The sequence below is a fragment of the Alnus glutinosa genome, chromosome 7, assembly GCF_958979055.1.
Source record: "Alnus glutinosa chromosome 7, dhAlnGlut1.1, whole genome shotgun sequence".
Lineage (NCBI taxonomy): Eukaryota > Viridiplantae > Streptophyta > Magnoliopsida > Fagales > Betulaceae > Alnus > Alnus glutinosa.
In genome coordinates, this window is record NC_084892.1 from 30,372,676 (window position 1) to 30,444,764 (window position 72,089).

General features: G+C 38.0%; 3 protein-coding genes across 5 annotated transcripts; 2 read left to right on the forward strand and 1 right to left on the reverse strand.

Annotated features, from left to right (window-relative positions):
• Positions 1 to 203: 203 nt before the first annotated feature.
• Positions 204 to 22,801, forward strand: LOC133873821 (uncharacterized). Its single transcript, XM_062311593.1, has 15 exons — positions 204 to 714; positions 1,350 to 1,477; positions 1,692 to 1,824; positions 4,761 to 4,917; positions 4,999 to 5,077; positions 5,419 to 5,459; positions 5,612 to 5,728; positions 5,914 to 5,994; positions 15,315 to 15,377; positions 15,454 to 15,505; positions 16,701 to 16,775; positions 21,782 to 21,829; positions 22,057 to 22,092; positions 22,198 to 22,272; positions 22,449 to 22,801. The coding sequence occupies exons 1-15, from the start codon at positions 555 to 557 to the stop codon at positions 22,521 to 22,523; spliced, it is 1,320 nt and encodes a 439-aa protein (XP_062167577.1). The 5' UTR covers positions 204 to 554; the 3' UTR covers positions 22,524 to 22,801.
• Positions 22,802 to 23,833: 1,032 nt separating this feature from the next.
• On the reverse strand, positions 23,834 to 28,156 carry LOC133873822 (bifunctional protein FolD 1, mitochondrial). Of its 3 annotated transcripts, XM_062311597.1 has the most exons (7): positions 27,952 to 28,156; positions 27,165 to 27,443; positions 25,746 to 26,062; positions 24,785 to 25,021; positions 24,532 to 24,699; positions 24,292 to 24,354; positions 23,975 to 24,111 (listed from the first exon to the last, which is right to left on the reverse strand). In XM_062311597.1, the coding sequence occupies exons 2-6, from the start codon at positions 27,373 to 27,375 to the stop codon at positions 24,334 to 24,336; spliced, it is 954 nt and encodes a 317-aa protein (XP_062167581.1). In that variant the 5' UTR covers positions 27,376 to 27,443; positions 27,952 to 28,156; the 3' UTR covers positions 23,975 to 24,111; positions 24,292 to 24,333. The 3 variants fall into 3 exon arrangements, with proteins under 3 accessions (XP_062167580.1, XP_062167579.1, XP_062167581.1); XM_062311596.1 differs by lacking the exon at positions 24,292 to 24,354 and having other exon boundaries at positions 23,834 to 24,111; positions 27,165 to 27,425; positions 27,952 to 28,155; XM_062311595.1 differs by lacking the exon at positions 24,292 to 24,354 and having other exon boundaries at positions 23,834 to 24,111; positions 27,952 to 28,154.
• Positions 28,157 to 39,494: 11,338 nt separating this feature from the next.
• On the forward strand, positions 39,495 to 43,127 carry LOC133873111 (protein SCARECROW-like). The gene is made up of 2 exons (XM_062310833.1): positions 39,495 to 41,837; positions 42,505 to 43,127. Exons 1-2 carry the CDS (start codon positions 39,814 to 39,816, stop codon positions 42,959 to 42,961), a joined length of 2,481 nt encoding a protein of 826 aa, XP_062166817.1. The 5' UTR covers positions 39,495 to 39,813; the 3' UTR covers positions 42,962 to 43,127.
• The last annotated feature ends 28,962 nt before the right edge of the window (positions 43,128 to 72,089 follow it).

Sequence of the window (72,089 nt, forward strand, 5' to 3'; positions counted from 1 at the left end):
ATCCATTTTGGTAAAAATGTCTTAGATTTCATACCATAGTTCGAAACTTTTTTAAATATTTTCATTATTATTAAATGTAAAAGATATTTCGACCAAACATCTTGGGAAATCTGCGAATAATGCGGATTATAGGCTTGTTTTTATAAATACAGGAAAATTTCAGGCTATTTGGGTATGGATGCTTTTTTTTTCTTCCTCCAGCAGGCAAAAAGCATGTTATTTTTGCTTAATCTAGTCATATATTGCAACGAATCAAACCATTGACCTATCAGATATTCTTCCAAGGATGCCCCATGCGGCATGCCAGCACTGATGTGGTAGCGTAAAAGCCCTTTACTCTTGCCGGTGGAAAGAAATTGAAGAGGGCCCACGTCTCAAGTGTACCGCAAGCAGTGGCGTCGACTTACTTTCCTCTTCCAAACCGTCGTTTCGGTGCTCCTCGACTCCTTGTTGATGTAAAGAATGCGGTGAGAGGGAATTGATAGATAGGCGTTCTCTCTGGTCGATCGGGCAAAAAGTCCTTATTCAAATTGTGAAAATAAAAGAGATAAGAAATGGCTTCTACCGACGGTCTGGTACCGATAACCAGGAGTTTTCTGGCTTCTTATTACGACAAATACCCATTTGCACCTCCGTCCGACGACGTTTCTCGCCTTTCCTCTGAGATTCGCTCGATGGCTAACGATTTACTCAAACATCTTCCTCCCACTCAAGGTTTTTCGTTCTCCTCTCTCTCTCTCTGCTTATTCCTCTAATCTTTTTATTTATTTATTTTTCTATATTCCTACAGACATGTCTTACAAGTGCAGGCTCACTATGTATCAAGAAATTATCATAGATCACTATGTTACAAGGCAGTGCCTTCAGAATTTTAATTTGTTGGAGAGTAGAAAAGATATTCTGTGACTGTGGTTCTTCTGATTTAGATCTAGCCCATCAATTATCTAGTGTGTATGAGTAGAAACGATGTTTATACGGTGAATCTCAAAATGAAAAACTAAACAGTGTATGGCTGCAGTTGCTGCTTTCGTCTTGATGTGGGCTTGCAAAATCCCACTCATACAGTTTTACATTGACTAACAAAAGTATGCCTGTGGTTCGCTGCATTGCCATCTTTAAGAGTGCCACCAAATAACTAATACTACTAATGCATAGGATCACTATTAACGTTTGCAACAGTTCTTTATATCGCTGCATTGCCATCTTTAAGAGTGCCACCAAATAAATAATACTACTAATGCATAGGATCACTATTAACGTTTGCAACAGTTCTTTATAGTTTTATTCTTATTTTTCACAATGAATTATGATACTTGGCCTCCTCACTTGGTAAGTCATTGTCATTCTAGATGAAAGATTATTGTTGGATGAAGCAGACCGTCAGCCTCCACATAAAATCGATGAGAACATGTGGAAGAATCGAGAACACATTGAAGAAATTCTTTTTTTACTTGAAACCTCTCATTGGCCAGTGGTGGTAAGATTTAAGATTCCTATATATTGTTCTACTTACTTATAAAAAAAAAGATTCCTATATATTGTTGTTAAGGCTGAGAGCCTGAGATGCTTATGTCTTGTTAGTTAAGGCCATATTTCATTCCTTATTTAGACTTTACAATGTAGTTGTTCTACTAGGTCATCTTCTACTTATAACACAGAGCACATATTTATCTTGCCTTCGTGTACTGCAGCTTCAGCAGCAGGCAACACCTGATGATGCTGAGCTTGCTACTGTTCTCAGACACCTTAAAGATAAACTTCAAAACACTTCGAAGATTTTGGAATTCTTCCAATCTAAGAATTCTGACCGTGTGTTTAATACAGGTTAGTTCGGTAGGTCAGCCAATTTTTTTTGTTTCTTTTGTTTCTTTTTGAGGATCTTAGATTGTTCTTTTGACTTACACATTTGAGTGATTTTCTTGCTCCATGGAACTCTTTTTGGTGTACATCTTATCTAATTATTTATAGACATATGTGATCCATAATTTAGGTATTGCTGATTCCATTTCATGTTTGGTGAAACCAATGTTTGTGGTCAAATTTCAGTGGCTTTAAAAAACCACCATGTCAGTTCAAAATTTAGCTTATGCAGTTGTTATTGTTAATAGATAGGCGTTTACCGATGGTTCTTTTGGGGCGGCTGGGCTGGGCTGGGCGATAGACTCCGTTTCTCTCTCCCTATGATGTTGAAATTCGGGACGCCTATATACCCATCAGAATCCAAGACATTGCTAAGGTATTCTTGGAAGCTGAAAGGTGCGAAGTTGAACGAGAACTTGATCGCCGAGGCTGTGGCCTTCGTCCCTCCTTCGTCTTTGGGTTTTTGTTCTTCGTCATTGGCTGGGGCCTTGACTACGCCTTTTTGAGACGAGGTTAGTAAGCCTCTTCTTCGGCGTGGCTTCTTTCTCTCGAGCGGTGTGACCCTTCCTTTGACTAGAGTGGGTGGGTCTCCTCTCTCTTCGGCCTAGTCTGTGGGTGAGAAGATGATGGGCTTTGGTGCCCCGCCGAGGTTTGTGGTCTCTCTAGCGTCTGGGTGCCCTCCTCAGTTGTTGTCTTTCTTAGAGTTGGGTGAATCTTTGAGGAGAGATGATTTTGAAGGGGTTGGTGGTTTTCTCGGGGTTGCGATAGATGCTAGGTTTTGTTTTTAAACTTCGAGGGTCTCCCACGAGGGGAATGTGAATGGCTTTTTCGACTTAATGACTCAAATTGATGAGGAGGAGCGTCAAGAGGTTTTAGTCTCCACTCCTAATATTAAAGAGAATAGAGGGTTGAAGAATTTAGAGTGCTCGATTAATTTTGATGGTAGGGGTTTTGGTTCTAATCGGGGTAAAGGCAAGAGGGCCCTTGCTATGATGTAATATTTTATGGGTTTTGTGGGCTGGTTCCTGTTGGGGTGTTTGGGTTTCCCCCGGTTTTTTGGGTTTTGCAGGTGTTTCTCTCTCTTTCTTTTTCCTGCTTTGGTGTCCTTTTTGTATACTTCCTGTATGCTTAGGGGCAGGGGTGAGCATGGGGTGGGGTGGGGGGGGGGGGGGTTTCTCCCTTTTTTGGCCCCACCCCGCATACATGCGGGTTCTCAAATTTACACCCGCAAACCGCATAAAATCAGTGACATCCGTGCGGGGCGGGGGTGGTGCGGGGGTGGGTGACGCGGGGTGGGGGATGCGGGTTGTGCGGGTATCCCCGATTCAAGCCAAAACATGAGAAAAATAAATTTGAGGCTAGATTCAATACCAAACATACACAAGCAGTGATAATTATTTCCAGTATATGTTGCGTATAAGAGGAACCCACAACAGCTAGTCAGCAACAACAAGGACATTCTTGAACTCACCTCCTCATCCTCTGTATCAACAAGACTACTTGGAAGTTGGTAATGCTTTGTTTACCCATAGGCCACTGAACCGGCGGAGCCAGCGAAGATGGGAAGTTGGGAATGATCGATCGAGGCTGTGGGCTGTGGTGCTGTGTGGCACTGCGGCTTAGGGGAAGAAAACAGAAGATGAAGTTAGGGTTTTTTTTTGGACAATTGCGTTTTTAGTATTTAGGCTAAACGCACCGTATGAGTATTTAGGCTAAACACACCGTTTGGAATAGGGAGTGTAATGAGTAACAGCTGTATCACACTTTAAAAAATACTACAACCTGCATGCGGCACGTGGTCCACTAGTCTTCGGCTCTTCATCTTCCAGATTCTTCCTCTTCTCTTCTTTTCGTTTTAGGTTTCACCATTTCAGCTTCGGTTCTTCTTTTCCTTTCTTCTTTTCGCAAATCCTCCCGGCTCCAGTCCTCCTCCATTCCGTCGTCCTCCTTCATTAGTAACGAAGATGAAGAGAAGAGGAAGATGAAGACCTAGAAGAGGAAGAAAAGAAGAGAAACATGAAAAGGGGGGTGCGGCTGTGGCGCGCTAGGGTTAAGGAAGGGGGTAGGGTTTTTTTAATTAAATATATAATTTGTGCGGGTAGGGGCGGTGCGGGGTGGGTCCCCGGCTTCTTTCACATGGTCCCCCCCGCAACCCGCACTGCACCGCACCGTGCGGGGGCCCCAAAAATAGGCCCGTGGCCCGCACCATTGGTGCGGTTTTCCTGCTTGATGGGGCGGGGCAGGGCGGGGCGGGTGTTGCGGTTTTCTGCTCACTCCTACTTAGGGGCGCCTTTACGTTTTTTATAAATTTATTTGATTACGTATAAAAAAAGTTAGGATTTATTACTTAATTTCTAAGATTAGTATTTACCAACTCTAGTTGAAGGAAAAGATTGTAGATAATTATAGAAATAAGTTAGGTGTTAAAGATAGTGAAGCTTAAGCTTTGAAAATCATTAAGGCAGCATGTAAATTGTTCAGTCACGAGGTTGCAAAACCTTAACAGTAATTTAGTGCAATATCTAGAAAGAATGCTGGAAAACTGACTAGGACTAGGAATCGGAACATCAGATAGTACGGTTTTTCACAATGGAGTCTGCCTCTTGAAGCTGTTTTCTTCCTTAGCTTGCCAATGAAAAGATCTAAAGAACTTGAAATTTCTCCATATGGTTCATTTAAATTAGGAAACGATTGTGCTGGAGTTTATAGAGGATCAACTTGAGGCTACTGCAATGCTATACTCTTCCAACCAGCAATGCACATAGCAGCCAAACCGTACACTGCTTCCTGCCACATATCATAGCTGACTCTCTACTGATGTGTTTTTACATGAGTGGCTTTGGTGCCTACTGGTATGTTTTATCAACAATTGCATAAGGGATTTGTTAATATTTTTTCAGTTATGACTTACATGCCTCAAGATTTTCGGGGAACACTTATTAGACAACAACGGGAGCGCTCGGAGAGGAATAAGCAAGCGGAGGTTGATGCTTTGGTCAATTCTGGTGGAAGCATACGCGCTCGATATGCTCTATTGTGGAAACAACAAATGGAAAGGTGAGGCTTCTTAAATTTCAAATTGGCAGTTCTGCACAGGCTATGAATGATAGATGATGTAATTGTTAATTACCCTCCCAGGAGGAGACAGTTATCTCAACTTGGTTCCGCCACAGGTGTCTACAAAACCCTTGTGAAGTATTTGGTTGGAGTTCCACAGGTAGTCTTTTTTGGCCCTTGTGTGTTTTTCCCTGCTTGAAGCACTTCTTTGGTGGTTGTATTTACCTAGTAGTTGTAATCCTTGTTGGGCTTGTGCTTCCAGTCCTGTTTCACTAGCGAAAGTGGCTGTATATAGTGCTGCCTTTATGATTACTCATGTGATCCCATGTGCTGTTATAGCCTTTTCAGCTGGAAGCAGTTTAGAGCAAGTAGTTATGCAGTTTAGATAAATTATTTAAATTGAGGTGCCTTTTGAATAATATGTATACTCTAAAACTTTATTCATGTTTCATGTATCAATGATTATAGTTAAATATCTTTTTGTTACTTTTTCTGGTGCAGGTCTTGCTAGATTTTATTCGGAAGATAAATGATGACGAAGGGTATACGCTTTCTATTTTGGACGTAGCATCTTATTTTTCTCCTTAGTTTCTTGTGACTTTTCCCATTATGATGAAGATAGATTTGAATATATAAAATTATTTAAAGGATTATGTTGAATGACAATAGGATACTGAAAATATTTTATTACTAGGCCCATGGAAGAGCAACGACAACGTTATGGACCACCTTTATACAGCCTTACAGCAATGGTGATTTCTATTCGACTCTTTGTTTTGGTATTATGGGGGCGGTTTGACGCTGGAAATTTGTGAGTATATTGCAATCTTTGTATCTTAGTTGTTAAGCATTGGTGATAGTTTCTATGAGGAATATATTTTATTGTTTCTTTCCCCTATGAGGAATAAATTTCTTGGTTCTTTTCCCGATGAGGTAGTGGTGTTTTTTTTTTTTGGCTCAACACATCTTTGGTGTATTTATATTTTTGATGAGTAGAAAGAGGCAACACATCGCTTTCTTGGAACAAGCTATTGATGTCTACTCCACTGAGTTCGAGAGGTTCATCAAATTTATGGGGTATTCTTTCTTCTTTCTGCATTATGTGTCGCAATCTACTTCTCTAAGTTACTAATGATAATAACGTTGTCATTAAATTGTTTTACCTTTCAATTATGCTTTTATGTTGATAAAATATTCAGCCTATCAATGTTTGCTTCTCAGTTTAGATCTTTGGCTTCATTGAGGATCTACCTTGAAATCACTTATAAAGCTCAATTTCACATTGTAAGTAAGTAATGTGAGACTTAACACTCATGAGTGTCTTTATAAACCACCCACTCTATATGGGTTACTCATCTTCCAAATGAGGGACCCTGGTAAAATTGAACTTTATAAGTGATGTTAGGGAAGTTCCAAATTGACTAGTTTTTTTGGGGGGATATTTAATGCAAATGTGGTTAACATTTTTTCCTGGGTCGTTACAATTGGTATCATAGCCACCTAGTAACGCCGTGTGGTACTGAAGCATTGCATGATATGGCCCTGACGAGGACGTTATGGATTTAAGGGGGAAGATTATAACACCCCAGTCCCACATTGGGAAGATGAAGAGCTCACATAGAGTGAGTAGTTTATAAAGACATTCATGAGTGTTAAATCCCACATTGCTTTTTTATTAGGTGGAACTGGACTTTATAATTGATTTTAAAGAAGTTTCAAATTGACTTGTTATTTTGGGGTGATAGTGTAGATGTGGCTAGCACTTTCTTTGGATTGTTATAAAAGTATAGAATAAGATTGTGGAGTCATTTGTGGGTGGGCTAGGATTGTCCCTTAGCACATGTTTGATATGCAGAATGACTATTTCATTGGGAAGATAAATAATTATTACTGGGAATTGAATAAGCTGGAATGAAATAGCTGTTCTTATTCATTAGTTTGATTGTAACACTGGAGTAGAATCTGGAATACGTATTCCATTGTTTGGTATAGTACAATACACTAGTAAATGGATCATATTGTAATCAAATTTCCGAAAACACCCTTATAATACAATTCTAATTTACATTTTTATGGACATTTTTTCTTCATTTTTTTTAAACATAAAACAATGCTGTTATAAATGTTTTTTTTTTTTTTCCAATTCATGCCACAAAAGATTACCCTATATAATCAAATTCAAGCATAGATTCCTGTGTTCATAATATTCTTATTTTTCAAGCTAACTCCCATATAATAGAAAAATTCACACGTACAACTTCAAGCTTTCTCGGTCTTCACTTTGCTAGGTAAATGGTCGTAGTGCTATGGGATTGAGAGAGATGCTTGGTAGAGAGTTGTGGTGGACTCCAAATATGGCAGTTTATGGGGTGGGTGGTGCTCCTTTGAGCCCACAGGAGCCTTTGGGGTGGGGTTATGGAAGAATGTTAGAAAAGGTTGGGAGATTTTCTCAGGTTGTACCAGATTCGAAGTGGGAGATGGTATTAGGATTAGCTTTTGGCATGAAATGTGGTGCAGTGATACGACTCTCAAAGTAGCTTTTCCAGCTCTATTTGGTATTGGTTCTGCAAAGGACACCTCTGTTGCGAACAATTTGGAATTTTTGGGCGGTTCCAACCAGTGGAACGTGAGCTTTGTTAGGCGCATGATTGAGAGGTGGATGTTTTCATTGCATTTTTCCTGGTGCTGCATTCAGTTAAAATTAGAAGAGGTAGTGAAGATAAGCTTTAGTGGATCTCTTCTAAAAAAGGTTTGTTTAAGGTCAAGTCTTTCTTCTTCTCCTTGGCTTGTTCTGAAGGTACTCGCTTTTCCTGGAAGATGTTAAATTACCACTTAACAGAAGAAGGGTACGGTAGAGTCATTGGGTAGAGAGAGGGAAGAGAGAGACTGTTGCGTGACTGGGTCTGGGATCGAGTTGTTGGTCTGTGGGTGGGCAAACCAGCAGGATAGAATCTCCTAGATTTACCTATGGTGTAGGGTGAAGGATTGATACGAGGTATTCGAGGTACCTCTGCCTCCTAATTCAACCACGAGAGTTGAGAATTTTTTAGGATAAATTGATCATGCTTCATTATGAATCAGGATCTCTTTAAATAGAGATTACAAGCAAAATATAATTATGGAATTACATCAAATTCCTTATTATAGCAATATCCTATTCTAGTGGAAATCCCTTATTATAGCAATATCCTATTCTAGTGGAAATCATGTTCCTTATTATAGCAATATCCTATTCTAGTGGAAATCATGTTCCTTATTATAGCAATATCCTATTCTAGTGGAAAACACTACCGAAACCTTTGCTGGAAAACACTGACTTTCCATTCTCATCCTCCACTACTACAGCCGCCACTTACATCCTCTCTAGCTTCCTGCCCGGTAAAATTGAATAGGATTGAGGTTAAGGTCGAATCCATTGACCTATGAGGATAATGTCTAGATGATAAATTGAAGTCTATGGACTAATTGAACATTGGAGAATTCTATAGACTAAGAATTTACTTGAGGAAATTATTTTTGCTTCCCACTAAGCTGCATTTGAGGATGATTGAGGTAAACCATAGGTCGGCCCATACCGCACATGCAGTCCACTCCTCAGCGTTTCCCACGACACTTGCTCCTCACTTTCCTTAAACAATTGATACCACAGTTGGGCCTCTCCTTCCAGGTGATAGGCTGCCAATCCCACCTTGTCCTCTACTTGCACCGTTTCTTCTCAAATCTCTTCTATAAATTCGCTCATCTTCTTCCTTGCAAAGCACACCTTTGAGCTCTCAACTCTTCACGCTTTGAAAGCCAAAATTTTTCTTCTGGTCTAAGCTTATCATCGCTTACTGATAAGGAAGATGTAGTTTCATAACCAAATTCCAAAGTCTAAAGTTGGAAAGATGCAGCATCACAACCAGATTCACATACAACGAAGCAAGATAATGTTACGGACCTATGTGCGACGTAGGAAGCGTGGGCAGGAAGCTAGAGAGGATGTAAGTGGCGGCTGTAGTAGTGGAGGATGAGAATGGAAAGTCAGTGTTTTCCAGCAAAGGTTTCGGTAGTGTTTTCCACTAGAATAGGATATTGCTATAATAAGGAACATGATTTCCACTAGAATAGGATATTGCTATAATAAGGAACATGATTTCCACTAGAATAGGATATTGCTATAATAAGGAATTTGATGTAATTCCATAATTATATTCTGCTTGTAATCTCTACCTCTGCCTCCTAATTCAACCACGAGAGTTGAGAATTTTTTAGGATAAATTGATCATGCTTCATTATGAATCAGGATCTCTTTAAATAGAGATTACAAGCAGAATATAATTATGGAATTACATCAAATTCCTTATTATAGCAATATCCTATTCTAGTGGAAATCCCTTATTATAGCAATATCCTATTCTAGTGGAAATCATGTTCCTTATTATAGCAATATCCTATTCTAGTGGAAATCATGTTCCTTATTATAGCAATATCCTATTCTAGTGGAAAACACTACCGAAACCTTTGCTGGAAAACACTGACTTTCCATTCTCATCCTCCACTACTACAGCCGCCACTTACATCCTCTCTAGCTTCTTGCCCACGCTTCCTACGTCGCACATAGGTCCGTAACATTCCCCCGCTCTTCAAATTGCCCTTGTCCACAAGGGCAAAGGAAGGGTAACGAAGCTCAAAGTCGGAGAGTGGTTCCCAGGTAGCTTCGGCAGGGGAAAGACCTTGCCAATGTACCAGTACTTCCGGGACGCCATGGTGAGTACGTCGGTCGATGACAGTTTGAGGAAGGAGCTGGCTGTCCTCGTGGAGAGTGGGAAGATGGTCTTGCACCGGCACCCCGTTTCCAACCCATTTCTTCAAAACCGAAACATGGAAAACATCATGAATCTTAGCCTTAGGAGGTAAAGCCAGCTGGTATGCAACAGGACCAATCCGTTTGACAATTCGATAAGGACCGTAGAACTTAGGGGAAAGTTTCAGATTGCTCCGCTTGTGGACAGATTGCTGTCTATAACCTTGGAGCCGTAAATACACCCATTCGCCTTCCGAAAAAATGCGCTCAACATGAGACTGATCATACACCTGTTTCATGCGATTTTGAGCGTCGAGCAGCTGTTGGCGGACCTCCCGCAGGACCTGATCTCGGCTGAGTAATGCCTCCTCCACAGCAGCTGAACGAGCAGTCCCGGGAACGAATGGTAAGAGAGGTGGGGGGGGCCGCCCATAGACAATCTCAAAGGGGGTCCGCTTAGTAGCAGAGTGGAAGCTCGTATTATAGCAATACTCAACCCAAGGCAACCACTTAGCCCATAGACGGGGAGAAGAGCTAGTAAAGCATCGCAAATACATTTCAATAGTGCGATTCACAACCTCCGTCTGTCCATCCGTTTGCGGATGATAAGCGGAACTAAAGTTAAACTTCGTCCCATGCAAGCGGAAAAGCTCCCGCCAAAAAAGCCCAGTAAACACGGGGTCTCGATCACAAACAATGGAAGATGGGATACCATGCAAACGAAAGATAACCTCAAAGAAGGTTTGGGCCACCTGCAGTGCCGTGTAGGGGCGCTTGAGAGGAGTAAAGTGGCCATACTTGGATAAGCGATCAACAACCACAAAAATAGTAGTTCGCCCGTAGGATTTAGGAAGGCCGTCAATGAAGTCCATAGAAATAGCCGTCCAAATCTGTTCGGGAATGGGCAGGGGCTGCAGTAGACCGGCGGGCTTTGTGGCTTCAGCTTTGTGGCGCTGACAAACGTCACAATTTTTTATAAAGTTGCGAAGCTGCCGTTGCATGTGAGGCCAGTAAAAAACAGCCCGAATGCGCTGTAAACCTTTGTGGTAGCCTTCATGCGTACTGTTGTGGAATTCTGCGATTATGGCAGCTGCTGTGGGTGATTCAGCCTTGAGATAGATTCGGTTTTTGAAGTAAATCAGCCCTCCCTGTAGACGCCACGGTCCCACCTCTTCATCCTGCTGAATGCGTTTTGCCAAAGTCTGGAGGTCTGAATCATGCTGAACTTCCTGTTGGATAGGAGCAATCCAATGAGGGAGAGGTATAGAAAGGGCCATGAGAGTTCCTTCCTCCTGTCGAGAGAGAGCATCCGCAACACGATTATCGTGCCCCTGCTTGTATTCAATCATGAAATCATAGCCCATGAGCTTGGCTAGCCACTTTTGTTGAGCCTCGGTGGTGATAGTTTGATTCCACAAGTATTTGAGGCTATGGTGGTCGGTGTGAACCACAAATCGTTGGCCCAAGAGGTAAGGGCGCCATCGATGAATGGCTGTGACGAGGGCGAGCATTTCCTTCTCATAAGTGGAAAGAGAGAGGTTACGACCATGAAGGGCCTGGCTGAAAAACGCAATGGGGCGACGGTCCTGCATCAACACAGCCCCTATTCCACTGCCCGAGGCATCGCACTCGATGACGAAGGTCCTGGAAAAATCAGGTAGGGCCAATACTGGTGCTTTTGTCATGGCTTCCTTAAGGTGATCAAATGAGCTGCTGGCTTCCTCATTCCACCCGAAAGCGTCTTTTTTTAAGAGTTGAGTGAGGGGTCGGGCAATCGTTCCATAATGCTGGATAAACTTCCTATAGTAGCCGGTAAGCCCTAGGAAGCCCCGAAGTGCCTTGATGTTGGAAGGTCTCGGCCAATCCAGCATAGCTTGGATTTTGGAAGGGTCCACAGCTACTCCATTTTGCTCAATAAAATGGCCTAGGTAGTTCACCCGCCGTTGGCCAAAACTGCACTTGTCCATTCTCACAAACAGGTGATGAGTTCTCAAAATGCCAAAGACACAAGTCAAGTGATATATATGGTCCTCCCAAGACTTACTGTAAATCAGTATGTCATCAAAAAAAACGAGAACGAACTTACGTAGATAGTCTCGAAATACGTCGTTCATCAAGGACTGAAAGGAGGATGGAGCATTAGTGAGGCCAAAGGGCATTACCAAAAACTCGAAGTGCCCGTGATGCGTCCGGAAGGCTGTTTTTTCTATGTCCTGCTCTTGCATCCGAATCTGATGGTACCCGGAACGGAGGTCCAATTTAGAAAAGTATTGCGCGCCATGCAATTCATCCAACAGTTCATCAATGACCGGAATCGGATACTTATCCTTGATAGTGATCCGATTGAGGGCGCGATAATCCACACATAACCTCCACGATCCGTCATGCTTCTTGACCAATAAAACTGGTGAGGAGTATGGGCTATTGCTGGCTCGGATGACTCCCTTGTTAAGTAATTCCAGCACTATCTTTTCTATTTCATTCTTTTGATAGTAGGGGTACCTGTAGGGCCTCACGTTCACTGGAGAAGAGCCTTGAATCAGGGGAATCTTGTGGTCTTGAGGTCTCACCGGGGGCAACCCTTGGGGCTCACCAAAAATTTCCTGGAATTCTTCCAGGAGGCGCTGAAGGTCCAGGCTGTCTACTTCTGGGCAGCACTGCTCAATCCCCAATTGTACTGCAAATAGCTGAAGGAGAACTCCTTCTCCGTTGCGCTTCAATTCCTTCTGCATTTCTGGACCTTCCAGCATTTTATTCCTCGGTGCCTCCAATCCCACCAGCATGACTTGCTTACCTTGCCACCGAAATCTCATGCAGAGTGAGGAAAAATCCCACAGAATGGGTCCTAACATCTTCAACCATTGTGCCCCTAAAACTGAATCGTACCCCTGTAGATCAACAAGAAAAAATTCCAGCTTGAATAAGGTACCTCCCAACCATACTGGCACCGCAGAACACTTCCCCTTGCTGGGAAGTCTTTCCCCGTTAGCCACCAAAACCTCGAAGGCCGTCTGTTTGTCGGGGTCCAAGCCCAGCCGCTCGGCCAATTCAGTGTTCAAAAAATTGTGTGTGCTTCCCGTGTCTGCCAGCAGAATTACCCGGGCCTTCCGGATGATTCCCGCGATGCGCATAGTCTGTGGGTTTTGTACCCCAGATATTGCATGGAGAGATATTTCCGGAATTTCTAGTTCGTCGTCCTCCCAAGTTCCTCGCGCCCCTTCCTCATCTGGAGGATCATTGTCTTCCTCATAAATTCCTTCAATCAGGAACAGCTTCTTACATCTGTGCCCCGGAGAAAACTTGTCGTCACAATTAAAATAGAGGCCCTTTTCCCTTCTTTCCTTCAATTCAGCCGGGTTCAACTTTTTGATCACCGGGGATCGGTTCCGCATAAGGCTTGCGGATGGTAACGGTGGTGCACTCGCCTGGCCCATGGTTCTTCGGGGTTCATAGGGGTAAGTCGGCCGTCGTTGCGCTGTCATCCTTGCCTCATACAACCGTGCCAACCCTACTGCAGCCGTGAGGGTGGAGGGCCGAGAAGCCTGAACCTCCGGCCTTATACTCTCTTTCAGCCCACTAATGAAGCCACTCACCTGCTGTGTTAACGAAAGACGCCCAGCCCTACTCAGCAAGCGTTCGTACTCCCCCTGATATTCCCGCACCGTCCCCGTTTGACGCAGCTTGGTGAGATCACCAAAAAAATCGTCAAATTGGGTCGGCCCATACCGCACATGCAGTCCACTCCTCAGCGTTTCCCACGACACTTGCTCCTCACTTTCCTTAAACAATTGATACCACAGTTGGGCCTCTCCTTCCAGGTGATAGGCTGCCAATCCCACCTTGTCCTCCTCGGCAGTCCCCTGAAATTCAAAGAACTGCTCCGCCCGGCACACCCAACTTGTTGGGTCTTCTGAGCCGTCAAATTTTGGAAAATTTAACTTGGCCACCTTAGGAAAGGAATTACCTGATTCAGTTCGATTGAATCCTCCAGTTCGGCCCTTTGATGAACTTGCTGCGTTACTCTGTTCTTCCTCTCAAGGGTTCGGAATCTTGGAGATAAGGGCGCTCAGCATCTCTTCTAAGTGTTTCTGACCCTCCGTTAGTTTCTCTATTTCCTTATCCATGCGTTCCACTCGTTGCTCCATTACTTCAGGACTTGGCTCTGATACCAAGTTGTTGCGTGACTGGGTCTGGGATCGAGTTGTTGGTCTGTGGGTGGGCAAACCAGCAGGATAGAACCTCCTAGATTTACCTATGGTGTAGGGTGAAGGATTGATACGAGGTATTCGAGGTACCTCTGCCTCCTAATTCAACCACGAGAGTTGAGAATTTTTTAGTATAAATTGATCATGCTTCATTATGAATCAGGATCTCTTTAAATAGAGATTACAAGCAGAATATAATTATAGAATTACATCAAATTCCTTATTATAGCAATATCCTATTCTAGTGGAAATCCCTTATTATAGCAATATCCTATTCTAGTGGAAATCATGTTCCTTATTATAGCAATATCCTATTCTAGTGGAAATCATGTTCCTTATTATAGCAATATCCTATTCTAGTGGAAAACACTACCGAAACCTTTGCTGGAAAACACTGACTTTCCATTCTCATCCTCCACTACTACAGCCGCCACTTACATCCTCTCTAGCTTCCTGCCCACGCTTCCTACGTCGCACATAGGTCCGTAACAGAGACATACTTGGGGCTTTTGTGTGAATGTTAACAGACGTGCTATTCCTAACAGGAAATGAATAACTATTCCTCTATTTTTTTGGGATGAATAAGTATTTCTCATTTTGAGGAATAGTCATTCCTGTGGAATAGTTATTCCTAGGAATAATAAAGTAACCAAATGAATGGAATAGCCATTCCATTTCAAGCTCGAATTTGCGTACTGAGCGTACCTTTAGTTCTTTTAGGTAACCAAGGGAAAAGTCAAATTTTGGTTTATGGAATTATATTAAATATCTTTCAAGAGTTGTTTTAAGTATAAAGCTCCTTACCATCAAATATTGGAGGGTTAGCACTTTGGTTTTTGGGGCTTCATGGAGAGGAAAGTTGAAATGGAGGTTTATAGATATTATAGGTGTTTTAGATCAGCTACTGTCTTAGGTGGCTTGCAACTTATCCTTAAAAAAAAAGGTGGCTTCGAAGATTAGTGGAAAAAAAAAATTGTCGGAATTTTTGGTTGGTGAAGAAACATTTAGGTTTCTTAGGATGGATCAGTGTGGAAACGTAAGCTTAGGATTTATTGTCAAAGGGGTATTAGTCAAGGAGGCAATTTGACTTAAATAAGGGATAGTTTGGGCTAAATGTTGGCAGTTACGTTTTCAAAGAATGGTACTGATCTCTTCAAGGGAGATTAACAATACTATTGTAAATTTTCTGTGTAATAAGAGTGCAAAAAGTCTTGTTCTTTTCTCCACAAGCAACCTTTTTATGTATAGGAGCTTACTTGTCTTTCATGTTTAATGTGAATTTTCCTGCATTCGATGATGTATGCAAAGTTAAATGAGTATAAGCCATATTTTTTGTACCAGGAAACAAAGTGTTTATTTGATTGTTTTAACTGTATATTTATTAATAGCATGTCTGTTTTTATCAGTGATGTCTTCGCAAATTCACCATTCTTAATATCAGCAGACACTACTGGTGCATTAGAAATGAGGTAAGTTTTCCAAACTTTTAGGTAATACTGGTGTTGGTACTTTCAATATAAAGTCCTGTTATTTTGTTCTGTACAGGAAAAGTGATGAACACAAAGAAATTAGTGTTCCTGCTGGAAAAACTTATGAGGTTTGTTTTCATCCTATGTTAGTAAGATCTATTTCTTCACAATTGAAGTTGATACATAATTTTTTAGTTAATTAATGTACTTTTATCTTATTTGGAAGTAAGGCTAATTTGAGTGATGCATGTTCCTTAGTGAGAATGATGCGAGTTATATAATGAAGTGTTTATGCAACAAGCTATTCTACACTTCACCTTGTCAAAAATAATTTGCAAGACTCCAACCCCGAGAAAGTCGATTTATAGCCCCTCAAATTGTTTATGATTGAGTACCTGAAGGACTGGAGTGATAAATCTTTACTCCACAACATTATTCTAGATTGAAATATGTATTTCATGATGTCATCTTGTGCCCTCTTGTTGCTGGTTCTCTTTTGGAGTTTTGATTTTGGGATTTGAGTTCCAGCTTCTTTTTCTTCTGTTACCTTTTCAGTTTTTGTCTGTTGTTTCAAGGTGCCCTTATTTATACACCCAGAATACATCAGTTGTTCCCCCTTTGGTGCCTTTCGCGCATTGGGTGATATTATCATTTATTGGAAAAAAAAGATACATCGAGCTACAAATCTTTGATAACAGTTTCAAACATGAGTCCTTTGGAAGCAACAGTTTTTTGGCATTACCAATTCCCTTCCATGATTTTGATTGATGCTAATTGATAATTGTTAGATATTTTGAGGTTTTAGTTACTTTAGAATATTATATGACAAAGAAGGCAATGTTCTCGTCACATATTGAAATACTAGAGGTGTTGCCTTATAACAATGATGTTTATTACCATGTCATACCACAAAGATACAGGGAGCTGTTCGACAAATTTTAAAAGTAGAAGTTTTATGACATATTTTCTAGTAGAAGATAATCGTTCAAATATATCCAATTAAATTATGCACAACAAAACTGGGTAGAAGTATTCCTTGCTCTAGACACAGAGTCTAAACACATTAGATTTAGAGATGAGCTATGTTTTCTAATATATGTTATATGCCTTTGAAATTTTCTTAAGTATTTTAGTTGCAACTTGAGAACACCAAACTCTACTGATATTAGGGGGTGAAAGCTATTGTGTAAAGAGTTATTTATGTATTTGACAGTGAATTGGAAACTTTTAGAATTTTCCTTATCCTTTTTTTTCATGCTTAGGGAATTTTACATAATGCTGTTTCCCAATCTATGGCATTCTATAATTGTGTTACCTTTCTAGGTTTCTTTGACTGTAGACTCAATAAACTCGTACATCGCTTGGGATTTCTCATTGGTGCAAGGCAAGATAAACATGGTACTTTAAATATTAATTGTGTTTACTTGACTGGTCATTTTCTTTCTTTTTGAAAATGTGATATGTTATTCAAACTTAGTATTGTTTCATTTGTCACTTGCTCTTTATGCTTCAAATTGATGAAATCAGTGGGGGTGGAAAATGGCGCATGCTCCAGAGATCATGTTATCTTCAAATCTTTATTGGTTACCTCACAACAGTTACTATGTTGAATTTTATTGGTTATGGAGATTATAGACTGAATCTATGAAGCTTTCTTCTATAGGAAAAAACACCTTGGATATTTTATTGAAGAATACATGGCCCACCAAAATGTAGAGTTTTGATGGGTAATAACCACCAAAATGTAGAGTTGGCCTAATGAAATAAGATAGATGTTGATTTGCTTAACTTGTAATTTTTTTTTTTGAATGCTTAGCTTGTACTAATTACAATTTTATAGATTACTCTAGCTCAGTGTCTTCAATGGTTGTTTTTCATCGAGTTGGATATTTAAGCGTGACGGAGTTGTACTTCTAGATTGTTGTGTCTCAATGTATGCCACTACAATCCTTCAAACAAATTTGTACATATAAAAGCGTCCATGTTGATGAAATGATAAATATATATATCTTTTTTTATTATTATTATTTATATTACGTTTTTAATATAAATTTGTACATATAGATAGGCTTCTTTCTTGTCTCTCCGGAATGGGAAACCAAGTTTATTGGTTTGTTACAAAATTTTTTGCCTAGACTTTGCTCAAACTATTTCCCTATTCTTCTTGATTGTGGCGGCGCCGAATTTCAGTTTCTTAATCATTATGTAAATTTCGTTTGAACGAAATTTTCGTTCAAAGAAAAATTCGGTGCCGAAATCTGAATATCTTAATTAAGTAATTTACGTTTGAACGAAACCAAATTTTTTGCCTACAAATGGTGGGAAAGTTATATACGAAATTCTTGGTTTTTAACACTTATAAGAGGGTTTTGAAAGTAAGGGAATGGTGGGAAACACTTGGAGGAGTCTAAGAGAGAAATTCTGCCAGAAACTTGGTAAGGTAACAGTTCTGCTGTTTTTCTTTCCGTTTAAATTAGTGATGTATAAATTTTGTTCCTTAAGAGTTGATTGTGATAATACATTAGAAGTTATGCCGCCTAGGTTTATTAACAATGAAATAATCAAGAGATTAGGATTTTGATTCTAATCAACCGATTTTGATAGAAACATTGTGTATTTTGGATTGCATGTTTGGTTTGTTAAGATTGTATGAAATGATAGAAGAGATTGGTGAACAGAGAAAAAAATGAAATTTAAATGAGATTTTACGTAGAAACTATTCTGGTTGAGTGATTTCGTTTGAACGAAGTCACTTATGATCGAACGAAATTAGAGCAAGATGTAAATTTAGGGTTTTCGGGACTTTGATTGAACGACCTAAACTTTGTTCTTACGAAGTGTTCCAACACATAATAGATAGAGTTTTTCCAAGAAGTAAAAACCTGATATTTAGCTATAGCTTGATGAAGGCAAGTGTGAACGCGTGTTGGGTTTTTAACAGGAATGTAAGCAAAAGTTATAAGTATAAACTTACTGACTTTGCACTTATTTTACAAATGCATGAGATATATGTTTTCATTAAGTCCTGATTATTTTATTGCAAGTATGAATCTAGGTTACCATATTTATGCACGTGTTCAGTAGAAAATGAGTTTTAAAGGAAAATGGTTTATGAAAAGGATTTGTGGAAGAAGAAAACAATACAAGGAAATCATTAAAACTAAACGATATTTTACTTATAACTTTTGCTTACATTCCTGTGTACTTGATTCCGCTTTGCGCTTTTTAATGATATTTCTCTTACTTATAAAAAAAAAAGGATTTGAGGTTTGGAAGGAAAACATGATTTGTGAAAAGCATGATTATGTGATAAATATATGTGAAAAGGTATGCATGAGAACCCGGTGGTTAAGTGGGATTATACACTTAACACTCTGATGTTAGAGATAGGAAATAAAGAGCCTAATACCTAGTGGTTAAGTGAGATTTATACACTTAGCATCTCAAAGCTAGTAGAGGGATAAAACATTAGCAACCCAGTGGTTAAGTGGGGTAAAAGCTTAACAAACTCTAGTGGATAAGTGGGAGTGTATGCTTAACATATGTGAAAGACAGTATGAATATGATGAATGAACATGTTAGTATATGTATTATTTGAAATAAAGCATGTGATATGATATGTACTGTTTACGTTTTGAACTGTTGTCTTTTCATTATCATGATATGAACTGTTTTACTTCATATTATGGGATGTAGAGTTATTTATTTAGTAAAGAAAATGCAAAGGAAAATATAAATGTTTTTATTACTATGTATAAACTTCTCTATTTTATGTGGTTTACTTAACAACTATGAAACTTTGATAATAAACTCTTTTGTGGAAAACCTTGCATATATAATAGTTGTTTAGTAAACACTAGTTAGAGGGGTTTTTAAAAGATAAAAAAGGGAATCAAACACTCACATAAAATGGTCAGAATTCTTATGCTTGTTGAGTCGTGGACTCACATCCACATGACAATTTTACAGATGTGGTTGAGGTGGTCGATGAGGACCCGTATGCGTGTCTTGACTTCTAATCATGAGGCTGGTAGGAGGCCTCTACTTTTGGGAAGGGTTGACTTTAATATAGTCAATTTTAGTATCTTGGTTGCCGCTTGTGGCACTTTTTTGAGAAACAAGCTTAGATGTATATATTATAAGTTTGTGATGACAATGACGTATATATTTAATGTGGAGTTTAATTAGAATCTCTGAAACTTTATGATTTGAGGTGAGTTTATGGTTAAAAAAAGAAACTGATTATTTTATGCTCGATTATTTCCTCTGTGTTTATTGTATATGTAGTAGTGTCAAGTGGAAACTCCAGGTATTTTTCACTTATGGCATGTGTTAAAAGCCGAGGCATTACAGGATGCTTCCGTGGTGGATCATTTGGAGCTATCTAGTGGCTCTCATAAGTGGAACATAAGCTTTATTAGAGTGGCTTATGATTGGGAGGTGGATATCTTTGCTTCATTCTTCAATTTGTTGTATTCCTTTAGAGTGAGCAGGGGAGTTGAAGACAAGCTTTGCTGGGTCCCTTTCAAGAGATGGTTGTTCGACGTTAGATTGTTCTATAGTGTCCTTGTCCCCCTTGATGGTACTCCCTTCCCATGGAAGAGGATTTGGTGGAATAAGGCCCCCACAAGAGCAGTGTTCTTCGCTTGGTTGGCTGCCCTATGGAAGATCCACACCACAGATAACTTAAGGAAGTGGCATATCATTGTGGTCGATTGGTGCGCTATGTGTAAAAGGTGTGAAGAGTCTATGGATAATCTTTTTCTCTACTGTGAGATTGCTAGTGCCTTATGGAGTGCTATCCTTGGTCGTGTTTGGCTAACCTGGGTTATGCCTAGGAGAGTTGTTGACCTTTTCGCTTGTTGGAGAAGGTTGAGTGACAGTCCTCCAGAGTGCAACAATGTAAAGATGGTACTGTCATGCCTTTTGTGGTGTATTTAGAGGAAAAGAAATTATAGGAATTTTGAAGACCGTGAGAGGACGGTGGTGGACCTAAAGTCTCTCTTTTTCAATACTCTGTACCATTGGACAGCTATTTTAGACATTTCTAATTTGCTTGGTTTTCATGATTTTCTTGACTATTTTTCTCTTTCTAGCTAGGTGTTTTTCTTATATATTTTCTGTATACCTAAGTTGCATTGTTCCTGCTTTTTAATGAAATTTTGATTACTTATTAAAAAATAAAATAAAAAATACTACAGTGGAACATGTTCGAAGAAGATGGGACCCAAACCTAATGCTTCTCCTTGCTCACTTCTCTTCCCCCATCTTCCTCGTAAACTCTCTTTGTGCATTCTAGATGTACGAAATCAAGTTGGTATTTAGGCAATAAATGGCCAAAGAATGTGTTGAACCTGAATAACAAATATAATATTTGTTGTCTGTTTTAACCCCAAGGGGTTGGCTCAAGTGGTAAGGGCTTTAGTCTTGGTGGCATTTTCATCTGGTCTAAGGTTCGAATCCTCTTGGGTGCAAACAATTCATTGAGGCTAGCCCACCAAAGTATTACCCGATCCGCGTGGAGGGGGCGCTTTACACGGGTCCGAGGTTTACCTGACTTGGGTGGGTATACGAAGTGGCCCTACCTTGGAGGAGTTTCTTGTCATTAAAAATATATATATTTGTTGTCTGTTTAGGGATGGACGGTATGAAGACAATATTATAACAGTTCTGGCATTATAGGATTGCATGCTGCAAATTGAAGTCGGAAATCCTTTTAGAAATTGGATGGCCGTTTGGTATTTTTCCCTTTACTGTTTTTGTTAAAAAGTGTTTTTGTTTGGGTTATTTGTTAATATTTTTGTTTTGAAAAGAAAAAACAAAAGACAAAAAAACAAAAATTTTAATAAACGGAGCCTTGCTTTCTGAGTGAGCTGACTATTATTTTGGTTGGAATAGTTTCTATTTATTTGTTTGTCAACTTTCCATAAAAATTTAATATAGTCATCTTTGCATGTGGAGTGGTTCTGGTTTGAGGAAAGGTTTATTGTGTACACAAGTTCCTGGTAGAGTTTATGCCTCTACAGGATTGGCTTTGCTGTTTATTCCAATATCTTAGAGTCAGTTACTTGAAGGGTAGTCCAGGTTGTGACAGTATTGCAGGCCAGGATTTTTGCTTACGTATTTTTTGATGAATTTAAGCTGATATTGATGTTCTGAGGGAACAAAAGAAGGTGGTTTTCCCTTTTGTATTGTCGCCAAAGGTCTGCATTTTGTTTAATTGTTTTGTCTTGTATTGCTGAGTGTAGTTTATAGATTATGAAATTTGATGAAGTAAAATATCGGTATGTGGTTGTTAATTTTTAAGATGGTTGATATCATATGCTTTCTTCATGGGAAATGTATGACATTATAGTTAACAGATCATTCTCCATCACTGTTGAGCTTTATGTTGTTGTTTTCAGGATATTGGATTTAGTGTGGAGTTTACAAATTCTTCTGGGGAAAAAGTTGTAAGTTGAACTTTCATAGCTTGTTAATTAAATTTACCTTGTTTTGAATTGATTTTCTTCCCTTGCAATCTTCTTGTTCCTGCTATACTGGAACTTCTACATTAGTTTGTTTCTCCTACACATTTTCTTTCTTCTTCTTCTTCTTCTTCTTCTTTTTTTCCTCTCTCTTGTTTACTGTAATTGTTTTCTTCTTGTACTACATCCGGCCATTGGTGGATGTCCCACAGCTGATATTACCTTACCAGCGCTTTGAGTCTGACCAAGTGAGTTTACCGTGTTGCTATATTTATGTTGGTTTGAACGTAGCCTTAGATTAGTTAGATATAATGATGTTTAACTCTGTCCAATTTCTTGTATATTCCTTACAGGGAAACTTCTGCACATGTATGGTCGGAAACTATAAGTTGATTTGGGATAATTCTTATTCAACCTTTTTTAAGAAGGTATGCAGACATGTTTTACTGCTACAAATTTTTTTGGTCACCCCACTTGAGTTCATACATGGCTATAAGTTTGCTGTTGAGGTTATAGGCATTAAGGTTTGAAATTGCAATAATACAATTTGTCTTTACCATTTTGGACATTTATGTCATTTTATCTGGTATCTGATCCCATATAGGTGCTTCGCTACAAGGTGGACTGCATACCTCCAGTAGTGGAGCCAGTGCAGTCTGTAACTGAAGTGGAAGGCTGAAAGATCCCTCTTTGGATGTAGCGTAATCCTCGATTGATGCTTCTTAATGATTTTTCATATTCATCTGTATTATTTTTATTTTTATATTTATATTTATCATTGCATCTCCTGAGGAATGCTATCTTGCTTGCCGTTATCAGGATCCGCCAAAATTGATTGGTGAAGAATCTTATAACGTGTACTATAATGTTTGTATATTGTCGAGTAAGCAGTGAAAAATGATTCTTATTATAATAACGAAATGGTGTTAACAGCGGCTGGGAATTTTAAACTTTTAATGGAACAAAACATGGTGGTTTCACTCTCAGACAAAATTGAGATAACTCTTAAATGTATTTTCTTTATCTGCCCTTTAGATCAGATCGTAGGCTGGTAGCTTGCCCGCCCTGTACTTTTAACGGGTATGCCAGGCTGGCCTGGGTTGAAAATTAGTCTCTGATCTATTTCTAGGCTTTGCTCGGGCTGTACTCAATGGAAAGAGAACGTCTTAAACCCTGCTCTCTCTGGGGCCTGGGCTCTTATACCATACCGTGTTAGTGCCTGGAAGGCAGCGACAGATGTCTTGAGGGCAGTGTGCTACTTGTTGACTGCAATGGCAGATTTTTCTTTTGTCCTATTGATCATTTGCTTTGTCAAAACCTCGAAACAATAAGTTTTCCTCGCCTTCCATTTTCTATTTCTTTTACATTTTGGTTCGGTCAAACAGTTGTGCCTTTCTCAGACTTATAGGAGGGGGAAGAAACCCTATCTCTCCAGATGGGTTAGCCAAGCCCAGGCATGTGCTTCTTTCTAGGCCCGACCCAATGTTGCTCTTGTTCGTACCCAAAGAAAAATAATATTTTAAATTTCATTATTTTCTTGCATGCTGCTGGGTGCCAACGATCACTGTATTTTTGTCAACGGAACAGAGAAATAACAAATCTAAGTGAGCTCCTGAATAGCCTGATAGCTTAATCTTTTAATTTTCTCTTCTAAAACCGTAATAGCTATTTTTCATTTGTCAAAAATATAAAAGGAAAAACTATGGGAATTGTTGTTAGGAGTTCAAAATGATAGTCCCTTCCGCTAAGAACTAGACTATTAACTCACAATTCAACTCCACAATGGGAAAATAATTCCTCCCATTTCTAGAACTCCCAAGTCACAACCTAGCTGAAGGCCAAAAATGATCCTTTATTCCTAGAACAAACCCCTAGGGATGTCACAACTGTTACAAAACAGTATTTTTGGATCACTGAACGTTGTAAAGCCAAGGCTCTCGATTAAGATAGGTGAGACCTACATACATCTCACACCAATGTTCAGACCCATCGAAAAACATTTAAGTTGCAATAAAGAATCAACGTTAAGGACTACAAACATGGTAAGAAAGCCATGTTAAGACAACGTAAAATTTTACTATATAGTACATTAGAGGTCAAGGGAAGTCGTACGCACGTTTGGCAGAGTCGAGAGTGTTGGACAGAAGCATGGCAATTGTCATCGGCCCAACTCCTCCAGGCACAGGGGTGATGGCTGATGCTACCCTCACTGCTTCTTCAAAGCAAACATCTCCTGTTAAACGGTAACCATGCTCACAGCCAGGGTCCTGCCCAATACACAATTATATCTTCAATTCTAAAATTCAATTCATTTTTTTTTCTTGTATCCATATAACTATTCATTGCTAGCTGTTCTCAATCCATCAAAATGATATTTTTAGCTGCTCAAAATGGAATGCGCTAATTAGCTTGGTTTGTAAAGTTGCTTAGTACCATTACTAACAAACCTGGAATCAAATGCCACCTTTACGAATGATGGGGGCTCTACTTTAGTGGATTAGGTCACAGGCCTACACGGTAAGCAATAGATCCCAAACAATGAAAGAAACAAAAATGTAGAAAAATTATAAGTTGATTAATAATACGTTCTTATTCGATATCTATCTTGCAGAGAATGCCACTAGTCCAGCGATGATAAACTGAGCCTACCAACAATACGCAAAAATGATGGGTAAGTCTAATACTACCTCAATTGGATTTGTCCCCACATCTATAACAACTGCACCCGGCTTTAGCCAATTGCCACGGACCAGATTAGGCACTCCTGCTGCTGCAACCACAATGTCAGCTTCACAGGTGATCTGTTCTGGGTTCCTGGTAAATGCATGTACGATGCTGACAGTTGCATGGTGCCTCTGCAAAACAAATTGAACACCAATGCCTACTTAATCTAGAAAGAGAGGCACTGTATGCAGTAAATTTAGAAAGAGTGGGTATCACCTGCAATAGCAAGGATGCAGGCAATCCAACTACATTACTTCTTCCAATCACCACAGCTTTCTTCCCCATGATTTCCAGACCAGACCTAATCAATAACTCAATGCAACCCTTTGGAGTGCAGGGAATGAATAAAGGCTCCCGTCCTCTCATGGCGAGATTTCCCATATTAAGTGGATGGAAGCCATCCACATCTTTTTCTAAGCTCAGCAAATCCAAAATTTTCCCCACATTTAAATGCTGTCCCAGACATATCCTTGTAAGTTATCCATACAAGACCAGCAAGTTCTGAAATCATGCATAAAGACCTCAACTACTTAATTGCAAATAAAGTACAGTTAAGAGCTATCAAAACGAGTCACCACGCTATATTATATGACTTTTAAGCCTGATCAAGCCCCTTTATCCGTTTTAGCACATATTCCAGGAATATTGGATCTTCATGATCATTTACTGCATTCTCTTGGGCAAAGGAGACCCTCTTAGATTACAACCATCTATGTCTCTAGTCCAAAATCACTGCCAGTTGTTTTGTTTTTTTTTTTTTTTAAACAAATAAATTCACTGCCAGATCCTATGGTAGACACATGTAAGGAGGAAAAGGCAAAATTCTAGCCAAAGTATTCTAAAACATACATATAAATGTTTTGACTACAATTTGGAATAATGCTATTTAGTAGACTGTTATAAGATTGCCATACAATTTGATGATGTGGGAGTGGAAAACAGCCTTTGGATCAACACTTTTTTTTTAAAAAAAAATGGCTGATTTTCTGCTACGTTATCCCAATTGTACGGCAGTCTACTAAATAACATTACCCTTAATTTTGGGTCTATGAATCCCACAAGTGGTGTAGCAGAATACGGCCAAGCTTCTAAACATATGAAAAAGCTTCACATTGTTTACTTTCAGATCAGGTAATGGTAAAGATTGTAAGACTTATGATACAGTTTAAGAAATTACTTGTGGAAGAGGAAGTTGCACAAGAATACCATGAACTGATGGCTCCATGTTAAGTCTTGACAAAGCATTCAGAACTTCATCTTCTTTACAATTGTCAGGCAGTTCAGTCATCAGTGACTTGATTCCAGCTTCTTCACAAGCTTTTATCTTGTTGCGTACATAAGCTTGTGAGTCCCTTCTTTGGCCCACTAAAATGACAGCCAATCCAGGAACCTTTCCAATGGACACCTTCATCCTCCTGACCTCGCAAGCTATTCTTAACGTAATTTCATCTGCGATGGACTTTCCGTCAATTATTGCAGCAGTTTGCTCATCAGCTGTGGTCAATGACATGTATCAACAACAGTTCTTAAACAAACAAAGGAGATGGATAACAAAAACCCCTATAATAAAGATGAGAAAAGGTGGAAACTGTTATGATCAAATTTAGGAAGCAAACCAAGGTCAGTAGAAGTAGTCTATAAATGTAATATTCCGATTTGTGAAAGTGAAATCCTATATTATATGTATGGATTACGAAAGCATGTATGTGCCAAGTCCCAAATTGGTTATGTACTAGGTGAGACTAAAATATATAAGCAACTAGAGAGCTCTAATTGTAACTTTAAGTAACTTTTTTTGGAGTATAGCAGAGATGTAGCTAAAGTATTCCCTGGATCATGACAAAAAAATTGGATTGTAAGTGAATATGTTATCAAGGATGTGAGATTAGAAACAATAATATCCCATATTAATAGAATGGGTAAGCAGACAAAAGAATTTTTTGGCTTGACAAAGTCATTTAGCGGAGAAGATATAATGGCAGGGGAAAAAAGTATTAGAACCAGAAGACTCAATCAACTTTAAAACTGAACCTCCAGAACGTTCTACAAATAGATAATACAAGCAAACAACTTTGTGAATACAATCAATGAACTCAAGTGATCTTAAAAGGTTATGTCAAAATACAAGACAGCCAGCATCAAACAGGGTAGTAGATACTGCATCTACAGCATGATTAGACATGAAATATCCATTTCGCAACTCCGAAAAGAAAATCCTTTTCTTTACCCTATTTAAACCCTAAAACCTCATTTATTTTCCCTACCCTTTGGCCATCAAATTAACAACCAAAACAATATTTCAAAACTATTTTATTTGCAGCTGCCTCTGCAAACCTGCCACTTCCACTTTCTTCAAGAATAGCTTTTTTGGCCTTCAAATTCAATCTTTTCAAAGCCATATATTAAACTACAATGCTAAGCACATCCCTCTAGAATCCTAAGCCCTTGAGATAACCGTTCTGTAGATTGAATATGCACAGCCAATGTTATTGGGAAAGAGCACGAAATTATGAACCTACCTGGTCACAAAAAAAAGGAATCTCACCAAACAAAAAAGGTTACAGCAACCAAATTGAGGGGTTAAAAAACTACTTACAGCATTTACAGGTCAATGGAAAATCGTGGGTGGTGGAATTAGTAGGCCAAATCTCAGCGAGGTCTAGTGAGACTAGAGATGGAGATATTAGAATTGGGCAGTTGTCATTCATTGCAGTATTAACAGCCCTCGTTGTTGATGGAATTCTGTTTCCTGCTTCCTTCTGCCATGCCACTACCGCCCTTCGCATCATACTCCTTGCCAACGCCATCTTCTTCTAGCTTCGTGTCCTCCCTTCTCCAAGTACTACATCATATAGGTCTGCCATGGTACGACGCGCTGGATTAAAGGGGAGAGAATTGACCACACGATCACCAACAATAATAAAAACGTTATGTTTTATATGGAACAAGTCTAGAAGAGCTAAGGAGCGACATGCATTTACCCTTACAATTTCGCATGCAGTGATAATCACGAAGAGCAGTGGAACAGGAAAACATCGATATACGTAACCAGTCTCATGTAATACTGAATTCGGTTCAACAGGAATGTCGAAATAAAAGCTCAACGAAAGTTTCGAAATTTTTTACAAAAGTATAGTCCTTAGCGGCAAATTTAAACAAAATTAAGAAGAAAATGAGAGAGTTAGAAAGAGAAAGGGAACGGCGAGAACACATTTAACCAGCGTAACCATGACGTCCCAAAGAAGTGCAATTTTGGATGTTGAATTAGATCGATCTCATTTTACTAAAAGAAAAAAGAGAGAAAAGTATTGCATCTACAAACACGGGAATCGCAATTCTTTCCATCATCATAATAGCATAAAAAACAACCAAAAAGAAATTACCTGATATTTAGACAATTATTGGGAGATCTGGTGGGAGCCTGAGGTACGAGGAAGCTGTATGCGATCAGAAGAAGAAGCCGGGGAGCTATGGAACAGTAAAAGGGTTTCTGCGATATAAGACGTTTATATTTTACTGCCCAGGGATCAGGCGGATGTGTGGAGCTGGGACTGGTTCCGCCTACAGCCGCACCACTCGGACAAACGGATAACGTGGGTAAAGCCCTTTCACTAACAACCTTAATACTGTTGGGCCTTCCTCTGTTTTGAGAGCCCTCCATGGCCCATACTTGTCCACAAGGTTTCTCCCAATCTCGCCACTTCGCTGACAAATTAAGTCCCCAGTAAGATTTCATAAATTTCTTGGGATTGATTAAAATTTCTAACAAGTTTTTAATCTGTCCCCATTATAATTTATACAAGATTTCCCCATTGAAATTTCATGAAAAAATAGCTAAACTTTTGTTGAGTGTAAAAAATAACCCTACTAATTAAAGGAAAAGGATATATTAAAAATACGTGTAGGATACTTTAAATAAAATAAAATAAAATAATATATATTAAAAATCTTATATCTCACAAAAAAAAAATTGTAATTACTAAATTGGATCATTGAATGACATATGAGATTTTCCATTAAATTAAGTAATGAATATAATGCTCCGTTTGTTTCGGCGTAAAATAATTTGTGGAAAATAATTTCGGTATTTTCCGGTGTTTGGTGGGAGCGAAAATAATAGTTAACAGGAAAATGATTTCTGTTTGACCAAAAATGCTTAGTAAATTTCAGAAAAATAACCGTAAATCGTTTTTCGAAGATGCCAGACGCGGTCGATCTATTTTAAATGACACAGTCGACCTTCACGTTCAAGCAGCCGACCACCATCGAAATATTGCCGGTATCGGAATCCGACAACATCCGGTTAATGTCGCCGGAATTCGGCCACCTTCGCCGGAATCCGGTCAGTCCAGATTCCGACGACCAATTTGGCCGGATTTGACCAGACCGGCCAGATTCTAGCCATCTGACCGGAGAGGCCGGAATCCGGCTGTTTGTGCCGGATTCAGGCGGAACAGCCGGAATCTGGCCACTTTCGCCAGAATCCGGCTATCCTAGATTCTAACGAAACTGTCCGGATTCCGGCCTTTATCTTGAATTCTAGCAATATTAGCCGGAATCAGGTAAAAATGGTCAAAATCTTGTCGGTCAGTGACCGAATCTCGTCATCGATGATTTTTATATTATTTTATATTAATATTTATATGTTTTGTATAAAAATTAATTTTTATAGGTTAAAATGATTGAATGAAAATATGAAAAATATTTATGATTTTCTGTACACGCTAAACAACGAAAAATGTTTTCGGCGAAAAATATTTTTCAGAAAAATGACTTTCCTGAAACCATTTTACAACGGAAATCATTTTACGTCGAAACAAACGGAGCATAAAATTATTTTAATCATTTAGTACAATGTATTTGAAGTTTCCCATTGTTTTCGTAAAGGCCCCAAAATGAGATGGAAAAAATCTCAAATTTTTTAATCTCGTATTTATTCAATCCTTGTTTCTAAAAAAATGGACTTTTGAAAAAAATGCAAACCAGATATGAAAACTATTGATGCAGGACGAGACAAAAATAAATATGTCATTTAGTTTAATTAAATTATTAGTTTTTGTTTGTAATTCAATAATGGGAATGGCCCACAGTTAGTCATTTAAGTTTAAGTTATTTGTCATTTTAAAAGTGGGCTTGGCCTTTGGCCCAAAGTCGGTCTCATTAGGGTTGGGTTAGAGTATCTATTTAAGCATAATATTCTCTTGTAATAAGACAGATTATGATGATATGCAAAAACAAATGTTTTGTTTTGAGATGTGATTTTTCTTCCGTTTTGGTGGTGAGACGCTGCCAATATCAGTGAGATGCTGGTTAATTTCTTCTTCCCTATTGCTAGTTTGGTGAGACTCCAGGTTAGCAAAGGTTTATCTCTTTAATTTTCTGTTTATTTAATTTCTGCTGCGTCAACTATTTAATTATAAATATGAGTTGTTGGGCATGTGGACCGAGGATAAGTAATGCTGCATGTTATTCCCATGTCTTTAATTTTATCATTTAGTATAATGTATTTGAAATTTTCCAATGTTTTCGTAAAGACCCCAAAATGAGACGAAAGAATCTAAAATTTTAATCTCGTATTTATTCAATCATTGTTTCTAAAAAAATGGACTTTTGTAAAAAATGCAAACTAGATCTGAAAACTATTTAATTATAAATATGAATTGTTGGGCATTGAACCTGAGAATGAGTAATGTTGCATGTCACTCTCATATCTTTAATTTTATCATTTAGTATAATATATTTGAAATTTTCCAATGTTTTCGTAAAGACCCCAAAATGAGATGAAAAAAATCTCAAAATTGTAATCTTATTCAATCATTGTTTCTAAAAAAAATGGACTTTTGAAAAAAATGCAAAATAGATATGAAAGCTATTTAATTATAAATATGAGTTGTTGGGCATGTGGACCCGAGAACGAGTAATGCTGCATGTCACTCTCATATCTTTAATTTTATCATTTAGCGTAGGATTAAATACATTTTTGCCCCCTGTGGTTTAAAACTTTTTTTTTTTGCTTCCTTAGTTTGTCTTTTTTTATTGGTGGTACGTGCGCTTTATTTGAAAAGACAGAGATGATACCTCCGTCCAAAACTGACGGATTTTCACGTCAACGACACGTGGCTACCACATATATATATATAAATGTAGGGTTGGCTGAGCCACCCCTACATTTTTTTTTAAAGGCCTCAAAATAAAAATAAAAAATAAAAAAATGGTAGCAAAGTGTTGCAATTTTAATAGTGCCATGTGTTGCTGACGTGAAAATCTGTCAGTTTTGGACGGAAAAATGAATGGATGTACCATCTCAGTCTTTTTCCATAGCATAAGTATCATCTATGAAAACTGAGAGGACAAAAAATAAAAGTTTTAAAAATAAAAGGTGTAAGGTATTTAACCCTTTAGTATAATGTATTTGAAATTTCCCATTGTTTTCATAAAGACCCCAAAATGAGATGAATAAATCTCAAATTTTAATTTCGTATTTATTCAATCATTGTTTCTAAAAAAATGGATTTTTGAAAAAATGCAAACTAATTATGAAAACTATTTAATTATAAATATAAGTTGATGGGCATGTAGACCAAAGAACTAGTAATGTTACATATTACACCCATGTCTTCAATTTTATCATTTAGTATAATGTATTTGAAACTTTCCATTGTTTTCCTCAAGACCCCAAAATGAGATGAATAATACAACAAATTTTAATCTTGTATTTATCCCATCCTTCTTTCTAAAAAAAATGGACTTTTGAAAATATGCGAACTAGATATGAGACCATTTAATTATGAATATGAGTTGTTGGACATGTGGACCCAAGAATGAGTAATGATGCATGTCAGTCTCATGTCTTTTTTGTGTCCTACCAAAATTGATATGAATTTTAAAATGATTATTGAATTTGTAATAAATCATTATTGAATTTTGATCCAATAATAACTTTAAAAATCACATTAGTTTTGGGGGGACATAAGAGAAACATGGGATGGCATTTAGAATTACTCTCCAAGAACTAAGGGTGAAAATGCGGATGTGGCATTAGGAATATCCGTATCCGCAAAATACGGTTATTATTTTTAGATATTTGCATTCGCATTATTTGATTACTATTTGTATTCGTGCGGTTATTAAATCCAGTTGTTATCCGCTATCCGCATATGAGGTAATTGGCGTTTTGGATTACTATATAAATTTATATGCAAAATTAAATAATGCAGTTATTACTATATAAGCTTAAATAAATTAAATTTAACTTGTTACACAATTCGTGATTATCAGTTATTGTCTCATAGAGTAATTAGAATTTGGATTATCAAATAAAAGAAGAAAAAAAATGCAATGAGGTATGACTTAAAGTGAAAAAAAATTTAACATAACCTAAAGATCTTAAACTTATCAAATTCAAAACGATGTCGTTTTAGTGAATTTAATTTTATATATATATAGGAAATGCATATGCAGTTATTAACCGTATCCGCATGTGCGGATAGCGGATACATACGGTTTTTTATCTGCTTGCATTTTCATTCCTACCGAGAACAACTCCATCTCCATGGTACCATACTGGATCTTCTGCTTGGGCATGTCAATAATTGTTTTCGTAATCCCAGTATGAGGTGATTGAATATAGGAGTAGTGAGATCGATCTAAGGAACATAGCAATAGGGAAATCTCTAATGAGGGCGTGCAATGTGGCGATGGTTACAACAAATTTACTATAAAAGACGGCAAGCATAAGGTAAAAATGAGACTTTTGTTTCATTCTCTTTCACATTACCTTTGTTTTCCAAAGATTATTCCCTTTGAGTTTATATAAACTTAAACAATGGAGCTATTTCCGCCGGCTCGTTTTGACAAGTTCTCCTCTCCTTGTAGGCACTTTTGATCGTCACCGATACGCGGCCAACTGTAATTACATGGGTAAAATCTCTATGTTTTATGGAATGAGTTTTTTAGCATTTTGTGATTAATTGAACCACTCTTCATGGTATTGATTGAACATGCAAACGGCCTATTTGATTAAACAGTTGGTCCATTTGCTTTTGAGACTATGATAGCATATATGACGAGTGAGCACAAATTTAGACCCAATGCTATCGTTGCGTAAAAGTACTGAAGTAGCTAGTCACTTAACTCAGGGCCCGTGTTCAAAAAAGAGAGTTCAGTCACTTCCACCTTCTAACCAATTACTTAAACAAAAATATCATTTGTTTAGGAGAACACATGTGATTACATATTTTTCCTTTTTTTTTTTTTTTTTTTTTTTTTTTTTTTTTTCTAGGAAGAAGAAGAAGAAAATATCATATGCAGTATAATATGGGAGAGAATAGTCGTCATAATGTTTTAGTTATATTTGTAGGACGATCAATTGATGAATAATTGCATAAATGATCTGAAGTATACAGTTATAGAAACAAAATGCAATCAAATCGGATGGAAAATGGATTTTTATTGTCTGTATTTCAAATCAATCAATCAAAGGTGTGTGTGTGTGTGTTAGTATGTATGTACGAGGGGCGGGAGATAGAGGGAAGTGTAATTTGCATAATGGGATTGGCATGATATGCATGCATGTTTCTAAAACTCCTTTTAGCGATGCTGAGACGTTTCGCAGTAGGATTTTGGCCTATGCTGTGAGCCGCTTCCACTTTTCTCTGTTAATATATATTGACACCGTTGTTGTGTTGCAGACAAGCTCGAACGTTGGTACGACCTCTTCCGTCTTTTTCCTATCAAATACAAATGATCGCTTCTACATCAATATTTTTTAACATAATGTGAATCTCTGTTCCATGTGACCCTGCCCCCAATTTCAACTGCTCTACATGCTCAGTTGGCCATGCCTGTCTCTTTTCTCCCCTTTCCCACTATCTATGATCTATCTATTTCTCATCTGGATGATTAGTTGTGAAAAGTCTAGGCTTCTACCATATAATATTTTAGGGAAATTATTTATGTATTTCAGATAAATATTGATTATGCTTATAGTTATAGTCACTAATCTCGAGGATAGTGATTTAGATGAGATTTCAGATTCCTCAATTTCACCAACGACAAAACATAAATAAGTTAATTTAGCATAAGAAAATAAAAGATCACCATTTTCAAAAATTACAACCAACATTATCTCTACGTATTATAGGAGAATCTTGAAAATTAAATATAGAGTTCAACAGAAATTATGGGAAGATTTATTTATACCAGTAATTTGAAGACATTCATATCTATATATGCATTTTCAAGTGAAACCCTCTACCTTTTTTAAAACATATATCGAAGTTGTTTTTAGGGACCAAATCCAAATCATCCAACTTTCTCCTTTGTTTGATCCCCACAAGAAACAAAAAAGAAAAACAATAAGAGGATTTTGTGGGGAAAAATATAAATAGAGTCAAAAATGAAATTTCTTATTTTTCATTCACATTTTTGCTTGACATACATAGAAAGATCACTGGCCATTAAAATAATTATTAGATTATAAGTCCTCTCTTTTTTTACAAAGTAAATAGATTTCTTTAAAAGAAAAGAAAAAAAGAAAAAAAAGAAAAGTAGCTAGATGAAACTTGTAAGCGTAAATTTTAAATTGTCTTAAAGAAAAATTAAAGTCCTTTAATTTCTTAAGATGACTTTGTGATAGAATTATCATAATTCTAAGTGTTTGATTTGTGCTATCCAAATTAAAAAAAGAAAAAAAAAAGTCCTCTAATTTTACACGAGGAATGCTAGAAGTCCGTCTTGTATTATTTTTGTGTCACTCCAAAAATGAAGTGACTTTTAAAATTATCGTTGAACTTGTGATTGATCGCTATTAAATTTTAATCAAATGATAATTTTAAAAGTAATCTTATTTTTTAAGGGACACTAAATTGACACAAAAAAGACTTTTAGAATTACTCGTTTTACACGGTATGTAAGAGCATTGTCATCCAACCAATTTCTCCCCAACTCTCACAATTTGAAAATAATTTCTCAATATCTTGAGTTCATTGATATGTTCTGATAATGGTCATGCCTAGTAAACATCCTTCATGACTTGATCAAGGACTCTCTGCGTGGAGTTCTTCAGTGCTTGAATTTTCTTAACCTACATTGGAGTCTGGAGATGTTATGAGAACATGGTTCAATTAATGAGCAGTAGATTTTATTCCTCAGGCAGAACTCTTGAAATCTTGATGTAGGACGAGATTTACGCATATTTTCAGTGTTTTTTTAATTAAGAAAAAAAAAAAACATATTGAAAAATCAGTGTTTGAGGAGATTTTTGATCGGCTTCAAATAGTGGAAATACATGAGGAAATGATTTGTCATGACCCCTACTGCAGGTTTTCAACCATATTTGATTGATACAAAAAATCAATTTTATTGATTTCTATTTTGGGTAAAGATTTTACCGTTTATTTGAATTTTTCATCTTTAGTTTATTTATTTATTTATTTTTGGCTTTAGATTAGTCGAAGAACGCTATAACATGTAGAAGCCTTGATTTGTCTGTTTGTCTCGTAAAGTATATTTGATTTTGTTCTTTGTAATTAAGTTAAGAGGAAAAAAGTAAAGTAACATCTAAAATTTCGAAAAACCGCGTGATTGTGGTCATGGTATTTTTGGAATTTTAACTTGTGGATGGGGGGCAATTTTGTGAAAAAGACAACAAAAATCACATATACTGTAATTTCCGTTGGAGAAGACGGAATTGTCCGACGGATGAGCTACATTAAAAAGTTTAGAAACTTTGTTGGTTGGGAGACATTATTAATTTTTTAACATTGAATGTATTTTTTTTTCCTTAAATCTCTGCTTGCCCCGACTCTTTTTTCTGTTCATATTTAAATCTATGCATGCCATGCCAGGTGAAATTTCTGCTGAATTGGATCAAGATCGGCAGAATTTGCTACAAAACGAATGTGTTTTATCTTTCTTTTTTTTTCTTTTTCCTACAAAATCTAACAATAAGAGTGTTTTTGGTACATTTTAAGTGGGTTGTTTAGGTGATGTAATCTAAATTGTCAATTTAGACTAAAATGTCAGGATTGTGATTAGTCCATGTAAGCAAAATTTAGGTGAGAAAATCCTTATCTTTTTATCCCCATTTGTTGCCATCTCAACAATGAAACAAACGGAATTTTCTGATCCACCGAGAGGGGAGAAGCCGGCCCTATATTTCACTCCTCAGAAAACAAATTTGGGAGGAGGAGGGAACATATCTGCTTCCTCCTCTCCTCATTTTTCCTTTCTACACCATGCTCTTACCCTCCCCTCCCCCTCATCCTCCCATTTTGATTTTTTCTTTTGTTTGCAGGTATTTTTCAACCAGATCAGCAATTTTAACATCTCCACTATTTATCTGTTTATCTATTTCCGTACTGTACTGTTCATTTCATTCCTTGCCACCGCTGCTGTTTGCTGATTATGTTTTTTTTTAATAAGAGTTTTCTTCTCTTTAGATCTGCTTTTATGGGCGATCTATGTGATGAAGATTAGTCAGATGTGATGGGTTATCTCTCACGGCTCGGATAGTTTCCATGTGAAAGGTTATAAGTCTTACGGCCGGTTTAAATAATTTTTTAAGATATTTGGTTACCCATGTCGTAGATCTATTCTGTTCGGAGCAGATTTACTCTTTAACTATTTTTATATATAGATTAGCGGAAGATGAAAGTCATAGATATCACTTTATTATAAGAATTTTGTTTGTATCTATGACTATGTAACTTCATAGCAAGTAATTATGATTTTAGATATCACTTTATTATAAGAATTTTGTTTGTATCTATGACTATGTAACTTCAAAGCAAGTAATTATGATTTTACAGAGAGTTATACTTTCTAATATAAGAGTTTTATACTCGTGATATTTGATTAATAATATACTCAAATATTTTGTTAAAATAATAATAATAATAATAAATCTACAAACCTCCCTTACCAGAACGTCCCTATGAACGCGTCCATTAGATTGCCACGTAGGTGTGTGTCCCTGCAAATATCAAAACCTCGTGCAATCGCCATGGTTAACACCGTGTAAAAGCAAACAACTTCAAATATAAACCTCAATACTAACAATATAAACGCATCCTGTACGTTGAGAACATGATATTATAGATGTGCTTTCCTGTCTCAAAAGTACTCACTGCTACGCGAGGGCTCATACCTCACAGGCTCACATCACTTGCTCACAATATTATTTAAAATCATAATGCAAAAAACTGAATTATAAATTTCTTCATTTCTTATTCTGTAATCTGCCCTTTTCGTTTCAGTTTGCAATTTTTTTTTTTTTTTTTTTTATAAATAAAATAAAAGAATGTCGGCACGGATCTTTATCTTTTGCTGAAATAAATGATAAGGGGAGAAAACAGAGAGAGAGAAGAGGAACAAAGTGGAGATGGGGATTTGCAGTGCACCCAGAAAATAGATGAGCTGCTGTCATGAGCATTAACGGGACCACGGGGATCCGAAGGGAGGAAGTCTCAGCTGACGTGGCACTGTGCAGCCCCCCCTCTCTCTCTCTCTCTCGTTCTCTGTGGTAAAATAGAGAAAAGGTGAATACAATCAATCAGAAATCAGAAAATTGAAAAGGACTTATATGGTTGAGATCGGACCTATTTTGGGAGAAGCACTCGATGCGTCTCTCTCTCACGTGTTGTAGTGTAGACAGACTTCTAGACTTTCACACACACACAGAGAGAGAGAGAGAGAGAGAGAGAGAGAGAGCGCCATGAAAGAACGAAAAGACGTCCAACTTTCTACACGCCAAACTTCTACTGTATCTTTATTTTTTAGAAAATTAAATAAAATTTTGAGTCACTTTTCCTCGTAAAGTGTGCTCTTTTTTCTACTGTATCTCGTTTGCTGCGAGTTTCTTTCTTTGTTTTTTTTTTTTTTGTAGGCTGTTTGCTGCCAGTTTCAGTCGTCCGTCCAATGTCCACCGCGCTTTATGTATAGTTTCTATATTGCAATATCTTTGCCAAGGGTGCCCTAGTCAAAGAAAGTCCAAATACTGAAAGCAGAACAAAATATAAAGTACTAATAAAAATATAGTAAAATTGAAAGATGAAAAAGTAGACAGGTAATGATGCAGCTGAAAGCAAAATGTCAAACGCTAAGTTTCAATTTTGGGGAACTGCGGTTTGACAGCTCCTACTCCTCCTCCCCTTCCTCGATCACAACACTACTACCCACTTCTCTTCTGTCTTCTTTCTAGCCTCAATTAGTCATGTTTCGCAATCTTGATCCCTTCCAACTTTTGTTGCTTCGACCACATCAAAAGTTGATTAGGGATCGCAAGGGCTTCTTAGCTTAATTTACACGATAAATACACTTACATATAGTGAGGCGTATGTAGTGGGTTTAGAAGAAAATTCTAACACAACGCTCCAATTTAGTCTAAGCCAAAACTATAGCACTAGTTAAAAATTATAATTGCATCTTATATCAAGCAGAGACATGTTATATGCACATCACTTATACATCTTTTGTACATCATTTTTTTAAATTAACCATTGAATCTGTAGGACCCATATGTGAATCATTGTGAGTCCTACAAATTCAATGATTAATTTAGAAAACTAATGTACAAAAGATATACAAGTGATATGCAAAAATCATTTCTATATCAAGTAAGTTACTTAATCTAAGTAAATTGTCAACGCCATTTAAAGATTACGAAAATTGTTTTAGTTCATTTTAGATCCAAGCTGTATGACTGTATGAGGAAATTTTTTTTTGAGAAATTTTATTTAGAAAAATCTAGTGGACAAGTTACACAAAAATCCAATTAAATGATAACACAATTGATTAAATATCACGGCTCACAGTAGTAGAGTTATTAGTCTGATTTTGTTTGTTTATGACTATACGCGTTTATATAATTAGCACTTTACTTTTAAGATAAAATTATTAATAATTAAATAGTAATATTTCTTTTAAACAATACGTTCTCTTGACTCAGTTCCCTCTTCTTCTCCTTTTTTTTTTTTTTTTTCTTCTTCATTTTTTTTTTAAAAATTTATTAAGGACAGAGATTAATTTTATATCAAGAACTGTGTTTTTTCTTTGCTATTAACGAAGCAAAAAGAAAGGTATTATATTTTAAGGCGCCACGTCTCGGAATTAGCTTGAGACGTTCGCTTTGCTTGCAATTGTAATTAAAAACGTTTACCCATGTGGAATTGAAATAGAAAGTGACTTTCAGAGTCAACACATAACAAATGTACTTAAAATACGCGTCGTTTCTTGGAGCAGAAAGTAATTGGTCTCTCGTAATTTCCAAAGCTATTCTAAATTTTTTGTTTGGGGTGCAACGTACCCCTCTTTTTTATTTTATTTTTGCTAGGCCTGTTCGTGGTGCAATCAAGTAAGGCTTAAATGGAGTAATGAAATGCTGGATAGGAGCGTCTTGGAAATGGAGGGTGAAATTCTTATGACATATAATCTAATGGGCAGTGCTGCTGTTAATCCTGTGGCCAAATTACAAGAAGTCCATTGGCGTATGCGGGTTTAGGGCCAGTGGTGATTTGATTGAACACAAGAGTTAAATTGACGATAAGATTGGGATTGGCCATTCATTAACGCTGTTCTTACTAGTCATTCCAAGCCACTGCAAAGACGTCAAACACTCAACGACGAGGCAGAGTGCCAATTTTTTTTCTAAATCTCCCACAGAAAATCTGCTTTACTGGTTTGCTTCTTTCTCTATCGTATTATACAGTTGCATCACTTGCAACCCAACAACAACATCAATCAATGTGCACCATTTCATTATTTCCTATCTTATATGCCTTTGCCAGGGACAATAAATTCCTCCACACAAAGACGCATAGCTAACTGCCATCACCACCACCGCCACACCAGCCTCGCCCTCCCCACCCACCCCCTACCTTTTTCTTCTCGGTTATGAAAAAACAGAAGCATCCAAAAGGCAAGGCTTCGGCGTTCCTGTATTATTATTAATTAAAAAAGAAAGAAACGACATAGGAGGTCGTGTTGGGTTGAAAGTTGAGAGAGAGAGAGAGAGAGAGAGAGAGAGAGAGAGCAGAATCCCGAAGCGGCTGTCCCAATCCTCACACCGTTATCTGCTTGGATGCCCTTCTCATATCAGGCAACACGAATGCTCTCTTTCATATTATTGTTAGCAAATACATATCTTGTATCCCTCCTTATGAGGAAGAGCATACACCAAAGCCTTTGTCTTTCGCCGGGAAAACACCAGAACCCCTATTTCTTCCTTCAGCCTCCCGTAAGTCTCCATGGCTGCTTGTACTATGCTTGATGCTGGTGTCAGTGGCAATCATATCAACGAAAATACAGAGAGTAGTAATAACATTACCAGCGGTGGAAGTCCCTTGACGAGTGCCTCCAACAACAACAACAATAATATCACCGGCACCTGCGAGAAACAACCTCAGAATCGTGGTCATCAGCAACGCCTGTCCAACGGAAAAATGTTGAGAAAGAGGATGGCCTCTGAGATTGATATGGAGGTTCAGACCTTCACCACAAACACCAGCATGAATGATTATATAAGGTTTTCCCGCCGAAGTATTGGCACAACCACCAATGCCTCGTCGATGAGTCGTAGCTCTTTTCCAGCGGTGGCAGCTGGTAATAATTATGTTGCCTCCGGAGATAACTTCCCCAAACCAAATCCAAAACAGACCAACTACTCCACTTCGCTACCTTCTTCCACGACGTTGACCACCATGACGTCAGGCGGGGGCTCTTGCGGGTTTTTATCTTGTGTTACTCCTGCAAACTTAAGTCATGATCATAGCGACGAGAGCCTCTCGCATCATCATCATCAGCAGCAGCATAATCATCACCAAGGTCCTGCTCAGCGCCAAAGCCAGACCCCTGCTGTTTGTGGGTTCTCGGGCCTGCCCTTGTTTCCTTCCGAAAAATATCGAAACAACAATACTAATAGCAGCAGAAGCGTTCCCAATCCGAGTGGTGCTGTTGCTGTTAGTCCTTCGATGGAAGACAGCTCAGCCACGGCGTGGATCGACGGCATCATAAAGGATCTAATCCACAGCTCCAACAACGTGTCCATTCCACAACTCATCCAGAACGTGAAGGAGATCATCTACCCTTGCAATCCTAACCTTGCCGCCCTCCTCGAGTACAGGCTCCGCTCCCTGACGGCAGCCGACCCCATCCCGAACTATCCGGAGAGGAGAAGGGCGGTGGTGCAGCTGCAGCAGCAGCAGCATCAAGGCCAGGTGCAAGGATCTTCAGAGCGGATTAAGCTCAATCTATTAGACTCTGGGCTTCCTAATTTCTCCTCTCCCGAACCCATGAATCAATTGTACTTGCACTGGGGAATTACACCACTGCCTAGCGCTTCCCCTAACCCAATCGTCGAAGATCATCATCACCAGCAGCAGCAGCAGCCATCAAGCGCTTCTTCACTTCTCTCATTGAATCAACTGCATCAGGTGCAAGAGCAACGACAACAAGAACAGGAAAACTCTTCCCCTGCAGAGACTACAGCGCCAGCAATGACGTCAGCGACATCAGCGACTACTACTAGTACCAGTACTAGTAACAGTGTCGCAATCCTTACGAGGGAGAAGAAGGAAGAGATGCGGCAGCAGAAGAGAGACGAAGAAGGCTTACACCTCCTGACCTTGCTCCTGCAATGCGCCGAAGCTGTCTCGGCCGATAATTTTGAGGAAGCAAACAAGATGCTACAGGAGATTTCCGAACTCTCGACGCCCTTTGGTACTGCCGCGCAGCGGGTGGCGGCATACTTCTCCGAGGCAATGTCCGCAAGGCTGGTGAGCTCGTGCTTGGGAATATACGCAGCGCTGCCCCATAGCCATAGCTATAGCCACAAGATGGCTTCGGCTTTCCAGGTGTTCAACGGCATCAGCCCCCTGGTGAAGTTCTCGCATTTCACGGCCAATCAGGCCATACAGGAAGCGTTTGAGAGGGAGGAGAGGGTTCACATTATAGATCTGGACATCATGCAAGGTCTCCAGTGGCCTGGTCTCTTTCACATCCTGGCTTCTAGACCTGGGGGGCCTCCTTATGTGCGCCTCACCGGCCTAGGAACCTCCATGGACTCTCTCGAGGCCACCGGCAAGCGCTTGTCTGATTTCGCCGAGAAATTGGGGCTTCCCTTTGAGTTCATTCCTGTGGCGGGCAAAGTCGGGAATTTGGACCTGGAGAGCCTCAATGTCAGCAAGAGGGAGGCCCTGGCCGTCCACTGGTTGCAACATTCCCTTTATGATGTCACCGGTTCCGACACCAATACACTGTGGCTTTTGCAGAGGTATCACAGTCAACATAAACTTAGGCGTTCTATATACTTTTAATTATACACATGATTCCTGGAGTAGGTTTTTTATTTTATTTGTTTTAAGTTTTTCCCTTCTAATGGAAAATCTTTTACCACTATCATTGTCACTGTTGTTATAATTCCTTATTGTTTATGTGCTGTTATATTTTCCCTTTTAAAAAAGAACAAGTTCATTTGACGTTGTTAGTAAATCTACAAGAATTAGCCACTATGCATATATTTTAGTTTTGAATTATAAATACGAATTCATGTTAGTTATGATGTTATTTAGAGCGAACATATCTCTGGGAGAGTTATTTTTAAATGTGCCAAAGGGCTCCATGCTTTCTTCTTCTTCTTCTTGGAAAACAGAACTCAAGTATGGTTTTCATCTGATCCATCGCCACCCCCCCCCCCCCCTACAACAAAAACTCAGCTTTTCCTTTTTCTTCTTTTATTGCTTTGAGAAGTGTCATTTCCATCTGTTTCGAATCTCGGTAGTGCAAATAAGCTTTGATTTGATTTCAGTTTTTTCCTATTTCTTTTAAAGAAAACTTTTGTTTTATGATTGAATATATTCGGCAGTTTTTTTTCGGCTGAGCGATTCCACAAACTGCTAATTAACGTACTCCGGTGGATGGGAAATTCAATTTTGTATCAGGTTGGCACCAAAAGTGGTGACGGTGGTGGAGCAGGACCTGAGCCACGCAGGTTCGTTCTTGGGAAGGTTCGTGGAGGCAATACACTACTACTCGGCACTGTTCGATTCGCTAGGGGCAAGCTACGGGGAAGAGAGCGAGGAGAGGCATGTGGTAGAGCAGCAGCTGCTATCGAGGGAGATCCGGAACGTGCTGGCGGTAGGGGGGCCCTCGAGGAGTGGGGAGGTGAAGTTCCACAACTGGAGGGAGAAGCTCCAGCAGTGTGGGTTCAAGGGCATCTCTTTGGCTGGAAATGCCGCCACTCAGGCTACCCTGCTCCTGGGCATGTTCCCTTCTGACGGTTACACCTTGATCGAGGACAATGGCGCCCTCAAGCTTGGTTGGAAAGACCTTTGCTTGCTCACTGCTTCGGCCTGGAGGCCCCCTTTTCCTGCTCCTACATCTACCCATTACTATTGAGTATCCATTCCCACTATAGCTGCTACATACTCTGTTCTCGCCCGCACTTTATTTGTTCCTTCCAATATGATACAGTTAACTAGCTAATCTCCCTCAGTGATTGAATGATTATCATCTATAATTGTTGCGTCTTACACAAATATACGGGCTCGGGATTTTGCGAGAATTTCCTGTCTGAAGTTAATCTGGATCTTTGATGAGCAAGCGGATAACTCATATTAAAATCAAATTCTGTCGAGAAATAAAAAAAATAAAAACTATACCTTGCTTATCATTCATATTCTTTTTGGATTTTAGTCTATGGGAACCTTCTTCCTTTGCGTAGATTTAGGATCGACTGTGTAAAGAAATTTTACACGTAACGTTATGATTGGGAGAATCAAGGGAAAGAAGAGAAGAGGAAAGGGAGTGAAAAGGAGAGATGAAATAGTTGTGCTAAAACCTTTATTGTAGTACTTAGAGCACTAGCATTGACCTATACATTTTCCATTCTTATCTAAATTTTAAATAGAATCCTCCCAAAACTACCCCATATTGGCTTATTTATCTGCAGGCTAAAGTAACATTGAGCTACAGTACCGACCCAACTTATCTAAATTTTAAATAGAAACTGCCCCACATTAGCTTATCTATATCCAGGCTATATTAACATTGAGCTAAATTGAATTTAAGATGATGAAGAACAGAATATGATGAACTATACAATATGTAAAGAATTGAAAGATGATTGAGAAAATTGATTCTCTCATTTGTATTGAATGTTCTGACTGAATTATATTACACCTCATCAGTATTTATATTGATACATAATGATCGAAAAAGCGAGTAACTAACTTTAACAGAATAGCCATTTATCTAAAATATAATAAACTAATCTAACTGATACAATTGTCATTAGCTGATCTTCAATGCTTAACTGCCAGCTGTCTTCAAGTGTAAATGTTGAAGCTTAATACTCCCCTTCAAGATGGACAATGGATATCGACAATGTTCATCTTGGACAAGAGAGTGTGGAAAGGAACAGAGCCAAGAGATTTTGTAAATAAATCAGCAAGCTTATTTGCAGAAGAGACATGTAGAGTGCGAAGCAGACCAAGTTGAATCTTTTCACGCACTATATAACAGTCTATCTCAATGTGCTTTGTGCGCTCCTGATAGACAGGGTTAGCAGCAATGTGAAGTGCTGCGCTGTTATAGAAGAGAAGAGCAGCAGAAGGATGACTAACTTGAAGATCTTTGAGAAGACTAAACAACCATGCTAATTCACAAGAAACAGTAGCCATAGAACAATATTTAGCCTCAGCAGATCATCGAAACAGTGTGTTGTTTCTTAGACTTCTGGGAAATCAAAGAATCACCCAAGAACACACAAAAGCCTGTAATTGAACATCTAGTGTTTGGACATCCAGCCCAGTCAGAATCACAAAAAGCCTTGAGATGACATTTAGATGAAGAGGGAAAGAAAGTACCCTGACCAGGAGCAAATTTGACATATCTTAAAATACGAAGAGCTGCATCCAAATGAGGTTGTTTGGGAGTTTGCATAAACTGACTAAGAGTGTGAACAAAATATGTCAAATTTGGTCTAGTTATTCTAAGATACAATAATCAACCAATTAATTTGCGGTAGGAAGTAGGATCCTTAAGTAAAATGCCATCACTAGTAGAGAATTTAGCATTAAGTTTCATAGGAAACTTACCTGGTTTGGCAGCTAATTGACCAGTATCAGCAAGTATGTCAAGAGCAAACTTGCGCTGGCAGAGAGCAATCCCACTGCTTGCTGCTACGTGCAATTTCAAAACCAAGAAAGAATTTAAACGGTCCTAAATCCTTGAGTTTAAACTGAGTGTTAAGAAACACAATAAGATCATTAATAAGCTTGGAATCATTGCTGGCCAAAACAATGTCATCAACATAGACTAGTAATGCAATGAATGAAGAACCATGTTTCTTAGTAAATAGAGAATAATCTGCCTTTGATTGAATGAAGCCATGTTGAAGTAAAGTGTTGGAAAACTTTGAAAACCATTGTCTTGAGGCTTGCTTCAAGTCGTATAGAGACTTGTTCAGCTTACATACCCGTGTCTCCCTCTTGTTAGCAAACCCAAGTGGTAATTTCATAAAGACTTCTTGATCCAAGTCTTCATGTAAGAAAGTATTGTTTACATAAAGTTGATGTAATTTCCAATTGTTAATTGCAGCCAAGGCAAGTAAACACCTTATAGTAGTTAACTTTGCCACAAGTGAGACGGTTTCAAAGTAATCTAAACTTTCACATTGTGTAAATCCTTTTGCAACTAAACGAGCTTTATGTCTTTCAATGGAATCATCAGCTCGATGCTTTATTTTATAAACCCATTTGCAGCCAATAGGGGTTTTTCCTAGAGGCAACTGAGTAAGAGTCCATGTATTGTTTGACTCCAAAGCATGTTGAACATCTTGTTGAAAAAATTGAAGCTCAATGAAAGTGGAAATGGAAAGAGCAAAGTGTTTGTGAGATAGAGATAAATAAGCATATGACAAAACTAAGGAAAGATCATGAGGTATACCTGAAGTAGAAGAATGATCTGTAACAGAAGCTGATTGCAATGGAGAAGGAGAGGAGGCCACCATTTGACAATGAAATTGTTGTAAATAACTCGGTTTGTGTCTAACTAGTGATGATTTTGGAATAGGTATGAAATCACATTGATTAGAATTAATATTAGAACTAATATCAGAATTAGAATTGATGTTAGAACTAATATTAGATACATAAACAATATTAGGACTAATATTAGATTCAGAAACAATATTAGGACTAATATCAGAAGTAAAGGATGAAGGAAAAACAATGTGATCACAAGTATCAGAATCTAAAATTGAATAAGGTAAAACAGGAAAATTATCATTAGTGGAAACAACTGATTTATATGGAAATGTGTCTTCATGGAATACAACATCTCGGGAAACAAAAATTGATTTAGTATGAATATCAAACAATTTGTAATCTTTGATGTTGTATGGATATCCAATGAATATACATGGTTTAACACGTGGATCAAACTTAGTGTGATGATGAGTAAGAGAGTAGAAACAAAACATAACAACCAAAAACTCTAAAATGAGAAAAGGTTGGAGACATGAGAAACAATTTCTCAAAAGGAGATTTCTTTGACAAAAGAGGGGTGAGAATTCGATTAATAAGCAGTGGAAAGTATGCATTCTCCCCAAAAAGGTAAAGGTAAATGAGCTTGAAATCGTGATGATCGTGCAACAATCAAAAGATGTTGGTGCTTTCTTTCAATCATGGAGTTTTGTTGAGGTATTTCTACACAACTCAACTGATGAATGACTCATTTTGATTGATAAAAGTCTGTCATTTGAAATTCAACACCATTATCACTACGTAAGCAATTGATTTTGCATTTGAATTGAGTATCAATCAATTGAAAGAAAGAACATATAAGAGAACGAGTTTGAGCTTTATTATTCATCAAATGAATCTATGTAATCCGAGTACGATCATCTACAATGGTAAGAAAATATCTAGCACCTTTAAGAGATGCAGTAGAATATGGACCCCAAATGTCACAGTGGACTAAATTAAAAGGATTTTTTGATGTGGAATGACTTATAGAAAAAGACAAATGATGTTGTTTTGCCATCGGACAAATGTTACAACATTTATTTGATTCAAAAGAAATTTGAGAATGATGATGGCTGAGTAATTTCATGCATGCATCCGAGATATGTCTCAAGCGGCAGTGCCATATGCTGGAAGGAATGGAATTAATAGAGAAGCTTTGAATTGAATTTGGAAGAGTTTGAGTTTACATCACTGGATTACACAGCAAATGGAATAGGCCTCTAGATTCCTTACCCACTCCAATCGTCGTCCAAGTTAGCAGATGCTGAATATAACATGTATCAACAAGAAAAATGAGACAACATGATATGTTTTTGGTGAGTTTATTTGCTGATATTAAGTTGAAAGAAAAAGAGGGTACACAAAGAACATTTGTCAAGGTAAGAGTTGAAGAAATCTTAACAGTACCAACATGAGTTATAGATGCAAAATTTCCATTTGGCAGTCTAACCAACTTAGAAATAGAAGCTGTAATTGTAGTAAAAAAGGAAATTGAGCATATCATATGGTCAGTGGCCGCAGTATCTACGATCAAGGGATGATTATTCAATTCGGAAGCAATTTGAAATGTAGATATAGACGAAAAAAACAGAATGAAGAAAACTGGATGCAGAATTAGGCATAAAGAGAGGATTATTACCTGACATGTTTGCAATAAGATGACCCTGAGATTGACCTACTTGATTGGCTAAAATTATATCAGAATTTGGTGTAATCAAGGTGATGAGTTTCTGACATTGTTCTTGTGTGACAATGAAGATACATCCTGATTTCCAGATGGATGATCAAAAACTTCTGAGACTTGGTTTGCAATATGATCACCAACAACCTTCCCTTTGGTGAACTTGAAACCGGGAGGAAACCCGTGTAGTTTGTAACATTTCTCCATGGTATGACCATAGATCCCATAATGACTGCATGTGGGTCGATCCTTACAAGAAGGATTAGGTTTGACATAATGAGATTGTGTAGTGACAACCTGTGATGTTGTAGGTGCAACAGATGCAACAGATTAGGTGAATAAAATAGCAGAGTTTTGATTCATTGAGCCAATTGAACTAGAAACTTCTTTCTGCCTCTCTTCTTGAATAACTAGTGAAAATACTTTGTTAATCGATGGAAGAGGATTAAGCATCAAGATTTGACCTTTAGCATGAGCATATGATTCATTCAGTCCCATTAGAAACTGCATTACATATTCTTGTTGTTGATATTCATTTTGAACCTTCATAGTACCACATGTACATGGTGATAAAGGTATATAGTTATAGTTAAGCAATTCATCCCATAAGCCTTTAAGGATGGTGAAATAATTGCTTACCGAAATATTTTCTTGTCTCAAATCTGAGATCTGAGATAGATTTATGAATTTGAAAAATCCTAGGACCATTCTGTTGTGAGAATCAATCTTTAAAATCGTTCCACATTGCCTTAGCGGTATCAACACATATGATACTAATTACAATATATTTGGATAGAGAATTAAGAATTCAAGAAAGTATCATATTATTGCATCGCGTCTATGGCAAGAAATCTAGATTGGAAGAATGTGGCTTTGGCAGACCTCTATTGATGAAGAGAATTGTGACGTCCTACATCGCCTGGGAATGGGGATGTGCTTATATTTATAAATACACCATTCTTGACACAACAAGTTTTAAAGCTAGAGAGCTAGCAGATCTTCAATATCTCCCTAAACACCCTTTCTAAGCTGTATGGAATTCACTACCGAATTCTATATTGAAAGCATGCCTAGAGCCTCTTATTTATAGGCTTAGGAAGCTCTAAATTAGGTCAAAAACGGATTCTGTGGGACGCGTGTCCGGACGGGAGCCTTGGCCGTCTGTACGGGCCAAGTTTTTCTTGTCCGAAAAGTAATTCTGGAATTTTCTGCAGGGCCATCCGGATGTAAGCCGTCCGGACGCTATTAATGGCCGTCCGGATTTTCAATTTACAGCACTTTTTCTTATCTTTCCAACGACACCGATTTTGTCCCAATCCGATATTTGAGTAAGAAGTTATGACCAAAATACCCGAGGGTGTCCGGACGGCTTGACCGAGCGTCCGGACGGTCAACTGCAACCGCCTTTCGAAAGTAGCACTGAAAGCTTCAATAACAAGGCCGCGTCCGGACGGTGTTGCGCTAGAGTCCGAACGGTTGCACTTCGGCTGCACGAAATTACCATAATAAGGCTTGGAGCGTCCGGACCTTGAAGGCTGACGTCCGGATGGTTGAACTTTGTATGCACATCTTGCCTTATAGAGAAACTTGTCCGGACGGGATCGCACATCGTCCGTACGGTAGCAGCCGTCTTCCCATAACTATGTCTTGAGACAGAAACCCTAATACTTATCAAACATTGAATGGTGTCCGGACGGTATAACCACGTCGTCCGGACGGATGCACTGGAACACTGGGATCTTCTCGAACTCTGAAGAGCGTCCGGACAATTTGCCATTACGTCCGGACGGATGCAATCTTGAACTGTTCGAAGCTTCTAGACACTGATGGGTGTCCGGACGAAAAGATCTCGTCGTCCGCACGGATGTTGCTGACCGATGAGCGTTCGGACGGAATACCACGTCGTCCGGACGGCTGACAGGGAACCGAAATAAACTTGCTTCAAAACTTCATAGAATCTTCTTGAAGAACATAGCTGAAGAGTAGACTCTGGATAAAGCAGCAACCTTGTGAAAACAACAACATTACATAGAAGTGATTTTGTCCAACAGAATGCAGCCAACACAAAAACTAACAAACTCCCCCTTTGGCCATTCTGGGACAAAAATCACTTGACCGGTTAAAAATACAATGCCGGTCCAAATCAAAAATTACTCCTCGTTTTTGTCACAAAGGGACAAAGGGTAAAATAGAGTAATGAGAAAAACCACACAAGAATTACTTCCCCTAAATGTCTCAGAAGGACAAGGGTAAACAGAGTAATAATATCCACACACAAAACGTTCTAAAATCCAAAACAATAGGAAAATGGAGAAGAGTCTGCAAGTGGCGCAAAAGAGAGGAACAGAAATCCTCCAAGTACCAAATCCTACTGATCCACTGAAATCAAGTAGTGGAGAGAAATCCGTATAAAAAGCTGGATTTGTACTACTTCGGCTTCTATCTCAGGAAGCCGGGAACCATGGACTGAAAAATCTTCAATCTCTTGATTTTGCAAAGCCTGAAACTGATCATCCGCAGATTGACATCCTCTAAGCAACTGGTCTACAAGATAACTGAGGAGATTCACCACTGAACCTCTGACTGATGCAGATTTGAGGGAATGCTACGGAAGGCTCTGCATGAGCTGAGGGAAAAAGCTCATCTTAAATCCTAAGACCCTTGGAGATTTTGAACACATGACCTCAAACAAAATTAATTCTCCAAATGATGCATCTATCAAACACTGTGCTGGGAGCCGTTGGATGTCATATTCCTGTACCAAAACCAACCAGAAATATCTCCAAAAATACCATTAGATCCTGTTAGTTCCAAAAATATTGTGGTATTTAAAATGGCTGTCAAATGGATGCCAAAGAAAAATATAAGCAATGCAGCTATTCATAAGGCATAAATATATCAAGATCAACCTAGCACACAGACATAAAAGGATTTTCATGCACACTATCTCAAGAAAATATCCCAACAAATATTCCAATATTCTAAAAGCACAAAAACTTAAAAGAATAATGGAAGACACAATGAAGATCATGGAATGAGAAGAAATGTGTAGAGAATGCCAAAATCTCGGGAGAAATCCACGAGAAAAAACACACAACATGCCATGATAAATCAATAAAAATGCAAAGATGCGTGTATGGCAGAAAAAGAGACGCAAGTCTTAAACCTGTAGAGATTCTATCCGGACGTGCCACTTAACCATCCGGAAGGCTACTGCTAGAACAACGTATGGCAAGACTGCGCTCGTCCGGTCATAAGAATAGGTCCGTCCGGACGCTTCACACTGAAAAACAGAAGACTGAATAAGAATTTACAGAATTTTAATTTTTCTCAAGTCAGTTTCAGAACACGCATGTATAATCCACTGATAACACAATCAGGGAGCATCTCAAAACTAAGCAGAGATATAAAAGAGAGTTGAGAGTTCAATCAGCACAAACATTTTCCTGGACATAAAAAATTCAAATAGACAGCTCAACTAATGCAATGCGTGTGTGTGCGAAGACTTAACCCACAAGGTATGACTATCACAGAATTGACAAAGAGCAACCAGATTTTCTAGACAAGAGAGAAAATTTGTGAAAGATTAGCCAAAAGTCAAACCTGATAACTTACTAGGGCCTAGCCACCCTCATTTGATACACTCCCCTTGAGATGCAGCACCTAATTGTTTTACTTGTACCATGAAGGACAAAGTACATTTTTTACTTGCACGTAGAGGGCAAGACATATAGCAAATTCAGCACATAAGCAGTGAATATACAATTTAAAGTGCATAATTCATATGATTTACTGCTTGATTCTTATGGTGCTGCAATCTAGAGGGAATGCCAGAGTTTTTAGGTTTTAGGTTCAACTAGCATGTGGTCAATTTGGCCATCTTATCAAAAACATCTTCTCTTATCCAAAAATTCTTAGAAACACAAAGTCAGAGAAGGAAAGATGTACATTTAGAGGAGTCGTGGATAGTGCACATTTTTCATCGCATGAGAAAAGAAGCTATCCAATTTTTGCATATACAGGAAAACACTTGGCAAATTATAGTCATAAACTCTCAATTATATCTAAGCAAAGTAAATTAATACCCAAGGAATTGAGATATCAGGAGAAAATACATGCAATTATCTGTTATGCCAAGAGAAAAAAAATCTTGCAAATTCTCCCCAATTTTTTTTTTTTTTAAAATTAAAAAAAATGCAATATGGAAATGACATCATATGTAAGGCAAGATCAAACCTGATGATGCCAATACAGAAAAACAGTCGCTCGACCTGCTTTTTCTGTCTTCCCCAACAAGTACCTGCAATGCTCTCTCAAGAGAATAGGGGGCACAACAAACTAGTTCCTAGATTCCATAGTAAGCACACAAATATAACAAGTAAAAGTGCAAGCAATCAAACCTTATGCCTTAGGATTAGGAACCGAATCCTAGGCATGAACACCTTTTCCTGCTAAGTGCGTTCATTCCCCCTTATGGGGTGAATGGTCTCATCACTCTTGACCCATACCTGCTTAACCCGTGGGGATGGTTTGCGGGTCATGTCCATGTTGGCCATACTCCTGAGCATACCTTGTATTAGGCTCAGCAATCCTTCATAGCCATGGCTGCCATTGGGCTTCTGCGGCTTTCTCTTGTAGCACCTTGATTTGTTCTTCTTTGGTTTGCCACTCTGATTGGCAGGAACAAACTTCTACTGATGCCGTGGAGCCTGATGAGCCATTGGAGGTAGAGTGCCTAATGTAGCTCTTGTTAGCAACTTCCTCTAAACCTTCAATTTCTGGAGTTGTGGACATTTGGATCGGATGTGACCGGTGATGCCGCAGTGATGGCAGGTGGGCAAGCTTCTTTTGTTTGAATGCTTCTTGACATTCTCTGCAGAATTAAGGTTAGCATTCTTACAAACAACATTGCCCTTACCTTTTATATGTCTCCTATGCGGAGGGACATATTTTGCTTAGGAAGAATCTTCAACTTCACTTTTCCTCAGAACATCTTGCTTAATCCAAGGCCTATGAGATTTCAACAAATAACAATTTGGCCTAATATGACTAATCTTCCCATAATTATGACAAGTAGGGACAAACTTACCATGAGCTTGTGTACCTGTATCTTTGGATTTGGGCATCACACAATTATTCAAGCAAGAATTATCCAAACAAGCAGTGTCTACTATCACAGGCTTAATAATAATGGAATCTAATTCAGAATCAGAAGCATGTGAAGTAGAAGCACTCAAATTATCAACAATTAAACCAGGCTTGTTAAGAATATCTGAATGAATACAAAACATGCTCTTTAAATTATCACTAGAGAATTTTTTCAAGAGATCTTCAGATTCTTTTAATTTATTCTCAAGTTTATCAATAATGTCAAATAGCATGGTATTCTCAGATTTCAAAGAGTCAATCAAAGCATGTGATTCAGACAACTGAACAATCAAAGACTCTTTTTCTTGCTTCACCTTTTTGAGCTCTTTTGGAGAAATAAGTTTTTTGAATTTTGCAAAAACTTTAGAGAGCTCAATATCAGAATTTTCTTTAGATGACTGGGAGAAATCCATGATAAAAGGTGTAATAAAAAAATAGAAGTCACAAAGAGATGAGGATCACACTTAGGAAATAAATCCTTTCAACGGAGTGTGCCCGCTCTGATACCAATTGAAAAATTAAATGGACTTCTAATTTAACAGTGTGTGTGAACAGTGTGCAACAAAATATTAAATGCGAAATTAAAGGAGACAAATATTTTGTTGACGAAGTGGAAAACTCAATATGAGAAAAACCACTCCGGGGCAGCCAAACCCAGGATATCCACTATTTAGAAGACAAGACTAGATACAAAGTAGTAACACTCACATACCCCTGATGCAGTTGTCATACCTTGCTCTCTAATGTGTAACCCAACACGAACGCCTCCCAACCAGGTCTCCTACTTGAAGGGGTCTTCAATAGAATCCTTTACCTTAGGACCAACCCCTAAGATAGACTTCACAGCTGATCAATCACACACTGGCAAAAGCTAGAGAGCTAGTAGATCTTCAATATCTCCCTAAACACCCTCTCTAAGCTGTATGGAATTCACTACCGAATTCTATATTGAAAGCATGCCTAGAGCCCCTTATTTATAGGCTTAGGAAGCTCTAAATTAGGTCAAAAACGGATTCTGTGGGACGCGCGTCCGGACGAGAGCCTTGGCCGTCCAAACGGGACAAGTTTTTCTTGTCCGAAAAGTAATTCTGAAATTTTCTTCAGGGCCTTCCGGATACTGACTTTATAGTACTTTTTCTTAGCTTTCCAATGACGCTGATTTTGTCCCAATACGATATTTGAGTAAGAAGTTATGACCAAAATACTCGAGGGTGTCCGGACGGCTTGACCGAGCGTCCGGATGGTCAACTGCAACCGCTTTTCGAAAGTAGCACTGAAAGCTTCAATAACAAGGCCGCGTCCGGACGGTGTTGCCCTAGTGTCCTTACGGTTTCACTTCGGCTGCACGAAATTACCATAATAAGGCTTGGAGCGTCCAGACCTTGAAGGCTGACGTCCGGACGGTTGAACTGGTGCATGCAATTTCCATAAATGAAGCTTGATCGTTCGGACCAAGAAGTCTGACGTCTGGATGGTTGAACTTTGTATGCACGTCTTGCCTTATAGAGAACATCGTCCGGACGGGATCACACATCGTCCAGACGGTAGCAGCCGTCTTGCCATAACTATGTCTTGAGGCAGAAACCCTAATACTTATTAAACACTGAATGGCGACCGGACGGTATAACCACGTCGTCCGGACGGATGTACTGGAACACTGGGATCTTCTCGAACTCTGAAGAGCGTCCGAACAATTTTCCATTACGTCCGGACAGATGCAATCTTGAACTGTTCGAAGCTTCTAGACATTGATGGGCGTCCGGACTGAAAGATCTCGTCGTCCGGATGGATGTTGTTGACTGATGAGCGTCCGGACGGAATACCACGTCGTTCGGACGACTGACAGGGAACCGAAATAAACTTGCTTCAAAACTTCACAGAATCTTCTTGAAGAACATAGTTGAAGAGTAGACTCTGGATAAAGCAGCAACATTGTGAAAATAGTAACATTACATAGAAGTGATTTTGTCCAACAGAATGCAGCCAACACAAAAACTAACAAAATTTTTACTTGCACCATGAAGGACAATATATAAATTCAGCACAAAAGCAGTGACTATAAGCATATAACAAGTAATTCAGAAGAATAATTGCTTGTTTCTTTTTGGGCTGCAACCTAGAGAGAATGCTGGAAATTTTTAGGCTCTAGGTTCAACTAGCATATTGGTCAATTTGACCATCTTATCAAAAACATCTATCTCATTAGAATTTTCAGAAGCAAGAAGTCAGAGAGTAAAATGTACCTTAGGGGAGCCTTGGATAGTGCACATTTTCATCGTATGAGGAAAGTAACTGTCCAACTTCTACATGCACAGGAAACACTTGACAGATGTATAGACATAAACTCTCAATCATATCAAAGCATAGTGTTGTGCAAATATCTACCTAAATAAATAGATAAATATTTGTACGTTTTACTCGCAAGTGCACAAGATCAAAACGATAGTATAGTAGGCAAATACGAGATCATTCCCACGAGGATTGGTAAATTATGCTTAAAAAGAATTCCTTAATAATTGAGACAAGTGAAAAGCAATAAAAATATTAATCAGATCAAATAAGAGAAGAGATAAAAATATTGAAGAAATATAATATGAAATAAGGTAGGGCTTCGATATCCACCGCTAATCATACTCAATTAAGATTCACAATGCCAATGCTACCATCATAACTTGATACTTAATGTTTACCAGCCACAAGAGAATGATATCTTCTCCTAAAGCTATTGATTTCCCTGAGCAACGAGTTAGGCATAGTATCTACTCTAACTCTTTTTTTCATTGAAGGATTTAGCATGGTATCTACTAAGTTGTTCTTCAAGAAAGCATAAATTTATGAAAATCGGTAAACACACTCAGATTGGAACATAGTGTCTATTCCAGTTGTCTTTATGTTGATTAATCCAAGAACCTGTGATGGGGTTCTTTTGTTACTTTATTATGCCTAGGACTCGGTCATCCAAATTGACATAAATAACAAATCCATACCACATGCATATGATGATCAAGCATAAACATGAGAGGAATTCAAGAAAATAGGAAATAATCAAGTTTAGCATCAATATATGAATTGTAGCAAAGGCGCCAATTGAAAACCTTAACGAGACATAATTAGGGCTTCAATCGAGCCCTAACTAAAGTATTAGTTACAACTAATATAAAATAAAATTATATACACTAGCATGTAACCCGCGTCATGCGTGGGTTTTTACTACTTAAAATTGTATAAGAATAAAATTAAAAAGTAATAAATAATATTCAAAGTAGTTTTTTTTAAAAAAAAAATTAGAATGCTACATTTAATTTTAAAAACAAAATAAAAATTTAGGAATAATAATGAAAATACGTAAACATATATAGATGTTAATTCAAGAGACCTTTTACACATATATAGGAATTCACAAAAGCAAAGAACAAAATAGTACACTCACATCATTAGAATAACTTGTATTCAATATTTACAAATTGGATAACCTGTATTAAAATGCTACATAAAATTTATCAAGTCTATAAACATGAAATTTGAGAATTTATAATAGGAAAATTGAAATATGTCAAGCATGATCGTCTTCATTGTCGGAGGACTCAGGCGGTGGTGCATTTGTCTCTTTCTGACACTCTAAATCAATCATGTGGTGTAAATTAATAACTTCATGCGTTTGATGCAAGTGTTGGTAGCGACATAGTGATGTTGCCCTCTTAGGATCAAATGCGCACGCATGAGCGAGTCCCTTATCTGATATCCCCTCTTGATGTACCTGAACACATCGTCCCCTCCCACGACTGATGCTAGGAGTCCTCACCATGAAAGGACGCAAACGGAGGACTTCATATTTCTCGCGACACGCCCAGCGTACCAGACTGAGTAAGCGTCCGTTGGGATCTCGTTCATCTTTCTTATGATGTTTGTCTGCCATGTTGCAGTCCAAAATATAGATTAAAGAAACCCAAAGGAAAATCATTTCAACAAAAGAGAATTGCACACTAACCGTAATCAAATAATGAATAATTAACAATTTATAAACTACCAAACATGAAGCGAAATATTATGAATATTGTTTTCTTATTATTGTATACATGTTACCTTCAGAATGAAGGGCAATATCAAGCTAACTGTAACTCACAAAACATTATATATATTACTAAATTATATAATTATCAGCGTACATATTCTGCTTAATTTGTGATATGAAAATTGAATGACGTAAACTAAAAAAAGTATAAACACACGACTTCAAATTATTTCAGAATTTGCACGATTATTGCAAATTATTTTCAAATTAAGCAAAAGAAATCACATGTTTTGAATATTGACATTTACTAAATTTAATTCAAGAGAACAATTACATAATATTGTAATGCACAAAATAGTGTAAAACAAAAAGAACGGGATAAAGACCAACAAACAAATAATTATCCATTTTATAAACTAATTTTTTTATTTATCATTTTATTTTATATTTTAATAATAGCCATCATCAAGCACACCCAATCCTTCTTATATATATATAGACTTTCATTATTTTGGCTGTATATGCATTATTTTAAATTTACAAATTTAATGTGCCAAATGTGATAGTCATTTTCTATCTATCCAACAAAACTTAATTCATATAAATTTATTCTAATGACATGTTTTATACTTAAAAAGAGAAACTTGACATTTTGCACCATGAAGTGACGTATGGCATTTGGCATTTGCTTTCACAATTAAAAAATGAATAAAAAATAATAATAAGGACAAAATATTTTAAAAAGTCCCTATAGGAGTAGTTTAACATGAAACGATGTATAGAGGGAGAAAAAAAAAAAAACCAAGAAGAAAACTTGGAAATCAAGTGCATCACATAAAAGAAAAAAAAAAAAAAAATCCCATAGAACATTCAAATGAATTAAAATATAAGACCCTTAATTTCAGTTTAATCAATATAAATTAAAACATGTTAACATTATTGCTCACATAGGTGTAGTTTTAAATTAAATGAATAGCAAGAATAAAACCTGGATTATGATTATCAAATATTAATAGACAATTAGTTTGAATATTTGATATTGTTGGTGTGATACATATTATATTTCAATATAAATAAAACCAATATAATTTCGAACATTTAAAAAATACAAAGCAAAATAAACAAAGTATTTTTTTTAATGGATACAAAATAAAATAAAATTAAATATTTCACTTAACATCTCATTTGGTGTTTGGAAAGTATTTATGTTCCTTTGTTACATAATAATGAAATAATTTTGTTCCTTCTTTTGCTTTTAAAAGTATAAATAGTACTTACAAAAAATGCCTAAAAATCTGTCAAATCACAAATGAAAAAAAAGAAGAAGACAACATTTCAAATAAAAAGAACACCTCAACCAAATATTTCATAAACAAAATGAAGACATATTCATGTTCATGAGAGGGAATACCTTCTTTTAACATAATTATCAGAAAATGCCGAAAGTTTTTGGCTCATTGAATTGTTTTCTGCTATAAGAAGCAAATTTTGGCGAGAATTACCCTTCAGATAAATCTGACGCAAATAGTGCAGCGGTTGTTTGTAGTCCTGACCCAATGAAGAGGATAATTTTTTTATTTATTTATTTTTTTTTATTTTAAAAAAAAGGCATTAGGAAGAAGATGAACGAATGGTTATGAATTCGCTAGAATACTTGGTTAACAAAGACAATAACAGAAAATCATATGCAAGAACACAACAAATTACAAATTAAAAAAAAAAAAAAAACATATATTTTAAAATACGTATGATCCTCACAATCTACAAACAAAGAAAACTCACAATCAACAAACAGAGGGAGAGTACCGTTTGATAGTCGATGATAACATAAAGAAACTACTTTTAGAACAAAAATTAAAAATAATATAGCCAATGTTTCCAAAGAGGTTACCTTCCTTTACTGTTTGACTTTTCTTCACTGCAGTTCTTGAGTAGGGTAATCAATATTTCTCCTTGCCAATATATGCGAAATGCAAAAGAAAATGACGTTCAATCTCAAGATTACGTTTAATGGGAAGGGAAGCGATGTTTCAGTGAAAGTGAAAGTGTGAAGTATGGTGTATTAAGCCAAATTCAAAACTGACGTATTGGGAAGAGAGAGTTTCTGTTGTTTTTAACTTAAGGACACTTGTCACATTTTTCAGATACAGTTATTAGTAGGTTTAAAAAAAAAATGGTCGCATCTTTTCATTTGTATTTGATTTCAAATACAGTTATTTTGTTTTATAGAATAAAACTGCATGCATGATGAGGTGGGTTAACGTTTTAAAGAGGTGGGTTATCCATGTTTAACACAGAAATAGGGGTTTCATTTTTTTTTAGAGAGAAAAAATAGGGATTCAGTTTTTAATTTTAGCATGCAAATAGGGATTGAGTTTACTATCACATTTTAACACAAACCTAAACTCACCGTTTAACTTAAAATGAATATTTGGCAGCATTTTAGGACGCCAATTGTCACAATATTATGCATTGCTCCTAATGATTCCTCTATTATATATATATATATGATATAGAAAATAAATAAAGAAAGAAAATAAAAACAAGAAAGAACCTCCTTCTTGGTGTAGTCTTTAATTCTTCCTCAAAGCTTGTGTGTCTTTTCTTCAAAGGCTAGAGGCCTATTTATAGGGATTAGAGAAGCTCTAGAATCTCTAGAATTCCTATTACAATTCTAAGTAGGTCTTCTAGTCCAAATAGAATAATTACAAGTCTTTTCCTTTTCTGAAATTTCTATCCAAGTAGGAAAAGGATTCCAAAATTCGTACAAATTTGTGGTCTTTTATTGCGGGGCGATTTTGACATGTTAAACATCCGAATTAGGAAAAACCTGTTTCTTACATATTTGTTGAATTTTCTCTTATATTTCCAACGCCAAAAATTTTGTTGCAATCTGATATTTGAACCGAAAGTTATTATTAAATTACTGAGACGTGCTCATTCTAGATTCTTTCCGAAAATAACGATTTTTTGCCGACTTCTCTTTCCTTAAATTCAAAATTGATTTGGAGTTGAATCTATCCAAAAGTGAGTTTGCTGACTTCGTTATAATCTTGGAATTTGATGGATTTTCTTCCAAAACCTGTAAAATACAAGAAAACACAAAAACAACATAAAATATCAAACTATAACAAAATTACGAGCTTAACATATGTAAATTAAGGGGCTTGAATGTGTAACATTTAACACTTATCACATAGTCAATTAATGCACAATGAATTGAGATATCAGGCAAAAATAGAAGCAATATCTGACATGCCAAGAAAAGAAAAAATAAAATTCCCTGCATTTTCTCCCCCCAATTTTTTATTTTTTATTTTGATTTAAAAAGAAAAACATGCTATATGGAAACAACATCATAGAATTAGCATGGAAGGAAAGATCAAACCTGTGATGGCTCAAAAATGCCCATACAGAAAAATAGCCGCTCGGCATATTTTTTTGTCTTCCCCAAATAGTACCTGCAAAATTCTCTCAAGAGAAATAAGGGGCAAATAACAGTGGTTCCTAATTGCAAAGTAAACATAAGATATAACAGTAGAAGAACATGCAATGCAATCAAACCTGATGCTCTAGGATTAGGAACCAAATCCTAGGCATGAATACCTTCACCAACTAGGTGAGTCCATTCCCCCTCAAGGGGTGAATGTCTTCCTTCTTCCTGACCCAATCTGCCTTCCTGTAGGGGGTTATTGGCAGGATTTCATCTGATGATCTATCTACTACATCATGCTCTGCATCCAAATAGGTAGTTCCTTACAGCATTGATCATCTTCCTTCTTCTGCGGCTTTTTAAAGTGCCTGGATTTGTTAGTCTTAGGTTTGCCACTTTGATTGGTAGGAACAAATCTCTGTTGAGGCCGCTGATGCTGGGGAACCTGGCGCCGTGGGGCATGATGCCATGGGGCTTGATATTGAAAAGCCTGATGCCTTGGAGCTTGATTCCATGGAGCCTGATGGGTAGACTGATGCCTCGGGGCTTGATTCCATGGAGTCTGATACTGGGCTAGAGGTCTTGTGCCAAAATTTGCTTGTCTGGGCACTTCTTTCTTGACCTTTGCTTTCTGAGCCTTGAGAAGGGAGCCCTAGGGTCGGACATGCCCGCCTAATCGGTAGTGATGGCATATGGGAGATCTTCTAATGGTAGGGAGCTTCTGAGTGACCGGAACATCTCCATTGATTTTATCCTTCCCTTTATCCACTACAATGGGTGGAGGCTTGGGTACTGTGGGTTTAACAAAGACAATCCTAGAAGTAGAAGGAATGTCAGAGGAGGAAGCTACATACCCAAGTCCAGTCTTGTCTGTTGGGCTTTTTTGGATTGACAGCATATGAGTTAGCTTTTCATCGGTGACCCTCTCCAACTGTAGTTGTGTCTCTAGTAACTTTTCCTCTAGTCCCTGTATCTTGAGCAGCAGTGAGCTTTTCTCTGTCTGTAAACTGTTCAGCTCATGAATGTGATGCTTGCAAGCCTCTCTCAGCTTCTCGAACTCTACACAGAGGGTTTTATAAGCCTTTTTGAGCTCTTCTCCATCTTCATCACTCTGCTCTGAGTAGTAAGAATCTTCCTCTTCTACAAATGGACCCACAAAGGCTAGAAATTTTTCTTGCTCAGGAGCTTCTTCTTCTTCGGGCTCATCACTGAGAGTCGCATTGTAAGCTTTCCCTTTTCCCTACTTGAGGTTCCCACAGTCAGCCCGTATATGCCCAAACCCTGAGCATTCAAAACATCTTGGGCCTCTGAGATATTTCTTCTCAGCTTCCTCTGGTTCAGATTCTTTGGGTGCCTTCTTCATTTTTTTTGAAAAAATTCTTCTTGAACCGCTCATTCCTTATTAATCTTCCGAATTTTTTGGCTAGCATAACCACAGCTTTTTCTTCATCCTCAGAGTCATCTCCAGATGAGACTTCGACCTTTTTCTTGGAAGCTTTTAGGGCAATGGTCTTCATCTTTTTGATCAGGGGCAGGGACAGCTCATAAGTTTGAAGAGATCCCTCCAACTCTTCAATCTTCATTTCTTCCAAGTCTTTGCTTTCTTCAATTGTTGTCACCTTGATTCTGAAACGCTTAGGCAAAGATCTTAGAATTTTAAGGATGAGTTTACATCTGAGACAGGTTTCCCAAGACTCACCATTGAGTTTCTTAGGTCACTCATTTTGGAGTAAAACTCTCCGAATGTCTCATCTTCCAACATCTTAATTTCTTCAAATCGAGAAATCAACATTTGAAGTTTGGCAGATTTAACAAGTTTGATGCCTTCATATGTTGTTTCTAAGATTTGCCATGCTTCTTTAGTGGATTCATTGTTTGAGATTCTAGAGAATTCAGACAATGAAAGCACTTGCCATAGAGCATGGAGGGTTTTATCATTGAGAAGTCGTAAGTTTTTATCATTGACTGATTCGGGAGTTGCATCCGCTGGCTTAGTCCAACCAGTTTCAACAATTTTCCAACAGTCAATGGATTTTAAAAAGAACCGCATACAAGTTTTCCAAGAGCCATAGTTCGTACCATCAAAGGCAGGAACATTATTAAGATTTAGAGACATTTTGAAAATAAACTAGAAGTCAAAAGGAAAGATAACACTTAAGAACTGAATCTTAAACAGAGTGTACCAAGCTCTGATACCAATTGAAAATTAAAGGACTTCTAATTTTAACAAGTGTGTGCAATAGTGTGCAACAAAATATCACAATGTGGAAAATAAAGAGACAGATATTTTTTTGACGAAGTGGAAACTCATTTAAGAGAAAAATCACTCCGGGGCAGCCAAACCCAGGATATCCACTATTCAGAAGATAAAGCTAGTACATAGAAAGTAACACTCACATACCCGATGCAGCGATCGTATGTAGCACTCTGACGTGTAACCCAACATGAACACCTCCCAACCAAGTCTCCTACTTGAAGGGGTCTTCAACGAAATCCTTTACCTTAGGGCTAACCCCTAAGTAGACTTCAGTTCAGCACAGCAACAACACTTGGTAATGGCTTGAGAGAGAACGCTACAACACAATAATTCTTACAATAAACTCTCTAAGCTTCTACGGAATTCACTGCCAAATTTTTACAAACAACATGCCTAGGGGCCTCTATTTATAGGCTACAGAAGACCTAAATCGCGTTTGATTAGGTTTTCCTAGGCCACGTTCGGACGGTAGACATGAGGCGTCCAAATGTACAACTGTGCAACCGGCTTTCCAAATTCGCACGATATTCTTTCCTGAATAGAGCCGTGTCCAGACGGTGTTGCCCTAGCGTCCGGACGGTTGCACTTTATCTGCACGCAATTTCCATATCAAGGCTTGGAGCGTCCAGACAATGAAGGTTGTCGTCCGGACGGTTGAATTGATGCACGCAATTTCCATATATGAAGCTTGAGCGTCCGGACCATGAAGAATGACGTCCGGACGGTTGAACTTTGTATGCACGTCTTGCCTTATGAAGGAGAGTGTCCGGACGGGAACGCACATCGTCCGGACAGTTGCAGCTGTCTTTCCATATCTGTGTTTTGGAAAGAAATCCCATAGCTGGTCGAACACTGAACGACGTCCGAACGTGTTGCTGGGATGTCCGGACGGATTCAACTTGGAACAGTTCGAAGCTTCTTGACACAAAAGAAGGTCCGGATGGAAAGTTTTTGTCGTCTGGACGGATGATACTTAGACAGTTGAGTGTCCGGACGAAATATCATGTCGTCCGGACGGATGCAAGGGATCCGATTTCTTTGACTTGGAATTTGGGCAGAATCTTCTAGAAACAAGGCTCTGAAATGAAGACTCTGAAAATGATTGAATCCCTAATAAAAAGCAACATTACATTAAAGTAATTTTGTCCAACAGAATGTAGCCAATTACATACCAACACAAAACATAGTTAAGCCATTGATACTTGGATAGGGTTTATCAAAACCCTAGGGAGAGCTTAGCCACGCATGGAGGTCATTTGATCCGTTGGAATTGAAGCACCGTCCCCCATTAAGCTTGCTGTAAAATCTTCAAAGAATAACTTAAAAAAACTCTCCCCTCACGTCTACTGTCTCTGTTCTAACAATAAACTAAAAACTAACTTAAAAACTACTCCTAAAATACAGACTTGGGAGAGAGAGTGGATGTGGGTCCTTTTTATAGAAGGAGGGGTTTCCTTCCTTGCGAGGAAATCTTCCTCCAAAAATAATCGTGCTGACCAAGAGAAACAAAGGGGACCCATGCGTTTTGCTTTCCTCACAATTCTGCACCGCCCAAGTTTTGTTTTCGGCCACTCAAGATATTTCTTCATAGCAAGGAAAGTCCACATGTAAAGTGCTTCCCAAGAGAAATCATGCTCTGATTTTTTTCTTTTTCTTCAGCTTTTCAGAACAGCTAGTCGGCAAGTCCACATCTCAAAATTTACTTCATGAAGAGCAAATGAGTGCCGCCCTTAATTCGTTTTGTACACCTCTTAAAAGAGAATCACGTGCTGCCTGAAAATATTCTTTCTTTTCCTTATTTTCAGAACTGCAAGTTGCAGCTATGCAGTGCAGCGCCAAATGGGTCTGATTTTATTCCTTCAATTTCAGACTTCCAGGAGCAGTCAACATTTTCGGCATCGCATTGGTTGATCGATCGACTTCGGTTAGTCATGAATTCTTTCTCCATTTTAGCTCGATTTCTGAGGGCTTTTGTGTCCTTTTTCCCTTAATCACCTGAAAATGCTAAAAACACTAAAACAAGACAAAATGTTAAATTACAATGAGTCTAAGGGTTTAACAATAGCAAATTAAGGGGTTTGAATGTGCAATATTCAAGACTTATCAGCACCTGCAGCCACAACATCACCATCTACACGGTCGTGGTGATAGCCACGTCTGCATAGGTGGAAGTATGAGTCCACAAACTTAGTAGTATAGAACTCACTAAGTTTTCACAATGAGCCAACCCTTTTCTTTTCTACCTTATGTTTACAATAATTACTATTTGTGAGTCTTTCTTTTGAAATGTTTCGTAGCTAATTTGGTAAACACGTGCGCTTGTATCAAAAGAAACTTTATTACTTTATACACACATTATACATATAGCAAGTGTTTAAGCCATACTCGTATACAAGTTCTCCAAATCTTTGAGAAATACAAGCATATTGATACGTCTAAGCAAAAAATGAGTGGCTTCATAACCCAACTATACAAATATATGAGCATTTCCAAACCTTCGGGAAATACCCATATCTAAGCACAATTAAGCACAGTGCTTTATAAAACATCATATGCACTTAAGCTGTAACTATATACCTATGTTATGTTCCATTCAAATTCACAGGTATATTGGTACGTGTAGCATGAAATTCCATATAAAACATCTATGCAATATAGTTGTAACTGTATACATATGTTTTGTTTCGTTCAAACTCATAGGCATACTGGTATATATTGTCATGAAATCATCATAAAACACGTCATATATCATCATCATGCTATACATGCTCATCATCTGTTTTCATCTCATTTTGGTACCGAGGAGTACCCAGCCCAACGGTCTTTTGTTTCATGGTGCCTAGGGGTACGTAGCCTGAGGGTCTTTTGTTTCATAGTGCCAAGGGGTACGCAACCTAATGGTCTTGTTACATGGTGCACATGTTTACGCAGCCCAAGGGTCTTTAGTTCAATGATTTGTTCCATGTACATGCTTGTGATTTCGTGACTTACATCATACATGTTCATGCTTTCACACACTTATGCAATTTGTTTGTATTTTATATTGGCAACATTCTGGTTGACAAAAACACTTTATGTAAAGGTTGCTTTTTAACAGGAATATTGGTTCAATTCAGAGGCTTCAAGTAATATGGACAGTGTCTCAATTCATGCCATGTGTTTGTCCACAAGCTTCTAGAAGATGTCCATGAAGATTCCATGCTATTTCCAAGTCAGAAACATCAGGTTCCTGTGCAATCGTCCGGAAGGGCCTTTGAAGGTGTCCGGACACCCTTCAGTGCCTAGAAGCTTCAGCCGTTGCAGCTGTCCGGACGACCGAGCTACACCGTCCGGATGATAGGTCAAGCTACTCCAAGTTCTACATGGATTTGGATTTCAAAAGACATTAATTGGGAAGGTTCTGGCTAGACGTTCGGATGACGTGGCAACATGTTCAAACGCTACCCAGTGTTCCAGAATATTTTGGGTCTCCTTTACGGATGCGAAAAGGAGTGACAGTGTTGACCCTCCGGATGCTCGGTCAAGCCGTCCGTACGCGTTCCTGTTTTGGAAAGAATATCACTATTCTAGAAAGGTAGTTGCAGAAGACCATCCGGATGCAGTTAAGTGACCGTCCGGACGCTACTCGCCAGAGTCTAAATTTGAACACAATTAGGTTTTCTGTAAGCCTATATATAAATGGCTCTAGGCTTGTATTTGATAAGAATTCAATATAGAATTCCATAGTTCTTAGAGAGGGTGTTTAGGGAGAATTGAAGATCTGCTAGCTCTCTAGCCATTGCCAATGTATGCTCAATTGTCCGTGTGAAGTCTATCTTAGGGGTTGGCTCTAAGGTAAAGGATTCCATTGAAGACCACTTCAAGTAGCAGACTTGGTTGTGAAGCATTCACGATGGGTTTCGTGTCAGAGTCATAGGGATGATCGCTGCATCGAGGTATGTGAGTGTTAATTTCTATGTACTAGCTTTGTCTTTTGAATAGTAGATATCCTGGGTTTGGCTGCCTCGGAGTGGTTTTTCTCTTCACAGAGTTTCCATTTCGTCAACAAAATATTTGTCTCTTTTAAATTCCGCAATTTAAATATTTTGTTGCACACTATCACACACTTGGTAAATTAGAAGTCAAAATTTATTTTCAATTGGTATCAGAGCTTGGTATACTCTGTTTAAGATTTATTTCTTGAGTGTGATCTTTTTGACTTCTATTTTTTTATAATGTCTCAATCTCTTCATTGCATTCCTGCCTTTGATGGCACGAATTATAGGTATTGGAAAGCTCGTATGTGCTTCTTTTTAAAATCTATTGATGTTTGGCAAATTGTAGAAATTGATTGGATTAAACTAGAGTCTACAACTGCCGAACTATCTGTTGCTCAAATTAGTGCACGACTTTCTAATGATAAAACCTTCCATGCTCTATGTCAAACGCTTTCCCCATCTAAATTCGCAAGAATTTCAAATTGTGAATCTGTTAAAGAAGCATGGAAAATCTAGAAACAACATATAAGGGCACCAAACTTGTTAAATCTGCCAAGGTCCAGATGTTGATTTCTAGATTTGAAGAAATTAAGATGTTAGAGAATGAGACATTCGGTGAGTTTTACACCAGGATCAATGACTTGAGAAACTCGATGGTGAGTCTTGGAAGAGGGTCTCCGTTGTAAAACTCATCAAAAAGATTCTAAGGTCTTTGCCAAAGCATTTCAGGATCAAAGTGACTTCCATTGAAGAAAGTAAGGACTTAAATTCTATGAAAATTGAAGAGTTGGTGGGATCTCTTCAAACTTATGAGTATTCCCTACCCCTAGTCAAGAAAGCAATGGGGATGGCCTTCAAAACGACTAAAAGCAGAGTCTCCTCTGATGAAGACTCAGACAATGAAGAAGAAGATGAATTAGCCATGATCGCCAACAAGATCAATAAATTGATGAAGACTGATAAATTCATCGAAGGACTGAGGGAAACTCCCAGTGAAGTCAAGCCAGAAGAAGAAGAGTAGAAGGATCCTAGAGGTCATAAATGTTGTGAGTGCTCCGGCTTTGGGCACATGAGAACTGAATGTGCAAATCTTAAGCAGACTAAGGGGAAGGCCTACAATGCAACTCTCAGCGATGAGTCTCTGAAAGAAGAAAAATCTCCTGAGAATTTTCTAGCCTTTGTGGCTCCACATGAAGACCAGGACGATCTTCACTACTATGAGCACAGTGATGAAAAACTAAAAGAGGAAAATTGTGTCTTGTACATGGAACTCATGAAGTTGAGAGAGTCCAATCAGAAGAAGGTGATGAAGCTGAACACTATGAAGACAGAAAGAGACACATTACTTCAGAAGATCACGGACTTGGAAGATAAACTGATGAATGCACAGTTACAGTTGGAGAAGTTCTCAAACAACAAGCTAGCTCAAATGCTGATAGGTTAGAAGTGCTCATCTAACAAAACTGGTCTCGGGTATGTAGCTACTGATTCCTCCAACGTTGCTTCTACTTCGAGAACTGTGTTTGTGAAGCCCTCAGGTTCAGAGCCTCAGAATGACAAATGTAAGGCTATTATGGTTTCTTGTGAGAAAGATAATACTACACTTGTGAAATCTGAGCACTCTACAGAGAGAAGCCTACCTACATGTCATTGATAAGTCTTGAAATATTCTATTCAAGACCATTTAATTTACATATGTTATACCTAGTTTGTGTTGTAAATATAACGTTTTGTTGTAGTTTTGTGTTTTGTCTTATTTTCAGGTCTTAAATGAAATCTCATTCAAAACACCCAAATTAGACCTGAAAATATATCAAGGGCGATTTGATTATTTCCAGATTTCAAAGTTGCTCTTGCCAAGTGAAGAATCGGCTAAGGCAAATCGATCGATCGACTTTATAATCGATTGATTGAATCATTAGTCGAAGAAAAATCGATCGTGCAAGATGCGATCGATCGAGACAGGGCAACCACGAATGCGATCGAGCGAAATGCGATTGATCGAAATGAGATCGATCGACTTTATAATCGATCAATCGAATTTGGATATTTTCAGAACAATCTGGAACAATGTTGGCATGTCACTCTTTCTAGATATTTTTAGATATTTTTTAGATATTTCTAGATATTTTTAGATATTTCCAAAATATCTTAGATATTTCAGAAATATCTCTTCTTCTATCTTATCTTATCTTATCTTATCTTATCTTATCCTATCTTATCCTATCTTATCTTATGTCTTATCTTATCTCTTCCTTAGATATTTGTAAACTCTTTTCTCTATAAATAGAAGACTGTAGAGAGAGTTATTTTCATGCATCCTTTGGGGGCTTCGATTTTCTCAGGTGCATCTTAGTTAATTTTAGTGCTTTTCATTTACTTTTGTAATCCAAATTCTCTTAGATTAATATAGTGTTCTTAGTTTATTTAAATCTTGTTTTCTTTATTGTTTTCCTTTGATTTCATGCTTAAATTAGTTTACTTCATGTCTAGCTAAACCCTTTCTTAGGGTTTTGATCAAATCTTTTCCAAAAGCCATGGAGTGTTCTTGATGTTCTTGAGTTTTTCTTGATATGTTTGATGATTTTGTAAGGTTAGAGGATTTCAAAACTCATGCTAAAAAGTTTTGTCTTCAATATTCCAATCCATTTATTCATGAAAAAGAGTTATACTTGTTTATGAGTTTTCTTGATTTCTTGAATAAAACCAACGTTCTTGAAAGAGAACGATGTCTTTTGCAATGGTTCTATTTGACATGATATGTGTTTACTTATTAGAGTTACCTTATAGGGTATGCCAGGGAGCACCGGTCATTTCATACCTTTGGTAGTGTAAAACTTCTTTCCATTGTAGTTTAATCTTTTCATGGAATAGATCGGTGTGAAACTAAGATACCTTATCATTATGGCCTAAGTAGGGTGTTCATATATTGTGTATGCTTATTAGGATGTTTTATAGAGTAGTAAGCTAGGGAGCCTCAATCCCCCACACCTTTGGTAGTATAATTGCTTTTTCATTGTAGTTTAAATCTTTACGTGGTAAGTGATTGATGTGAAACTCGGTGCTTTATCATTACGTCTTAACTAAAGTATTTTCATGTCAAGGTCGTCATAATGGTTGACGCCTATTACGCACTTATATCATGCATATTAGGAAGATCCATATAGACGTGAAGCATTCCATTGATTGAGGATTTGATAAGATCATTACCCTAAGTTTTCTTTTAAGTTTGTTTCATTTTTTGCTTTTCTTCACTTTACTTGTTGTAGCTTCAATTCTACAACCTTTAGTTTGTTTTCATTTTCAAAGTTAGATTAAATACGCTCTTTGAATATCCCGTTACGAAAAACAACCCCCCCAATCTATGTGGTTCGATAACCCTTAGTATAATACAATTGATTCGTACTATTGCGAGTGGTAAACTCATATAAATTTAAAATCCACGTACGGAGTCGTCTGGACTACACTTACCAGTCATCATTGTGGGATGGTGGGACATGTTAGACCAAATTGTGGTCAATTAAAATTTTCAAGAACTTGGAATAAGAAGAATGCTCCTAAGAAGGAAAAAGATGTTGAAGAACATTCTAAGACAAAATATGTTCCTCCACATAGGAGACAACCCACTCAAAAGTTTGTCCCTATTTGCCATCACTATGGGTTGAGCGGTCACATCTGACCCAAGTGCCCACACATACTTGTTCAGAGGTATAAAGTGAAGAAAGAGTTGCCAAAGAAAGATTCTGCTAGCACTAGACCTCCTAGGAAGCATCAGGCTTAAAGGAAACTATCAAGGTATGCTCGACTAGTGCACAAAACTCCCATATGTCACCAATGTGGAGTTAATAGTCATGTCAGACCCAGGGGTCCTCAGCCTCAGAAGGACTCATCTAGAAAGTCTGGACCTCATGCAAGATATCCTGCTCCAAGGCATCAACGACAACATGAGAGGTTTGTTCCTGTAAAACAGGCTTGGTTGTCAAAGAAGAACAAATCTCAGCATCATGAGGAAAAGCCGCAGAAGCCTAAAAATGATCCATCCTATGAAGAATTACCCATTGCAGGCAGCTTTATGTGGAGATTGATCAGATATATGGAACTGCAGCCGAAGGATGGAGGACAGGATAGGCACACTCACTTCCCAAGGGGGAGCGGACCCACCTAGTAGGTGAGGTCACACATGCCTAGGATTGTGGTTCCTAAATCCTAGTGCATGTCAGTTTCTCTTGTTGTCCTGAGAAATTTTTGCAGGTATTTAATAGGGATGACATACAAAGCATGTCAGGCGACTTTTTTCTGTCTTGTTATAGGTAAACCTCTCTCCCTGAGGTCAGGTTTGCCCCAACCCTACATGCTTGGACTGATTGTCTTTTCTTTTCCTCTTATGCATGTTGATTTTTATTTTTTATCTCTGATTTTCTGCTTCTGAAAATTCTTTTAGAGAGATTATTTATGTGCTAAAATTGTCAAATTGACCAACTCACTAGTTGAACCTAGACCCCAGAAATTTTGACTTCCTCTCTAGGTTGCAGCACAAAAAAGAAATAAGCAGTTATACTTCTGTGCTCAATGTTATATTAATAAATTCACTGCTTTTGTGCTGACTCAGTTATATATTTTGTCCTTCATGGTGCAAGTAAAAAGAATTATAGTGCTGCTTCTTATGGGGAGAGTATCAGATGAGGCTGACTAGGCTCTAGTAAGATAAGGTTTGACTTTTGACTGATCTAACTAAGAATTTCTCTCTTATTTAGAAAATTCAGTTTCTTTAAATCATATCAGCAAAGATCATACCTTATTGAGAAAGTCTTCACACACACACACACACACATTGCATGAATTAAGTTGACTATTAAAAAATTTCTATTTGCAAAAAAATTTATGCTCATTAATTACTTGACTTTTCTTTATATGTTTGCGTATTTTTGACAAGCTATCTGTTTGTTTTCTCAGGTTTAGATACATGTGTGTGCTGAATTCTTGTTGAAGCCCTAACCGCTTTATCTTCCTTTGTTTGTTTCTTTGGAAATGTTTGGTTATGGTTTCTTTCTAAATACTCTGTTTACCCTTTGTCCCTTTGAGACAAAAAGGGGGAGTATTTTTTGTTTTTAGACCGGGAATGTATTTCCAAACAGGTCAAGTGATTTTTGTCCCAGAATGGCCAAAGCGGGAGTTTGTTAGTATTTTATATTGGCAACATTCTGATTGGCAAAAACACTTTATGTAAAGGTTGCTCTTTAACAGGAATATTGGTTCAATTCAGAGTCTTCAAGTAATATGGACAGTGTCTCAATTCATGCCATGTGTTTGTTCACAAGCTTCTAGAAGATGTTCATGAAGATTCCATGCTATTTCTAAGTCAGAAACAGCCGGTTCCTGTGCAACCGTCCGGACGAGCCTTTGAAGGTGTTTGACGCCCCTCAGTGTCTAAAAGCTTCAGCCGTTGCAGCTGTCTGGACGACCGAGCTACACCGTTCGGACGATAGGTCAAGCTACTCCGATTTCTACACATATTTGGATTTCAGAAGATACTAATTGGGAAGGTTCTGCCAAACATCCAGAAGCTACCCAATGTTCCAGAATATTTTGGGTCTCCTTTACGGATGCGGAAAGGAGTGACAGCGTTGACCATCCGGACGCTCGGTCAAGCCGTCTGGGCGCGGTCCTGTTTTGGGAAGAATATCCTTATTCTGGAAAGGCGGTGGCAGAAGACCGTCCAGACACAGCTAAGTGACGGTCCGGACGTTACTCACTAGAGTCCGAATTTGAATAGAATTAGGTTTTCTGTAAGCCTATAAATAGATGGCTCTAGGTTTGTATTTGATAAGAATTCAGTATAGAATTTCATAATGCTCAGAGATGGTGTTTAGAGAGAATTGAAGATCTGTTAATTCTCTAGCCATTGCCAGTGTGTGCTCAACTGTTCGTGTAAAGTCTATCTTAAGGGTTGGCCCTAAGGTAAATGATTCTATTGAAGACCCGTCCAAGTA

Coding starts and splice junctions, on each gene's coding strand:
- LOC133873111 (XM_062310833.1), top strand. CDS start 39,814: ATGGCTGCTTGTACTATGCTTGATGCTGGTGTCAGTGGCAATCATATC. Junction 41,838..42,504: donor ACACTGTGGCTTTTGCAGAG/GTATCACAGTCA, acceptor ATTTTGTATCAG/GTTGGCACCAAAAGTGGTGA.
- LOC133873821 (XM_062311593.1), top strand. CDS start 555: ATGGCTTCTACCGACGGTCTGGTACCGATAACCAGGAGTTTTCTGGCT. Junction 5,078..5,418: donor ATTTGGTTGGAGTTCCACAG/GTAGTCTTTTTT, acceptor TTTCTGGTGCAG/GTCTTGCTAGATTTTATTCG. Junction 16,776..21,781: donor TGCAAGGCAAGATAAACATG/GTACTTTAAATA, acceptor TGTTGTTTTCAG/GATATTGGATTTAGTGTGGA.
- LOC133873822 (XM_062311596.1), bottom strand. CDS start 27,375: ATGGCGTTGGCAAGGAGTATGATGCGAAGGGCGGTAGTGGCATGGCAG. Junction 26,063..27,164: donor TCCATTGACCTGTAAATGCT/GTAAGTAGTTTT, acceptor CATTGACCACAG/CTGATGAGCAAACTGCTGCA. Junction 24,112..24,531: donor TGGGGACAAATCCAATTGAG/GTAGTATTAGAC, acceptor TGTATTGGGCAG/GACCCTGGCTGTGAGCATGG.